A 72089-nucleotide genomic window follows, 5' to 3' on the forward strand; every position below is an offset into this window, starting at 1 on the left:
CGTACCAAGCTCGTGGAGCTTGTTTTAAACCGTACAATGCTTTCTTCAATCGGCATACGTGGTTTGGAAGTTGTTCAGAGATGAACCCAGGTGGCTGTCGCATGAAAACTTCTCTATCAAGTTCTCCATAAAGAAATGCGTTCTTCACATCTAATTGCCACAGCCTCCAGCCCTTAAACGCAGTGAGAGAGATGAGGGTTCTTACAATTGCCATCTTTGCTAGTGGGCTAAATGTTTCCTCGTAGTCTAGCCTATAGCTTTGTGAAAAACCTTGCACCACCAAACATGCTTTATACCTATCAATGGTCCCATCTGCCTTCTTCTTCAACCGGAATACCCACTTGCAGGTGACAGGTTCACAACCTTCTGGTTTGGGCACCAACTCACATGTCTCATTCTTGTTCAAGGCAGTTATCTCATCTTGCATAGCCTTCTCCCAATCTAGATTGCCTTTCGCTTCTTCATAGCACATTGGTTCATCTATGCCTTGCTCCCCCATAAAGAAGCAAGCAGTAACCGAGCAATTGTTGACTTCATAATCATTCAAGTAGTGAGGCTGCCTCTTCTCTCTGTTTGAGCGCCTCACAGTTTGCTCAACAGGTTCATCACTTCTGAGTGGTGCCTCCCTTTCTTCCTCCACATCATCATTTGCTATTTTCTCATTTGTTTCAGGAAAGATAAATTCTGAACAGTCATCACCAAGAGCAACAGATTTGGGTGCTGGAAAAGACGTTGAAACTTCATCAAACACAACATCTCTCGAAGTTGTAAACTTCTTTGTCTTTGGATCCATGCACCTCCACCCTTTCCTGTAAGAGTCATAGCCAACAAAAATACATTTTCTCGCCTTTGGGTCGAGCTTAGTTCGATTGCTTTTGGGGATATGGACATAGCATATGGACCCGAACACTATGAAATAATTTACATTTAGCTTTTCACCATATATAACTTCAAAGGGGGATTTTTGTGTACCTGGCCAGGCTGGTAGCCTGTTTGTTACGTGGCATGCACACTGAACTGCCTCTGCCCATAACTCTCTTGGAAGATTCTTGTCGTGTAACCATGACAGACAAACTGATGTGAGATAGGCCAGCTTTCTTTCTGTGACCCCGTTTTACTGAGGGGTATCTGGGCATGTCATTTATCGACTAATGCCATTACCATCACAGTATTTAAAGAAATCATCAGATATATATTCTCCACCATTGTCACTTCTAAGGCACTTTATTTTCTTTCCAAATTCCTTCTCTACTGCTTCCTTGAATTCTACAAATTTGGATAGTGCCTCACTTTTCTCCTTTAAGAATTTCACCCATGTGAATCTCGAGTGATCATCCACTAGCACCATCACATACTGTTGTCCGCTGCAACTAGGTGCTCTGGTTGGCCCCATTATGTCTGTGTGAACCAGATCAAGCATTTCTGAGCGTCAGTTTGACGATCTTTTGTATGGGAGTCGATGAGACTTAACATACTGACACCCTTGGAAGATCACGTCCTCACGGACATTTTTCAGGTTCAGTATCCTGTCTACCTCTCTCTTTGAGGATAATTGCTGCAACAACTGATATCCTACATGTCCCAGCCGAGCATGCCATATCGCGGTGTTGTCAATCTGACTGGTCTTCTTCACATAGGCCTCTCCTGTTGACGTAACAAACAGAGAACCTTTCTTCTCACAAGAAAATAGAACATCAGCAGATATCTCTTTCAAATTATCAAGTATCTTTACATCTTTTGGTCCAAATAAGACATTTTTTCCAGAATCAGTAATCTGAGGAACTGACACTAAATTTTTAGTCAAACCTGTAACATGATAAACATCATGCAATTTGATGCTCGCATGATCGCTTATTTCGACTGTTACTACTCCTTCTTTCGTTATGGGATGAGTTGAGTTATCGGTAGTAACAATGACTCTGTCTCCATGGTGTTCATGTATCTTAGAGAACAAAGTTTCATTTCCAGTCACGTGATGAGAACACCCTGAATCAACGATCCATTCTTCCTCCTTGTTGGACACATAGTTTGCAAAGCCTTGAGTTGACTTCTGGTCTATCGCTTCAATAGTGAAGCAATGATCCCATTTGAGCTGATCATCTTCTTCATCAGTGCACACATTTGCCTTTGAGATCTTTACTCGACAATACTTCTTTATATGCCCAGTTTGACCACACCTGAAGCATGTGATGGGCTTCTTGATGTAGGCTCTCCATCCTCCTCAGCACTTAAGTCCTCATCTTTATTCTTGCTGCTAGATACGGCTTTTGCTTTCGGCTTACCCTTTGAAAACAAAATAGCATCAGTCTCTGCACTCTTCGCCAATGCTTCTTGGTTTAAGAGCAAATTTTCCAGTTCTTCAACTGAAGGTTGTGTCACCCACCCTTGAATAGAGGTGACAAAGGGCCCATATTCTTTTCTCAAACCTCATACAAGATAGCGACGCAGCCTTGCTTTACTGATTTTTTCATCTGTATTAATCTCTGAAATTTCAGCACACACGCTTTTAACTCGTAGAAAATATTATGAGATTGACATACCTTTCTGGGTTAGCCTAGCCAACTCATTCTCCAGCAACTGCAGTCATGCCATGTTCTTCTTAGTGAACACCCTTTCAAGTGTCTGCCACACTTCTCTTGGAGAAGCAACGTCACGAACATGCTCAATGTATTCTTTGCTGATAGACGTTCTCAAGGCATAAAGGGCCTTCCCACACTTATCTTCCACTTACGCCGTGCCTCAGAATTCTCAAGAACATTAGAAGGGATCGTATCAGCTCTAGCAACCAGCTCCCATAAGTCTTGACCTTGAAGGTATGCTTCCATGTACATTCTCCAGTACTTGTAGTTGGTACCCACTAGCTTCTCCATTCCGGGTTGACCGTTTCCTCCATTAGAGAGTTCCATCGCAGCAGATGAAAAACTTCTACTCACTTATACAGACCAGGCTCTGATGCCATAAAACAAAACGAGAAGGAAAATAAAAGCAAAGCCAACAATGAACTTATCGGGAATGCTCTGCTTTATTTTTATCTGATAACAATCGGAATACAGCGGCGGCCTTTATAACAGTAAGCCATGAACATTATTCCTGTGATCTCTCTATAATCCTAGAGATCTCGCTAGCACTCCCCTATTATTTAAAACAAGATAAATAAGCAAAATAATAGGAAACAGATTTATTTTGACTAAGTAAAAATAAGCGGAATAAACGAAATGAGAAAACAACAATATTCCAGAGATCTTGTATCAGCAACATGTTGGAATGATGGCCATGTGCTTCTCATGTACTGGAAGTTTGTACTAACTTTCAACACTGGTATCAAAAGATTGAACCTAAAACATAAAGTTTGATATAAAAGAAAAGAAATAAAAGAAGAAGCGAAGAGAATACTCGAAAAGAAAAATTGGGAGAGAAAACTTGAAGATGATCATGTGTAGCCCCCAAAGATCAAAATAAGCCCAATATATTATATGAAAATGAAGGGTAGAAGTTGAAGAAGCATGAAGTCGATCCATCTTCTAGTGATTCGTGAGGAAGAGACGTTTAGGGGCTTATTATCTATAAATCAGAATAAGGGAATATATGATATGAAAAGAAAGAAGTTGAAGAACCGTGCAGGAGTCGAACCATTTTTTCTTGATTTTGTGAGAAGAGACGATTCGATCCAATGAAACATTTATGCACGCATGGATGGATGAGCAATACATGGCAAACCAACAGATACCAGCAAACAAGAAAGCATTTGTTGCCTTGTGTCCTCAACAAACATAATTGCCTCCCAATAAATAAAACGCTAACTGTTACATCTTATTTTTAAATATCATTTTATCTCAATTAGAACCATTTAGAATTATTTCTTATAATATTAAGTTGAAAAAATTTCACTTTAAAATTTTATAAATTCGGGTTACTATTCATTGTAACCCTAACAAAAGCCAAACTTTAAAAAATCATAACTAATTCCAAAAAAATCAAAATGAGGTGGTTCCAAGTTCTACTTGAAGTTTTTAATATGATCTTTACAGGAAAAATACTCATTAATATTCAAAACTCACCAATCAATCCTAAAATTCAAGCAAAGTGGTACTATTCATATGGTCATCTTTCAATTATCCAGAATTTATGCCCAACTTTAGAAGGACATAATTTCTTGCACAAAACTCCAAATATCCAGAAATACCACTTGTTTTAAAGTTAAAAATACAATCTATAAGTATGCCAAATTTCAGCCAAATTCTCATCTATTTGCAGAGAATTTCGTATAGTAAACATTTACCTTTAAAAAGTCAACTTTTATCCCCTTTTTTATGCAATTCTTAATTATTCTTTTCTTTTCTTTCCATATGACCATTCCAATCATATAACCCATACTAAAACATGATTTCTTAATGATATAATCATATGCATATCAACTTTGGTAACTAATACATTAATCCAATATAATTCACAATAATCCATAATAATTCATATAAAATTACAAAATATTCACAAAGAAGCATTAAGCTTAATTAACTTCCAAAATAATCTCCTTCCCTTTGTCCTTGCTTGGTCTAACCCCAGTTGGTAAATATTTGAACATAAAGGAATGAGATTTCATAGAAATCTCAGTAGCAATGAATCATAATTATCATGCTAATCATGCTATATAAAAATGTGCTATGTTATCATGAAAATAACATTATCATGCAATATTTCATATGCATATCATTTGCTATGGAAAGAGAGCAATTAATCAAGCCATTATGCCATTCCTCATAATATATTGCCAATGCATATTCAACATAAAAATTCATACATAATCACATAATTTGCTTAATCACATCATGGCAATATAAATCAAATAAAACATACACATTTAAACAAGCAAGAAAGCATTTAAATTATGAGTTTAATGCAACCTCTCACTCAAGCATTCAATTCAGTCTCTTTAAGGATTTTGGATTTGTGCTCCGTTTTGTTTTCTTGCACAATACTTATCAATCCAGATACAGAATTAAAAGATCTGAGCTAATATATAACAGCTATGTGAACCAATCATAGAATAGTCACAACATCTATAGGATATATAGATATAGATTTGTGGGATGTGACTAACAATTAATTGCCAACAACAAAACATAGTCATGAGCCATGTGGACCAATGACAGAATAATTACAACAAACAATTAAAAAAACATGAGCTAATAGTACGTGGACCAATCACATAACAGTGACAACATTTATAGGATATATAGATAGATAGATTTCTAGGTGTTTTATTATTATTTTTTCAAATAATATTATATATGTATAGATATTACTGGCTGTGTACAGACAAATATACCCTCCCTGCGCCCGCCGTGGATCTGATAATCGGAGACGCGCCGCATCTCACGGGTAAAATTGTCAAATCAGTTTCTCGGAACGGCTACTTTTACTGATCGATCTATTACCATTAGCGAATGCCATCCCACTCCCTTTTCAGTAATTTAAAATTTGAAAAATCTCTCTCAAAGTATGGGCCACGTTTTCTGGTCATTTAGAATTAATTAAAAATAAAAATTCCTCAAAAATATGAAATTATTTGTTTCACTAACTTTTATTCTTTTCAAAACCTCGAAGGGCTAAACGGCTCACAGCTGTAAAGCAGAAAGCCAGAAACCGCACCTCAGAGGCATTACCGTCTTTTCATAGGGAGAATATTATCGTCCTAATTTTGAAACAAGGTCCGAAAGAGTCTGACCCCACACCTGCTACAACAGATGAGACTGGTTATGCACACTCACATTAGTAACTTTTCCTTAAAGTTCATGTACTCTCTCATTTGGGTTTCTTTGCTACAAAGTAGCTTACTGGTGCAACTGCAGCCTGGGGAACTTTATCCTTCTCTCTACCTGCATTCTTCTCTCTCTTAGGGTTTCTTCTTCTCTGACTGCAACTCACTTCGTTAGCTCTCATTTTTAAGCTCTCTGCCTTACAGGCAAACGAATTGTCGCTGCATTTTAACTAAAGAATGTAACGCTTTTCTGGGTGCAGATGGTGGAGTCAGGGGCTTAGCTTTCAAGTCATTTTAGTTGGTACCTTTCTGTTTCTCTTTTTTCTAATGCAGCTATATGCTTCTGTATGCTTGATCTTGTAATACTTTTGTTATTCTGTGTGATTTGGGCTTTTGGGGTTGATTATTACTCTTTTTTGTTTTCTACGGTGGGTGGAGCAGGGTGTTGCGGATTCTGGGTGTTTGCTCCAAGTTCGAGAAAATGTCGTCGCGGGCGGGGCCTTCGGAGCAGCCGCCACAGCCTCAGAGGCGGATCATGCGGACCCAAACTGCTGGGAACCTCGGCGAGTCGATATTTGATAGTGAGGTTGTGCCTTCATCTCTTGTAGAAATTGCGCCTATTCTTCGTGTTGCCAATGAAGTTGAAAAGACCCATCCAAGAGTTGCTTATCTCTGTAAGTTCTTTGCACATTGTGCTTTTCTGGTTTATTGTTGGGAACAAGTTGGGCTTCTCTCTATGTTCTCTAGTGGGTAAAGCAGCATACCTTTTTAAAGTCGTGGATTCGGTGCTTACTGGCTCATGGGTTTGATATTTTTGCCCTAATTGGGTATGTTTTTTTTCCCAAGTATGAATGTGAATATTCCTTCATACTCAGGACCTGAATTTCACAAACAGTTATTTGCTATGTAAATCTCTTGCTATTTGTGTGATGACTAAACTGCTACTGCAGGTCGGTTTTATGCGTTTGAGAAAGCTCATAGGTTGGACCCCACATCAAGTGGTCGAGGTGTTCGCCAATTCAAGACTGCTCTTCTTCAGCGTCTTGAAAGAGTGAGGACTTTGTCATGTACTTATTTTTTTCTTGACATTTTATTTCGTTGCTAGTAACTTTCAAAACAGTATATATATATGCGTGCCATTTACTGCTCTAGGTACATATTTTGAAGCGTGGAAATTTTACTGTTAAAAAGAATTTTATCCAGCTCTTGGTAACTACAAATTATTGAAGTGTGACATGTTTCAAACATAGTCTGTAAAGGTAGGTTTGTCTAAGGCCTGCTCTGGGTTCACATTTGATTAACTTAGATTAGCTACTGGAGCATTCATGTTTATGCTCATGACTTGTAAGTTTTTTATTGATATTTTCCCTACCTAGCGTCAGCTGTCACACATTGGAGGAGTCTTAGGGTTCGTGTTCTATGCACTATGGAGTTCTGTAATTTAATTTAAATGTGTAATACCTTAATGGGGTTGGCAGTTAGTTTTGTCCAAACTTTTCTCTCTGTTGAAGAATTGCATGTGAACCTTTTTGCTGTAGTATAAAATGAATTATTTGTCCTTGTGAGATTCTATGGTGTATTTCCATATTAACTTTTTGCAGTTTCGTACAAAGAATATTTGTTCCGCGTAAGACTTGATGTTGATGGTATTAATTTCGTTTTACACTGTTTCATCTTAATTTGTTAAGTGTTGTAATGTTGCCATGGTTTTGTCAGGAAAATGATCCAACATTGAAAGGGAGAGTAAAGAAAAGTGATGCTCGTGAGATGCAGAGTTTTTACCAGCATTACTATAAAAAATATATCCAGGCTTTACAAAATGCTGCTGATAAAGCTGATCGGTAGGCTTTCAGATATTATGCTATGCGATTTGATCATTGTCTATTTCATAACTAGCATTGAGTGTGCTTGCATATATTTAGTGCTCAGCTTACCAAGGCATATCAGACAGCTAATGTTCTGTTTGAAGTTTTAAAGGCTGTCAACATGACGCAATCCATGGAAGTTGATCGTGAGGTTATTTTTTCAAGCTTCTGATAATTTAATTTTCTGTTGATAATCAATTTTATATTCACTCTTCCTGTTATGAGAGAATTTTCTTGTTTAATTTGCTTTATAATGTTAAATATGACTCTAAATAATCTTCTTGCCAATGACATTGCTGTAGATTTTGGAGACTCAAGATAAAGTTGCTGAGAAGACCGAGATCTTAGTTCCTTACAATATTCTTCCTCTCGATCCTGACAGTGCAAATCAGGCAATAATGAGATTTCCTGAGGTACATGTTTTAGTTTTTATGTCTGTTTAGACCCCATGCAGGCTTGCGCATACTTATTAATTAACCATTAACCATTAACTATTAAATTAATAATAATTAATAGTTGACTATTGATAGTGATTATTAAAAATGGATAATTTAAATAATGACTTAATATTTAAGGTAAATATTTTCAATTTATTAATTATGATTTCTTTCTCTTCATAAAAATTGTCCACTTTGAAGTTTTTGGTAATTTTACATAATATTTATCTCTTTAGAATTTCAATGAAGCATTAATTAATTTTTTACTGTTTTACCCTTTATTATACGAGGGGAAGTATTTAAGACAGTATTTAAGACAAGGATAATTTAGTAAAGTACTAGATAATTTATTAAAATACTACATTGAATTTTAATATAATCCTCATTTGGTGTTTGTGAAAGGCCCCCCAAAGGGACAATTTTTATGAATTAGAGGGAGTAATTATTAATTAATAATGTTATTTAATATATTATTTGTTAATTGGTTAATTTACTCCTTACTAATTATTAATGAATGAATAATGAATATACTTGTTGCTCAATATTTTCAGATTCAAGCTGCTGCGTTTGCACTTCGTAACACTAGGGGCCTTCCCTGGCCCAAGGACTACAAGAAAAAGAAGGATGAGGACATTCTGGATTGGCTTGGGGCAATGTTTGGATTTCAGGTAAAATGCACACCAAACTGTCTCCGTTTTGCATGCATTTGAGTCGTGCTGTTGTAGCAGAAAATGAGCTCTTCACTAAAAAGTCTGAACGATGTTGTGTATCACACCATCACGTCCTCTTCTTAATCTATATTTGCAATTCAATGCAGAAACACAATGTTGCAAATCAGAGAGAGCACTTGATCTTGCTACTAGCAAATGTGCACATAAGACAGTTTCCAAAGCCTGATCAACAACCAAAGGTTATTTTTAACATGAATTCTTGATACACTTTGGTCTATGCTTTTCACTTAAATGGGGGTTTTGGGCATTGCATGGATTTTGAGATAAGTTGTACTATACATGGCATATAAAGAGCGCGGCTTCTTATTGAATTTTTCCCCTCTCGTGTGCCCAATAAAACCTTATGTTTCTGGAAAGACATGTTTCAGTACATACTTAGAAGCTACAGCCCGGTAGTTGCTGTTACATGCACTATCATCCATATCCATGATACACAATCATTAAAAAATGATACCAATGTTTCGCTAGAAAGCTGTTTCGTGTGACAGATTATAGGGCATCTAGATCTATTTGTGCTTCAAGGCATCGTGATGCTCTGTCTTCCTCAGTCCAAAATCAAAAGTTGGTAGCTACTTTGAACTTTCCTTTTGGTGGTTAAAGCTTGTCACGAGAGTTCTCTTGCTATTCTTTTTCCCGCTATCAAGGGTCGCCGTCTGCCAATACATGCAATTAGCTGTGGCTTGTGAAGTTTTGAGGAGAGAATTTAATTTAATTGAAACACTTTTGAGATGTTTAATTTGGCTTCATGACTGTGAGATAGGAGCTTATCAGGCGAATTATTACTTTCTTTCATCTGCAAGTGGTTGCCTTCTGGCCTTTTTTACTTTATATATATATTTGGTCATGTAGTTATGCCCCAAGCACATGTTGCTTCTGAACCATTCAGATGGCAATGTTTAATAATCTGGGGATCCTATATTTGATGATGAGTTTGTTTTCCCCATCATTTCTGTAATATTTTATAAATTTGGATGGATTCGATTCTGACTTGTATCATGTTATTTGCTTAGCTGGATGACCGTGCGCTGACAGATGTGATGAAAAAGCTCTTCAAAAACTACAAAAAGTGGTGCAAGTATTTGGGTCGTAAAAGTAGCCTTTGGTAAGGATCTCTGCTCTCTTGCTGCTTAAAGATACTTTAACTGCTGTCTTGCTGATCAGGAGCCTTTTAATTCCATAAGTGTTTAGAAGAGAAGGGGATTTTTGATATTGTTTCCCCTTTTTTATTGTATATTCTAGTCTAAAATGTTAAATCAGTTGATGGGCACTCAAGTTGAGATGACCTTTTAATAGAGTTTTTTTAAATTTGCTGATTGTTTAATAACTCTTTTATGATATTATGCGGTTTTCAAAGAAAGAGCTTCTATTATTCAATTGCACATGAAATACAACTGGTGGCATGTTGCAGGCTACCAACCATACAGCAAGAAGTCCAACAGCGCAAACTGTTGTACATGGGTCTGTATCTTTTGATATGGGGTGAAGCTGCCAACTTACGATTCATGCCAGAATGCCTTTGCTATATCTATCACCATGTATGTTTTCTAAATCAAACTAATATATGATTAAATAATCAACCATAATCTGAGTGCATTTCTGTAGATGCTCCAGTGGTAATGTTAAAATCAATTTTATTATGCTGATTTAAAATTCTATGGCAGATCTGTCATTAGACTAGACTAATTGGGATATGCTTTCCATTCGTGTTTGTGCCTTTTTTGTTTTCTTGACCTTCTAATCATATAAGGAAATAGATTATTTGCTCTTGTTTCATTATCACATTTGCGCGGTCGCTTGTCATCCTTTATCCTCTTGATTTGTTAACTGAATGTTCTTGCTCCCTTAACGTGGATGTTAGTATCTAAAATGCACAACAAACGATGTAGCTTTTGTCTTCAGTTGTATGTAACTTACCGATTCTAATCAAAGTCTTATTTTTGAAATATTCCTCACTTTTTGAGTTACTAAAACCATACTAAAGCCCTTACCTTGCAACTTAATCTTTTAGAATAATTAATGTCATATTCTGGTTGACCGCTGGCCTTGAGTTTTCGGTTTGAAAAATCCTAGCTGATTGTGGAGAAAAAATGAGAAAATTACTTGAAAGATATAAGATGACAAAAAAACTGCAACACTAGTAACTTTAGGAACCAACCTGCTTTCCTTAGAATCTTCTGTCCGCTTATCTTAACCTGAGCTTGTCGTGCTTCCCTGTCTATCAACTCAATTGATTCTTTATTATTATTCAATTTGTCGATCTCTTCTTATTTGGCTGTTTTCTTATACACTCTTCAATACGTAGTCTTTGTGAGTTTTAGTTTATCCTTGATCATTTCTTCTATATCTTGTATCATTTCTATTGTTCTTTTCCCTTTAACCTTTTTTGTTAGTATTTCTTTGGCATTTTCCAATTTAGTACTGAACGATACTATTATGTTTTTTTGGCTTTTGTCCAAAGTGTCACCACTCTAATATTAAATTGATGGAATCTAAAAGAAACGGATTTGAATTCCATGAGTGTTGCAGTTACTTGCAACCCACGCTTGTGCGCCGTGGGATTTTCTCTGATATCTAATTAAATCAATGGACCGTGCATTAGCTGAGTAAATTGGAGAAGAAAAATTAAACCGCATGTGATAATCCCTCTTTTCTTTTAATGATGGAGACTTTGAAATCTATATTTCCTAAAACGACAAACTGTGAGAGAGACAAAAGAGCTGGAATGTTGAAGATGATAGCGAAACTAGATGATCTATCCTCCTAAATGGTGAGGTCTAGTTTAGATGCAGAGAACAACATTGAGAATGAGGGAGGTTCGGCGAGCATGAGATAGGTTTGGCAGTGGAGATTTGGAAGGTGATAACAAGATTGGATCAGAGGGATCCTCATGGCCCCAAAGATCTCTGCAACTCGAACAAGAGGGTTTCTGCAATTGAGTGGTGGATGGAGAGTTTTGGCGAAATCTGATGATACCATAGAGAGAAGTTGAAGGAGATTAAGCTTCATCATAATGTTTCTTGCTCACCATTTCATTCATTCTTTAAATCTAGATCCAGAAGTAACTGATAACATCAATATACTCATGAACTTTCCTAAACAATAAAAAGAGATAGGAATTAACAAGCTAATGCTTTTAGTGAGGTGAAATGTTCAAACAAACAAAAAAGAAAGAATTAAAAAGCAAAATAGAAACATGCATATCCTCTAGCTTTTGAAAGGCTAGTCTCTTTGTTGAAACTTGCCAAATCCATTACTATTTCTCATTGACCCATCACTTCCCTATTTTTCCCCTACCAGTAGCGCTCTAACAAACAACACCCCTCGGGAAAAAAAAATGAGAAAAGGAAAACCAAAAAAACCTCAGAATCCATGTCATGTGGGCGTATTCTTTTTTCTGCATGTCTAGCAAGCACATCATGAATTATTTTTGAGTTTGGAGTCTTTTTCCTGCCCTTCCTTTTTGACTTCAACCTTTTTGCTCTCGGTTCATCAGCTTATAGCAAACTAACTTCCTTTGAGAGAACACTTGGCTTTTCCTTTTTGGCAATACTTCCTTTTTTGTTTCTTCTATTTTATTGAAGGAAAAAAGAACAGGTGTTCTACCTAAGATTTTTCCTTTGCTAATGTTATTTTGGTGATATCGTTTTCAAACGTGTCGTTTTTCTTGTGTGGATTTTCTTTTTTACTCCGTTGTCTCATTTCACGTCATTGAATGGGCATGTGAGTAGCAGGCTTCATTTCTTATTTTGTTATATACTATTGACGTTAGTGATGTGTTGGAATGGTAAAGCTCCAATTCTGAAAGGAAAATATTTGAAGGTGGTTTGTGTTAGCAAAGAATGAGGGAAAATGTTTCCCAACAAACTTCCCTGTCATTTAATGCAAATAAACTCGGTCTTGAGACAAAAATTTTGTTTAATTATTGGCCTTTACATTCTGATTTTTGGCTGTTTGCATTGCAACTTGTAAATTTTATTTTATTTTATTTTTTTTTTAACTCTACGACTTGTTTAAATAAACTTGTTGTGCTATGAGGTGAAATTTGGTCTAATGAGCAACTTTTTGTTTTCTATAATTAGTGATTTGTTGCTAGCCACTCTTCGCACTGCTATATGAAGTTGTTAATGTAGTAATTGCTTACTTATTCCCCTGAGCTTTTGATGTTTGCTTTCATTACTACCTATTTTGTTAATGGGCTCATATGACCCTGTTTAAGATGGGTCTTTTATTTTGGTGCTTCATGTAGATGGCTTTTGAGCTGTATGGCATGCTTGCTGGCAATGTTAGTCCAATGACGGGAGAAAATGTCAAGCCAGCATATGGAGGTGAAGATGAAGCTTTCTTGAAGAAAGTTGTCACTCCTATCTATAATGTGATTGCTGAGGTGGTAGCTGCTGCTTTTTATTACAGTCTTGTTTCTCTTTTTCCTTTTCTACCACGGGAAGAATTAAAGACAGAAAATGAAACTGAAAAGATAATTCTACTAGGGATGTTGAGGCAGGTATCTCACTTCCAACACGATAACCAAGGGTAAATTTCCATTAAGAAATAAGCAAAGCAAGAATCTTACTTTACTAATCTCAATAGTCAACAAAAGGAGAATCTCCAATTCAATCAAATAAATAGGCTGTTTATTTCTGAATCATATCTTAACTTCTCAGATGGCCAGCCTGTTTATAGAGCTGGAATATACTTGAAATAAGCAAATAATCCCTAAGATCATGGCAACTGACTCCCTAAAATTTAGGCCCACTAACTAATGACTTAGAAAAATAACAGACTTAAATATTTAAAATAAAATGCTTCACTCAATTAATAATCCTAACGGACTCCACTTGCTCCTAAACTTGTGCAGCAATTAAACAAACCACTAGAACCACTAAAGTAAATATTAATACGATACAATCACATTAATTAATTCCATTCCACAAATTAACTACGACCTGGTACTCTATCACATGTGATTCAATTTCCCCCTCAATTCTCAGTTTGACAAGCTCACAAAGTTTTCTGTTTCCTTTGGCCAAAAGGAAGCTAAACGAAGCCAAAAAGGGAGGTCAAAGCATTCACAATGGAGGAACTATGATGATTTAAATGAATATTTCTGGTATAATTTGTTCTGATTTTTTATTGCTTTCCCATTTATTGTTAATACTTGTTTAGTGATTAAGTTCAAATAACACTATTGTAGGTCAGTTGATTGTTTCCGGCTGGGATGGCCTATGCGTGCTGATGCTGATTTCTTTTCTCTGCCAGATGAGCCACTTTCTTTTGACAAGTCGAATGTAAGAAGTTGTTAACTTTTCTATCATTCTATTCATGCATAATTGAAAGTTTGCAGCGTATAAATGCTTGCCTTATTCACTTGAATCAGGTTGATACATATAGAGAACAAAGGGATTGACCAAATCTGATCAAATCCTGTCTACATTAATGATAAATGTTAAAAACAGAAAATATATTCGAAATCCCTAAGATCATGCAGATATTAAAATATTATTATCATTGAGATTTGCGGCTGTTAGCTAATGAGACTGGGGTTAGCCGTAATTGGGGTTGTTTAGAGAACGGCCCATTTCCAACTATAATAAGTTACTATTGCTGCATTATGTTGTGTGAATTTAACAGCACGTAATAGATTCATCTTCTTTTAAAAACTCTGGATATAGTTTTTGCCACATGGATATTCTGTGGATATTTACATACATGTGCTTGCTGGCACTATTGTTTTAAGGTGTCAGTCTAGTTTAGCTATAATACTTTTGGAGCGTGATGGGGGTAATGCTTTCTTGTGTGAACAGGGGGAGATGGGCCATTTCTCATATGATGATGTCTACTAATTATTTTGAGTTTTAAAATTTTGGATTGTTGGCTTCCACTTTAGCTCACTTTTGTTGGAGATCATAATAAAATTATTCATGGGTTTTGCTTAGTAGCTTAACATTTTCAGCTAAGTTGGTAGGGTGTGTTCAAGGTTATAGTTAGTTTATTTTTGGATCTTTACTTAATACTGTGAGCTTATGAACCATGATAGAATGAAAGAAAAAGAATGGAAATGGAAGATGGAAGAGAATTATATGATTTTGGAAATTTATCATCTGTCCAAACTGAATTCCTCTTCTTGTTAGATTGCTACACAAGGAGCTAATTAGAACTTTAACTAGTTTACTCTTCAGCTACTAATGGCTAATGCTGGGGCCCTTGACCAAAGGAAAAAAAGGAGACTATGTTGGGGCCTAGGAGAGTGTTAAACTCCAGGAGATCTATTGGGCCTTCCTTATATTTAGGGGTACTTATCACCCATATGCTCCTTTTCTAGTTCAGATTTATCTATTTTGGGACTTGTTCCTAGTCCTAGACCTGCTTGATTCCCAACAGCTAATGCCAACTACTAACTAATACTTGCCTTATGCCTTGTCTTGATGGTTACTCTATTCTACTTTTGCATTTTAGATGGATTCTTTATCTTTTAATTAGTTGTGCTTTGCTGCTTTGCATTCTTCATATTTTTTATCAACAGAAACTCTTCCATTTGTGCTTTTAATTAGTTTATATTGTATCTATATCTTGTTTGCATTTTTCGTGTGGGGGTTTTCCGTATCCTTGATGCTGTCATAACTACTGAATATCATATGGTTATTCAGATTAAAAAGTTTTGCCCTAAATACATAGAGCTCATTCATTGGAGTGTAGTCTATATCATGTAAACGAATGAGGGGCTTATTCTCATATGCCTGTGGTTGAACAGTAAATAATAAAATATGCATGATCTATTGGTGCATGATCAGTCACATGTTTTGTTTCAAGAAAAATTATTGAGCTTATTCGTACAAGAATAGGATGTGAGCTTGATAATGAGATGGAAAATTTTTGGGCTCAATCTTGTGGTCATACAAGTAAAGATGAAGGTTTGTAATGATTATATGCAATGAAAAGTTGGTGTGGCTTTGTAGTTTGTAGAGGGAAAATGGTAGAAGGTAGCTCATCATCTTAAGCTTTATGCAAAAGTGTAGAGGCAGACCAAGAAGGACAACTAAGGAAGTTATTGAATGGGATCTCTTAGTGAATGATATATCTGAAGAGTTAATTGTTGATATTCTAATCACATGGTGTGATAGCCAATCTGACTTGGTAGTTGGCATTGTAGACCCGTGATTGGCAAGAAATTAATGTTTAACATTGTATTTCCAGTTGAAAGAATTTGCCCATCTAAATTTTGTGCTATTCAGCCAAGTCTTTTACTGTTTAATTTAATCTTCCGCTATCTTAAGCCTTGTCATATGTCAATTTTCAGGATAATAAGCCACCTAGCAGGGACAGATGGGTTGGAAAGGTCAATTTTGTTGAGATCAGGTCATTTTGGCATGGTTTCAGAAGCTTTGACAGGATGTGGAGTTTTTTTATTCTATGCTTGCAGGTGGTAGAATTTGTGTTTCGTGCATCTTCATGATGTGGTGTAATCTTTAAATTCTTCATCAAATAAACTCTCCTTTTGAAATAATTGGTTTTTCTTTAGGCTATGATTATTGTTGCTTGGAATGGCAATGGTGATCCAAGTGTAATCTTTGAGGGGGATGTGTTCAAGAAAGTGTTGAGTGTGTTCATAACAGCAGCTATATTAAAGCTTGGGCAAGGTAGGTAACCTTTAATTTTTGCTAGCAAATATATTTCTGAATTAAATAATAGATGCTAGTGAATTTGTCCTTGTGCCTTATTGATGTTTGATGAAGTTCTACTATGCTAGCTTCTTTGACCTCTTTTGTGGGTCATTCGTTTTAGTAATTTTAATTCATGTTTGACTTGCTAAGGAAACGTTCTTTTAAGGTAGATTTGGTGTCTTGGCTTTTTTGACTTAGGGCATGTTTGGTTGGAAACTAAACCATGATTTGAAAAGTGATTTTACAGTATACGAACTATGTGAGAGGAATTTTGTCTCAACTTGTATGAAAGTATTTTTTTTAAGTGCTTTTTGGGTAAACCATACACCTCTTTAATGAAACCATTTTCGAAGTGCCATGGCAATTGGGATATATTTATTTTGTGCTTTTGTTTTATCCTGTGACTTAATTTGTCCGGCTTTCCTTTATCTCTAGTTGTTTACTGTTATGCTTTCTCTTAAATGTTTGTGTTTTAGGCTTCTTATATATGGCGCTAGGCTATTCTCATTTGTAATAATTGATGATTTGAATATTCGGAGTTCTTATCATCTATTTGTCCTTCAATTTTGCCCCCTTTCTCTTGTTATCCCTGTTTCTCCATCTAGAAACTGAAGAATGGTGGATGCATTATGGTTCTTTGGCACCTATTCTTCAAGGACTTGAATTGAAGCCTTTTAGGCAAACCACGTGCATCATCTCCGTGCGACCAAGGCATCAGTTATCTGGTTCCATAATGAGTTAGTAGAGATGCTCAAGTCTTCCACTGCAATAGCCCGCTTTGGGGAGGGTTCTTTTCCTTGTTTGGTAGCCATCACTTAGTCTTAACGTTGGTAACCAATAAGTGCATAAAGGACTGCATTTAGATGAGTCTAATTGAGGAAGGGCCAAGTGAATTCTTGTGTAGTTGATGACTTTGGTTCTCTAGGGGGTGGCAATTGATGGAGATGAAGTTAGTTCGAGATGCTTAGCCCAACATTGTGTAATATGAAGATTCCTTATGAGATGCCTAAACGGATTGTCACTTGCACCTCAATAACTAACTTCTAGGTGAGAGTTCTGCGCCTCACATTGGTGCCTATAAACAGATGAAGTGGGATTGATACTCTTTAATACTCGCTAAAGAGGAAAAAGATGAATGCATGATGGATGAATATTTGGTATATGTTCATAGCAACTCCCTCTCGTATCAATGATGATTGAAATAGACTGAGATGTTCATGAAGATAATTGCGAGCCACTTGGTGGGGCTGGAGGTGTTGAAGTTCTTAATTTGTCTTTAGTTGAGCCAAAATTGTAACAGCTTATAGTAGATGCTGGTAATATGGGTGGCAATGAAGAATGCCTTAGCAAGTGGATGATGATAATTAATCCAAACTGCAGATTGTGTTTATTGTTATGGACATCTTATTTATACATGTATTTTGTTTTATGGTTTATGCTTCAATTTGTTTTATCATAATTTCAGAATAATATTTCTACTAGTACATACTTCCGATTTTCAGGCAGTCTATTTACAATTCCAACCATCATTTCTCCTTATGCACTCAGCTTGTTAGAAATGTTAAAATTGTGCGGCCCCATAATGCTTTCAGGAGAATGTCATCTGCTTAATCATTGGAATTAACTTGGTTAACGTGACCATGTTAGTACATTTTCTATGATACAATGACAATCAATTTCAATATATTTGGTCCTCTGATGAAAGATAGGATTTGAGGTGATGTGGAGAGCAGCTTGGTTGTCACATGTTAATGCCATTTTGCTTAGATCTCCTAATTTGAGTTGTTGGAGTGGCAGTATCTGAAGTGAATAATCAATTCCATGTTAGATGTTGCAATGATGAATGCTTATTCTCCTAGAAGTCGCATTGCCACATGATAAATTAAGTAATGGTTTCATGACCTCATACAACATTACGTGGCAGTCAGTTTAGTTTAAAAACAACGAGGATTTATTTTTATTTTTATTGTTATTTTTGTGTGTTTTTGCTTGAAATAATCATATCTAGAACTCGTGTCTCATTTCTCATGGAGGGGAAGTTTCTTATGGGATTTTATTTTATATGTGTTCTTATGTGCAGCAATTTTGGATGTAATCCTCAGTTGGAAGGCACAACGGAGCATGTCAATCCATGTCAAGTTAAGATATATTCTGAAAGTTTTATCTGCTGCAGCCTGGGTGATTGTCCTATCAGTTACTTATGCCTATACTTGGGATAATCCTCCTGGGTTTGCTCAAACCATCCAAAGTTGGTTTGGAAGCAATTCAAGTTCACCGTCACTGTTTATTTTGGCTGTTGTTGCTTACCTGTCACCCAATATGCTTGCTGCTGTATTGTTTCTGTTCCCATTCATTCGTCGGTTTCTTGAGAGATCAAACTATAAGATTGTGATGCTAATGATGTGGTGGTCACAGGTAGGCAGAATGAAAATCTTAAATTTTTCTGAAGCTTTGTGTTTGATGGTGTCATGCACTAATGTGTGCGTGCATGTGCACATATGCATTTTAGCATTCGTATTGCGTTTGTTTTTCCTGCTGTAACTTTATTAGGAGTCCCTAACTTGATGTTTATTATGCTTTATTTTGCAGCCTCGTCTGTATGTTGGTAGAGGAATGCATGAGAGCACATTCTCACTTTTCAAGTAAGAATATAGGTTGAAAACTGGATTTTGGTAGTAATATATGAACTTCAAAGTTCTTTTGATCATATATTGTCCTTGTTTTCACTTTCAGGTATACTATGTTTTGGGTCCTCCTTATCATTACAAAGTTGGCTTTCAGTTACTATATAGAGGTTTTGCTTCGTCATTCAACTTGAATCTGTTACTTCCAGATGAAATATTATTATCATATGCCTTGTCCATACATTCACAATTTTGTAAAATAATATGAATGGATATTTTCATTTTTTTCCCCCTTTGGAAACAGACTTGTTATTTTACTGTGATTGGGTTGTGGTTTTGCATTCCGGTGAAATATTCCACGTTAAATTAAAACTTGACCTGTTTTCACTTAAAAGAACTTGAACCGTGTTTGATCTTACCTGTTCTGATATTTCAATTTTTCTGTAGATAAAACCTTTGGTGCAACCGACAAAAGATATAATGAGGGTTAGAATTACAAAGTTCCAGTGGCATGAATTCTTTCCTCGTGGTAGATAGCTTGAACACTCTGGTTTTTATATATGTCAATATTCTAGAAAACCCTGTGATAAGCTATTGTTTGTTTGCAGCCAGGAACAATATTGGTGTTGTAATTGCCCTTTGGGCTCCAATTATTCTGGTATGGGCTTGTAATTTAACCCATTAGCTTTTTGAATATTCTTTGTGGAAGTAATCAAAACTAAGTTTTGTTTTTATATAGGTATACTTCATGGATACCCAAATTTGGTATGCAATATTCTCTACCTTATTTGGTGGTATTTATGGTGCTTTCCGTCGCCTCGGAGAGGTTTGTAGACTGTCAATATTTTTCCCAATTCTCAATTGATGATTTGATGGGTGTTTCATCTAAAGTATGCTTGTAAATCAACTTTTGCACATCATATGCTTTTGATACTTTCAATGTATGGTAAGAATTAGAACGTGAACTTGTTTTTAATATATTATTACATATACAGCTGCAAGCTGTAGAAGGTTGACTTTGTCTCTCAAGGTTGTAGGGGTTTTCATCGCTTTGGGGAATTTTCATGTGTGCTGTGCATTTGATATGTTTGTGGGATGGCTTATATGTCTCCATTGACATGCTTCTCAGGTTGTTTTATTGGAATTTGTCCCTTTGTTTATCACAATTAATTCGAGATGCATATGACTTCTAGGATCTTTGTTCTTTACACTTTCTTCTTGCACCTTCAAAACTTGACCATTCTTTTGTTTGATTGATGGCTACATTCATTACTAGCATGCCTCTATCTTCATTGCTTTCTTTGCTTGTTTGGGTTTCTTTTTCTTATCCTTGCGATTACATCTAGTCGACTATTTGGTGGTTTCAGATAAGAACATTAGGAATGCTTAGATCTCGTTTCCAATCATTGCCTGGTGCCTTCAATGCTTGCCTGATCCCTGAGGAAAAGAATGAGCCAAGGAAGAAGGGATTGAAGGCCACATTATCTCGCCGATTTGCTGATGTTGGTTGCTTTACTTTCTTGAACTTATAATCAAGAACTGGAGCTTTTGGTTTAAGTTAGATTGATTTGGTTTATCTTTTGTAGATCCCATCAAACAAAGAAAAAGAAGCTGCAAGGTTTGCTCAGTTGTGGAACCAAATAATCACAAGCTTTAGAGAGGAAGATCTTATCAGTGATAGGTAATATGAGACATGAATTTATATTTTTTGTTCTTGATCGTGTCTGCACTCTCTTTCTCACACACACGCACGCACATGCATGCACAAAGTATGTCACATTAGATTTTCTTCTTTTGTGTGCTGAGGTGGTGGGTACTCTGCAGGGAAATGGACCTTTTGCTTGTACCTTATTGGGCTGACCGGGAGTTGGATCTTATACAATGGCCTCCATTTTTACTTGCCAGCAAGGTTTTTTCCTTGAAATTTTTTGGCACTTGTCATCTGCCTGCCCATTTAGTAACTTTATATTTGCTCTTCAGATCCCTATTGCATTAGATATGGCTAAGGACAGCAATGGAAAGGATCGAGAGCTGAAAAAAAGAATTGAGGCTGACAACTATATGTCCTGTGCTGTCCGTGAGTGTTATGCTTCATTTAAGAGCATTATTAAGTTCTTGGTTCAAGGCGAACAAGAGAAAGAGTAAGTCTGTAGAAATTCTTTGATGATGTTATTTATGCAAGTAGTTTATACTTGTGTAGAAATAAATTTTTCATTGTTAGTGACAGTTGTTTTTTTTTGTTAAATGCAATGGGAACAACTGGCTTTCTCCAGTTTGATTCTTTATCTTTTCTACAATGAGCTTCTCTAACATTTCTAATCTCTTAATTTGATTGGCTTCTCTGATTTCAGGGTAATAGAAAAATTGTTCACCGAAGTTGACAGTCACATAGATGCGGGTGACCTTATAAGTGAATTCAGGATGAGTGCTCTTCCTAGCCTATATCAGCAGTTTGTCGAGCTAATCAAATATTTGGTAATGTTTGGCCGTTTTTGTGCAACTAAGCTCAACTTTTTTTCCTTTGTCAAAATCTTAACGAGCTACTTAAACTGTTGCAGTTAAATAATAATCCCAATGAAAGGGATCAAGTTGTGATTCTATTCCAGGACATGCTGGAGGTAGTCACAAGAGATATTATGATGGAGGATCACATATTCAGGTATTGCATCCTTAGATCCTTATGCCCTAAGAAATGGCATTTTGCCCTCACACTTTACTAAAATACTATCGTTTGCCTTGGATAGTGTAGTAGATTCAATCCATGGTGGATCTGGGCATGAAGGGTTGCTTCCCCTTGAGCGACAAGACCAGCAGTTATTTGCCTCTGAAGGAGCTATTAGGTTTCCAATTGAACCAGTTACTGAAGCATGGACAGAAAAGGTCTTTAACTAAAACGATTATGTTGATGCCACAACACTGCTATGATAGTTAAGTAATTCCTTCTGAATTTTTATTGGCTTTTATTTGCAGATTAAACGACTTTACTTGCTGCTTACCACAAAAGAATCTGCCATGGATGTGCCATCTAACTTAGAAGCAAGAAGACGTATTTCTTTCTTCTCAAATTCCCTCTTTATGGACATGCCTCCAGCACCCAAAGTTCGGAATATGCTTTCATTCTCGTAAGCTTCTTAGTTCTTAGTCTTCCTCATTCTGCACTACATGAGTGTCAATAGTTAATATTAAAATTGCTTAGAATTTGCTGCCTTTTATTATGTGACTCAATACCTTATGCAATCTTGATAACTGAAGATTCTAAAGTAATAAGATATAATCTCTTAAAAATATGCATATTCAATTCCCTCGGGCTTGTAGGAATTAAGGTCTCCTGAAAATATGCCAAGGAAGAAAAATTGTTGGTTATTCACGGGAAGGTTCGGCTCGTGCCATTTGTTGTGAAATGTTTTGTTTCCTGTTCAATTTTTATTTTGTTCTCTGATGGTTTTTCATTTTTTCTTTTTCCCTCCTATTGGACTTTACTTGCAGGGTTTTAACACCATATTACACAGAGGAGGTTCTATTCTCCTTGCGTGAGTTGGAATCACCTAATGAAGATGGTGTTTCAATACTCTTCTACTTGCAAAAGATTTTTCCAGGTACTCAATTAATCCATAAACCTCTGCTGATTAAGCTATGATCATACTCAATTAACCCATTTTTGTTATTGGTATACAGATGAGTGGAACAACTTTCTTCTGCGAGTTAAATGCTCCAGTGAGGAGGAACTTAAAGGCAATGATGAGTTAGAAGAAGAACTTCGACTTTGGGCGTCATACAGGGGCCAAACTCTGACTAGAACTGGTTGCCCCTTCTCTCTTGTTCTCACACTTATATATGCACGTGTACTGAATAGTTATTTTCTTCAGTCATCAACATCTAAAGCGCTTTCTTATCTTCATAGTGATTTATTCTTTTATTCTTTCAATGTAGTGAGAGGCATGATGTACTACAGAAAAGCTTTGGAGCTTCAGGCTTTCCTTGATATGGCCAAAGATGAAGGTGAGTTTTTCTTCTGTTGGAATTGATGCAATGAAGAATTACTAGTTGCCCTTGCATTGCATGTAATTTGGTTGCCAAAGAAACTTGCATTGAGAAACAGTGCCTTGCATGAACTGCTGAAGTTTTGGATTTTAAGGCTGGAATTTTGTGAATGTAGATTTAATGGAAGGGTATAAAGCCTTAGGAAGTTTGGATGATAACTCAAGGGGGGAAAGATCCCTGTGGACACAGTGTCAGGCAGTAGCTGATATGAAATTTACATACGTGGTATCCTGCCAACAATATGGCATTGACAAGCGATCTGGTGCTGCTCGTGCACAGGACATATTGAGGCTCATGACAACGTAGGTTTCAAGGCTTGGTAGTTCATATTCTTATATGCACTTAATTTATTAGTTGGGTTCACATAATTTCATTTGGCAGATATCCTTCTCTTCGAGTGGCCTATATTGATGAAGTAGAAGAACCTAGCAAAGAAAGACCAAAAAAGATCAACAAGGTTTATTACTCTTGCTTGGTAAAGGCTATGCCAAAATCTAGCAGTCCGTCTGAGCCTGCTCAATATTTGGACCAGGTAACTGATTTTTATTTTGACAAGTCAATCGTATTGTTGGAAGATTATAATTTGGATAGGGAAGAGAGAAGGAAGAGGGAAGTGAGATAGGAGAAACAAAGGGATTGATAGTTTTTGGATGGAAAGGTATATATTTATTCCACTGTGAAAGCTGATGCATATAGGAGGAGAGACTGCAGAGAAATCGCACATAATCTCTCTCAATAAATACAGAAAATCAAATCAGAAGCAAATCTGGAAATATTCTTATTCGAAATCCCTAAATAAAAGACTGAAGATAATGCTAATAAAGCGAGTATAAATGGTCACAATGGAATTAGGGTTATCTAAGCATCAGGCTCAAATGAGAATGAGCCAACTTTCAACAGGGATTGAAGGACAATGGAATAGAGAAGAGTTGATAGAGCACAGTCAAGGAGGGACAAAGGAACTTTGAATAGTGTGCTGGTTTATTCATTTGCAAGTCTGTTGTTTACAATATGAGGATCTATTTATAGGCATAGGCTATCGGCTATATCCCCAAGTACAATGCCTACTTTTTATTTTTATTTTATATCTATACGACAAACAATTTTTTCATTGAATATTTTGGGTCAAACAAATTCAAACTGAGTTGATATGTTAAAACTCGTTATCAAAACCTTACTATCTCACGATTCTCATGAAATCTTTGTACCACCCTGAACAATTTTGTGTGGATATATAATGAATTGGAAGAAATGGATATACAACTCCCTTAGACTGTTTGGCTTTAAAAAAAAAGGCTTTTTTGGTTTCAAAATGATGGTTTGGGGATCTCACCATCCAAACAAGTCAATTTTTTCAAAAATCAATTTTTGATTGGAAACCACGGTTGTTCCTACTACAGTAGTGAAAGTATCACCATCCCACATTGTGTTCATTAAGGATCTACTCCATCATGCGTCTACTCCACCACAAGCTATAGTACCTCAGGTCATCCCATCATCTAAAGGGTCTCTTCATGGGTATCTTGTCTATTGGAAAGGCTTTCCAACAATCAAACTAGCCTTTCTCTCCATGGTTTTCTCTTTTGATATCCGAAGGTTGAAAACTTAGCTAGCATAAATGTTGTTAAGGAGCAAGAGAAGGCTGAATTGAAGAATCATTGCCGAATATGAAGGCAAGAATCTTGAATTGAATCAAGACTTTGAATTAATGACCAAGGATCATGAGTCACAGGCTGTGGAAATTCATCATGTTGGAAATCTTGACAATACAGGTGTCCATATTCATCATATTTCTATTGCACATTGCACTCCTATTTTTCAAATTCATCAGAATCAAGCTGCATATTATCCTGAAGTTGTTAAGGTTATGAAAGAGCATATTGTTTTCCTATTTGATGATAACCTCTACAACTACCTCGCATATTGGAAAGGTTTTCCAAATCAGCACAATCAAAATGCTCACTCTCTGCAATGTCTCATTTTTCACTACATTGTTCGTTGGAAAGGATTCCCATATTAGATGCTACATTGAGTAATTCCCCACTGTGTGTTCTATTGGAGTTATATCATCAACTTTACTCTCTGGAGGAACTAAGCGGGGGAGAATTGATAGAGTATAAGAATACCTATATTGGAAGAAAATTTTGAAGTTATTATCTCTATGCAACTTGGGTTTCCTTAGTGGTTAAGTACTAGCAAGTTATCATTAAGTTTCCCTCTAGGAAAGGAAACCAAATTGGATTTTGCTTCTATATTTTATTAAGAAGTTGTCATCGAGTTTCCTTCTAATGGAGAAAGCCAAATTTGATTTTGATTCTATATTTTATTAGGAAGTTGTCATTAAGTTTTCTTCTAGTAAAGGAAACCAAATTGGATTTTGCTTCTTGTAGCAAGTTGTCCTCAAGATTACTTCATAAAGAAGGAAATCTTGATCTATAAGGAGTAGGAAGCATATGTATTGGAAGACTTTTGGACGAATGAATATTGAGTTATGTGATATCTCCCTCTCTCCCTATGTTTGCCACTCCTTCCAATCCCCCTGTTTCTATTTTCTCTACCTAAATTAATTTTGTTCTACATTAAGTTCAAGTATGTGAGTGTTTTGCATCAAAAGTGTAATGAACCCTTGGAGGCCAAAGACGACCCTGATAAAATTGCTCACCTTTTGCATGAAATTTGTTCATAAGGAATTGAAAGGCCCCCACCTCATGAAGGAAAGACGTGAAAGAAGAATGGAATCTTGAAATCTTCTCATGTTTCAGTTTCATACATTAAATCCAAACCCTTTTTGTCAATGACTGGGTTGGTGAAGTTTTCCAGGGAAATGCTTTTGCGGGGTAGAGACTAGGGACACATGATGAGGTTCTTCAAGGGAAGGTGTAGAAGTTGTTGAAATAATAGAAACTGGGGAAGAGTTTTATGGTTTGTTGATGCTCTTTCTTTCCATTGAAAGCTGAATGGTTTGAGCATAAAAGGAGTTGGATTGCTAGGTTGAAAATTGCTAAATCCTCATGAAGTAGTCGACACAAATTTTAAATCAAAACCAAAGTTATCCTACCATAATGTAAATAGAAGAATAAATAAAAATTAATGTTGAAAATCTGCTAATGTAAACATTAATGAAGTTCTCTAACATTGCCATTTGAGTTAAGAAGTAATCATACCAACTTGAAGCCGATGTTGGTGGTGTCGCCAATCTTCTTGCCTATGACCGTGGAGTTTTTCCTTATTTTTGAGTAATTTCACTAAGTACTCCTGTTTTTTTCCTAAAAAGTATTGGTCTCAGGTTGAGATGTTTTCTCATTGGGCCCTACTAAGTCTCGAGTCCTGACTTTGGTATTGGTTTCCAATTTGGTTAGTTTCTATGGATTTTATTTGGTTAAGAGTTCTAGTAAATGTTTACTTTGATTGAGTAATCAATACAAAATATAATAGGATTTATTAAAAAAAGGGGGCAATGAAAAAATTGAAATAAGTGGATGCTAGGCTACTGTGCAAGGTAGTCAAAAGCCTTGGTTGGAATGAAACCCACATGCTAACGTCCTTGTGAGTCTCAGGCAATCCCTCTTTGCATGTACCATGGTATTTGTTAGCGATAGGTTCGTCGAGGATGACTCATTGTACATTGGCATGGAGATTGCCATATGGAGGTTGGAGGATGACTTGTCATGAATAAGATTCCTTATTTGCGGTCTTTGGTAGCCACATACTCTCTTATGTATCAAACACATCCATAATACACATTTATAGGATTCCTTGAGGTCCTTGACATGCCTTGTCCAGTGTCCACACCTCGTGGTCCAGATTAGATAGCAAGCATAGATTTTGTTCCATTGCCACCTTTCGATCATAGCATTTTCTGCTTCCCTTTTGTGAAATACTCTAACTCAATCAATCAAGCTCCTTGTGTTCATTTACAATCATAAATCCTATTAATCAACAAGCTAATTTAAGCTTACTTGCCCGACTTGCTTTTCTCCAATGCAATATGGAATTTTCTACATGAAGCATTTTTCTGCTTGCTTCCTTATTCCAGTTTTCCATTTATCAGTCTTGGACTATGTGCTTATCAAATGATTGTTTTAATCAGGTCATATATAAAATTAAGCTTCCTGGGCCAGCTATTTTGGGTGAGGGGAAGCCTGAAAATCAAAATCATGCCATCATTTTTACACGTGGTGAAGGCTTACAAACAATAGATATGAACCAGGTAAGAGGTCATATTACTAAGTGCATCTCATAGTGAGTCTTATGCCGTTTCTGACTTTTTCATTCCTATAGGATAACTATATGGAGGAAGCTTTGAAGATGAGAAATCTGCTGCAAGAGTTTCTTAAGAAGCATGATGGCGTGAGATACCCAAGTATTCTTGGGCTTAGGGAGCATATATTCACTGGAAGGTTTGTTTAATTTTCATGTATTTATGTTGTTTTCATATCTAATTTTGTTGTGTTTCTGAATTTCTTTTTGGTTACTGTTTTGCTTTGAGGTTTCAGTGTTTCTTCTCTTGCATGGTTCATGTCAAATCAGGAGACCAGTTTTGTGACCATTGGTCAAAGGTTACTGGCTAATCCTCTGAAGTAAGTTCTCCTAGGATGACAGAAATATTGAATATACTTGTGCTGCTGATTAAGTTTTGATCTTCTATGTTTATGTTCTCTATTGAGTGTGCGAATTGACATATTGTCTACCTGTGAAGAAGTCTATCTTAAAGTTTTCTAATTTGATTCAATTTCACGGGAACAAAATACTGAGTGATGTAAAATATGGCTCTGTTCATTGTGTAAGGCTGGTTTTTAATTAGCCAAGTTTACAATTATGGCAAGCTGTGGTGTACAGGTTTATTTTCCATCCATGTTTGTAAATAAATAGAACTAGAGCTGTAATAGGCTATTCATGATGTGCCAGATTTTTTTTGTTTTTTGTTTTTGGGTGATAATGTGCCAGATTAGATATGTACAGGTTTTAGAATACGTTTGCACCTTCTCTGCATAGATGTAAAGTCACGAGGAGTGACAGCCATAGTGCATTCTCAGACGAGGGATAGCTGTTGACTATTTCATTACGTGACTGCTCATATTTCGTCATCTAACTGTCTTCTTTAAGCAGTTTGTCATCTGACTGTTTTCTCTGCATAGATATAAGGTCATGAGGAGTGACAGCCATAGTGCATTCTCAGATGAGGGATAGCTCTTGACCATGTCATTATTTGACAGCTCATATTTCGTCATCTAACTGTCTTCTTTAACTTAAGCAGTTAACGGATCAAAAGCTTTTAAAATGGAAGCCATGGTGGTAATTGCTGAGCCACATGATCATGGCTTATGTTTGTGGGTGGGTTGACAAAGTCATGAGTGGAAGCAGGGGTTCTGGGGCGACTGTAATAGAGGGCTCTGATACCAAATATGATAGGCAGACATAACAGTGGTTTTTGGGGTGGGGTGGGGTGGGGGGGGGGGGGGGGAGGAAAGAACACTATACATGATGTAACAGAATATTGTGTAGTCCTTATGTGGAGGACTATACTCCCTATATGTTAAGTCTTGAGGATAATGCTGTGTCCTGAAGGAAGAGAACGACGTGGACGATTTATAGGAGGAAGAATTTCTATTTGATTTATATACCCACTTGTAAGCTCACTTAGAAAGTGAAAGTCCCAACAAAATATGTTGTTACAGGAATTGAGGTATTGTACAATGGTAAAATATAATTGAGGAAGACCGAAAGCCTCAGAAACTTTGGATCATATATCCTCCCAAAATCCAATTTTTAAAACCCATCAATAAGCTTTAGGCTTGCTACGTGCTACAAGGCAAGTCCTAATAGCATGACCATTAATTGGAAGCATTGCATAAGGTGTTGACATTATAAGCCTTTCTACTATGTGATGTTTGAATATTATCACATGTACAATAAGAAACCTTATCCCATTTAAGGTTGGATCAATGTATCACACATACGATGATAAACTACATTCATTTGCCTATTGATGAAAATATTATTGCACCTATGAGATGTGATAGAAAAGCTGTTGATAACAAATGTGCAGCAATACAAGGCTTTTAATAAGCAATTGTGCAATAAATGCTACTGCATTCATTAACTATTTTCAAGTATTCTAACAATACGCGTGTCATAACATGATAATAGTGAGAATGACATTGGTCATAGTAGCAGCGGTATTGACGGTGGTAAAAAGGATGGGAAGTTGTAATTATTTAGATGTTTGGGGTAGATACTGATTGTGATTAGTTTAAAAAAGAAAGTGAGGCTAGAATTGGTTGAAAATGAGTTTTAAAGAACAATGAAAGAGGAAACTGAACATGAAAGTAAGAGTTATTTTTTTCCTGTTTTCTTTCTAACTTTGTACATGTTTGTTTAGTGTTTGAAGAAGCATTCGAATGCTAGACAGTGGATTTATTTTTCTATGTTCATTTCTATTCTGCACCTCCTGAGATACATGCAGTGCTATCTACTGTGGTAGAAGATCCTTTAAGAAAGTCTTTAAACCGCTATGATAAAAAAAATGAATAGGTAAATTTTCTAGTTGGTCAATTTATGGATTGGAAATTTCATAGATTTATTTAGTTCTGTTGGAATCACGGTTTATTCTTTGGTACTTGATTGGCATGGTTCTTCCACCAGTGAGTTTAAGGTTGGGTTTCCCGTGCTTGACGTAGGTCTTTATCTAACTAGTAGTTTATGGGAGATATATAGCCTTGTTCACTTCTTTATTCCTGTGCAGAGTTCGCTTCCATTATGGTCATCCTGACATCTTTGATAGGCTCTTCCACCTTACAAGAGGTGGTGTCAGCAAAGCCTCCAAAGTTATCAATTTGAGTGAAGATATTTTTGCTGGTACAGTGATTACCATACTGCTATCTTTTGTCTTGTTGATTATATCTTCATTTGTCTAAAATGTTATTTGCAGGTTTCAACTCTACCCTCCGTGAGGGAAATGTTACGCACCATGAGTACATACAAGTTGGGAAGGGAAGAGATGTTGGTCTCAATCAGATTTCCATGTTTGAAGCCAAGATTGCTAATGGCAATGGAGAGCAAACACTAAGTCGAGATGTATACCGACTTGGGCACCGCTTTGACTTTTTCAGAATGTTGTCTTGTTATTTCACTACAATTGGTTTCTACTTCAGTACTCTTGTATGTTTTCCATGGCTAATTGCTTTGTTTAACCACTATCTTGTTCTTATATCAGTTCTGAAATTACTTTTTTTATCCTCTAATATTGGCAGATTACTGTTCTCACTGTATATGTATTCCTCTATGGTCGCCTTTATCTTGTTCTAAGTGGACTTGAAGAAGGTTTAAGTACACAGAAAGCCATTCGAGACAATAAGCCTCTTCAAGTAGCTCTTGCCTCTCAGTCATTTGTTCAGATTGGTTTTCTAATGGCCTTGCCGATGCTAATGGAGATTGGCCTGGAAAGAGGTTTCCGAACTGCGCTAAGTGAGTTTATATTGATGCAGTTACAACTAGCCCCAGTGTTCTTCACATTCTCTCTTGGGACAAAAACTCATTATTATGGAAGGACATTACTTCATGGAGGTGCAAAATATCGGCCCACAGGACGTGGGTTTGTGGTTTTCCATGCCAAATTTGCTGACAACTATAGACTTTACTCCCGTAGCCACTTTGTCAAGGGTATTGAACTCATGATTTTGCTTATTGTGTATGAAATTTTTGGTACTTCTTATAGGAGTGCTGTTGCCTATATCCTCATCACCATATCTATGTGGTTTATGGTGGGAACTTGGCTTTTTGCACCCTTCTTGTTTAATCCGTCCGGCTTTGAGTGGCAAAAAATTGTGGATGATTGGACTGATTGGAATAAATGGATTAGCAACATCGGAGGTATAGGGGTACCTCCGGAAAAAAGTTGGGAATCTTGGTGGGAAGAGGAACAGGAGCATCTTAAATATTCTGGCAAGCGGGGCATCATTGTTGAAATCTTGTTATCTTTACGATTTTTTATCTATCAGTATGGCCTCGTATATCACCTACATATTACGAGGCAATGGCATACAAAAAGTTTTCTGGTGAGTCTTTACCATGTCCTCTTCTTTTTCAAAACAATAAAAATCTGTCATTATGTGGGCTGAATATTCTTTCCTTGGCTACAGGTTTATGGCCTGTCATGGTTGGTGATCTTTCTAATCTTATTCGTGATGAAGGTTAGTGACTTTGCTCCTTATGAATACAGGCACAGTGAATTCAAGATTGGAAAACATGCTAAATCCTTGCTGTGTTCTGACAAATTTGTTCTGCTTTTTGGGTCTCAGACTGTGTCTGTTGGGAGACGGAAGTTCAGTGCAAATTTTCAACTTGTCTTCCGGCTAATCAAGGGAATGATATTCCTCACATTTGTCTCAATTCTGGTCACTTTGATTGCACTTCCTCATATGACATTACAAGACATTTTTGTGTGCATTCTTGCTTTCATGCCAACTGGTTGGGGAATGCTTCAGGTAAATGTTGTCCTTATTTTTTTTCCATAAAATTATAATGATAATTATTTTTCATGAGATCCAATATTTCTGATACTTGAAAAACTGTGTGCTGCTAGTGGCATAAATCTTCTGTCAGTAGCCTCTCTGTTATCTCTTAATCTGCTTGTGGCACATGGATGTTGACCTCATTTGGGTTTGCAGATTGCACAGGCATTGAAGCCTCTTGTTCGGCGAGCGGGATTCTGGGGATCTGTGAAAACACTCGCTCGTGGTTACGAAATAGTGATGGGTTTGCTCTTGTTCACTCCAGTGGCATTCCTGGCGTGGTTTCCTTTTGTTTCAGAATTTCAGACTCGAATGTTGTTCAACCAAGCATTCAGTAGAGGTCTGCAGATTTCACGCATTCTTGGTGGCCAAAGGAAGGAGCGGTCTTCGCGCAACAAGGAGTAGTTTTCCTAATTACTTCAACCTCTTTCTCTAGCATGTTGTAATGAGTAGATATAACCATGGATGATAGATTTTGCCCTCTGCTTTTGGGTTTTGTGGAGTTGTATTATTACAACCAGGTTATTCCAATCTAAATATGAGCGATTTCGCCGTCTCTATTCGCGTCGGTCATTTCAACAATTTTAGCATGCAATGGGAAGCGCCATGGTTCATTCAATTTTCAGCGAAAATCTATAAATTAAAATCTGCACTTTAGTCATTAAGCTACTATTTATTTGATATTTCAGTTGTGATCCAACAAATTTTATAAAATTTTTTTGGGGATGGTTCAACTCCCCACTTCAAGCTCCCAATGTGTTCTCTAATTTTATTTTGTTAAAAAAAAAAACTATATTCTTGTTTGTCTATATTTATATCGGAAAATGGAAAACTAATTTTTTGGTCCTCAATAGTTTTGATTCATTTGTACTTTGGTTTTTATATTTTGACTTTGTGCTGTTTGATGTCTATAGTTTTGACTTTTTGTATGTTGTTGAATTTTGACTTGTTGCACCTTGATTTAATTAATTCTTCTTACCAAGAAATTGCGGAAACTTTTGCTATTCACTTGGGTCTATTATTTTAGTTTTTTTTACCATAATTTTGAAAAAGGAATTGGAACTACTTCTCAGGACCTTAAGTTAGAAAAATTCTTTCGGGTTAGTATTCGTTATAATTCTAAACTTAGGCTAAACTTTAAAAAATTATAACTTAATTCTAAAAAAATTGAAATGAGGTAGTTCTACTTAAAGCTCATATAATGACTTTTAGAGGAAAAATGTTACATCTTATACTAGAACAACTTAGAGTTCAATTAGAATCATTTTAAACTACATTGGATGATTTGAGTTCAAAAATCTTATTTAGGACGTTGGAAATGCTACTTTTTGGATTTTTTATTGTTTATTTGGTAAAATCCAGTTTTTTAATCCAACTTTAAAAAATTATAACTTAATTTTAAAAAAATCAAAATGGAATGGTTCAAAATTCTGTGAAAAGCTCTTTGAAAGCTCTTTCAAAAAAAAAAAAAATCTTATGAATCAATACCTTTTGAGGAAGTGCCAGATTTTTGTGGAAGTCACCACTGTCATTTCGGTAAAAATCCTTTTTTTAGATTTTGGATTTAACTTTGAAAAATCATTAAAAATTGCACAATTGTCCATTTTTAACGTGCTACATATCAAATTGAAGCTCGAAATGTGATCTCTAAGCATGCCAAATTTCACGATTATATTCATTCAGGTGCTTAATCAAAATGCTGCTCCAAGTTGACGGCTTCTTTAGGGTTGCAGCACCAACCATGCATATTTATACATAACCAAAATAGAATTGTTTTCTCATAGTTCACCACCACAATTACTCTTGAATTTGCAGCCTACCTTTGGATGATTTAGGCCCTAAAATGTTGGATTATTTTGGAAGGGTGACATTTCAATGAAATCCCAGTAGCAAGAATAATTAACCATAACATCACATGCATCAATTACAAGCATTCCAATCTTTTGCTACTAATAGGGAATTACTTTACTTCATACATGTAGCACTCCAAGATGTAATAGTCAAGGCACTTAAAGCAAGGAGTATAGTACACAATTATTATCATTCTACATTATTTAGTTCAACCACATAATAGTACATGAAATTGCATAGTAATCAATGCAACAATCAATATTAAAGTTAATTAAATTTTACTACCTTGGTCCAAAAGCTCTTTGATCTTCTTCCTTTCCTCCACAAATAACAAACTCTAACATGATAAACCACAAAAGGGCGGCAAGATCATCAACTGTTCTGTATAAAAATCAACAACATAACTCAAGTAATTCTTAAACCCTTTAAAGCTTCCCTCTTTCTTCCTGAATTTTTAGAGTTTGTTTCCTTAACCCTAAAAATTCTCTCTTGACTCATTCTTACATGATTTTTCATGTAGATTCTAAATATATACTTGGATTTAAGAAAAGAAACTTCCTACTTGCAAAATCAAAGTAATCGAACCTATAGGGTTCATTATCCAAAAATTACAACTTTGATTCTAATGCTTCCAACACTTAATCTTTAGGTCTATCCTATACCATTTTTTATTTTGAACACAATGGAAGCATCAAAACATTGAAAAACTCATCCTAGGATCCAGTTATTAAGTTGGCCGAACAGTTCCTCTTACACAACAACAAAGAAATCTCTTCAAAAACAACATATAACTACTTGAAACCACTTGGAATAATCATGCTTTTAAGTGGTCTAACAAGTATGAATAACAAAACTTCCTCCCCTACTCATTAAGCTTTCGGCCAGCTCCAAAAAAAATGAAAACAAGGCAACGAACAACTTGGAATAAAAAACTAACCTTAAATTTCACTTACATGATCAAAGTTGTTCACTTTCTCTTGATTTCTCTTTCAAACTCTCTCTTTTCCCTCACTTTCTCTCTTTGGCCGCATGGTAATCTGAAAGTAGGGGGAGAAGTGTTCTCTTTAATGAGCAAAATATCTCATCTACCACATTTAATAAAAGTCCAAGTGTCAATTGCCTAAACCTCCTTGAAACCTCTCTCTTAGTTACTTAAATCCAATTGTAATTAATTATCAAAAGTCAAAATCCTCTCTATTTAAGGCTTGACACTTGGCAACTTTAATTACTATCCATTAGGACCTTGACAAATGGCAAATTGTGGGCCAAGTAAAATGCAAGACTCTACTTCTTGCTTTATCGGTGCACTTTTGCTCTAGATTTAATTTTCTTTCTATAATTATAGTACTTTGGTCTTTGTAACTATTTCTGTCAGATCCATAATTTAATCTCCTTGTTTTTATTTCCCAAAATTTCCTCTTTGTCTCAAAAATCAAATTTCCAATAATTAAATAAAAAGGAAAACTAATTTCCTTCTCATTAGTACTTTTTCACTTTTCAAAGGAATTAGGAAAAATCTTGGATATTTGAGGGTTTTCTTTTAATTTCATAATCTCTTATAATTCCTTGGGGCATCCTCAAAATTTTCTTGGGATTTTATTCTCCTTCTAAATATTTATTTGGAATTTTTCAAATAAAAGGCCTCAAATTAGCCTAAATCATCCTTAAATTCCTTTGTAATTTCTCCAAGGTAATTTGGTTATAAAACCAATTATATAACATCATATAATTCTCAAGGAATATTATTCTTATTTTTCTTAATTTTCTGAAGCTTGAAATATTTTTTCATAATTATCTTTAACCAATTTTCCTTAATTAATCACATTCTCATAATTAACTTGGAAAATCATAATAATTATTTTCCATCAACATTCTTCTATTTCTCCTTATCATTTTTAGTCCTTAATTATTTAGGAATATCCTTATTCCTAATTACCATATTATTGGATGTGACAACAAATGCTCAGATTTCATGCAAGGAAATACTGTTCATTTGGTAAATTTCTAATTTTTCAGAATTTATGTCTTACTTTGGATAGGCATAAATTTTTGTACAAAACTCTAATTTTAGTGATTTACCCCCTGTCTTAAAACTAAAAACATGATCTATATATCTGTCAAGTTTCAGCTCAAAAACTCATTCATTGATTGTTAATATATGGATGATTGCTATTATTTGGTTGAGCTATGATGAATGTTTATATGGCTACTCCTTGCATTGAATGCCTTGGCTATTACATGTTAGAGATTGCCTAATTATGATGAAGATTAGTTCCCTAATGATAGCAAATGTTGAGATGCTTGATGATAATGCATGTTTGATGTTATGGCTAATTTTCTCTTCCTATTGGGATTTCAATGAAATCTCATTCCTTCCAAATGCAATTAAATTTTCCTAGGGGCTGAACCATCCAGGAAGAAGAAGAAAATATTGAAAGAATGATGTATAATTATGAAATCCCTTAACTTTTGACAATGTACGTAAATATATGTATGGATGCTATAACCCTTTTGAGCTGTTATTTCGAAGCTATAATTTGACCATGTTATTGGATGTATTAAATTCTAAAATTTGGTATGCTTATAGTTGACATATTAATCTTCAAATCAATAGGTATGACGTTCAAATTGGACATATGTATGATTTATGATGATTTTTCAACGTTAAGGTTTGAAATCTGGAAAAAAGTTTTGACCAACAGAATAGTAGTGAATTCTGTACAAATCTGGCACTCGTTCACGCTGAATTGGTTCCTAAGATTATTTTTTTCTTAAAGAGCATTCAAGGAGCTTTCGGAAGGACTTGGAACCACTCCATTTCAATTTTTTTAGAATTAGTTATGAATTTTTAAAATTGGACAGAAGTTCAGGAATTACCAAATAAATAGTGAATCCGTAAGTAACATTTTGATTACGTTTTCTTGACTTTAAGACCATCCAAAGTGGTCTAAAATGATGTAAAATGGACCTTAAGGTATTATAGAAGTAACGTTTAACATCTTCCTCCAAATGTTAAATGTTGAATTGATTATGGAAGTATGATATAAGTTGGGGATATGACAGAAGAGTCACTCTAGTTTTGCACAATTAGAAAGCTCTGATTTCGTTGTAAATCAAAGCTCCAATGTTAATCACACTTACCTTTACCCCAACATGTATCACTTGATTAAATCACCTCCCTTACAATCTTGCCATGTGTAATAAAAATTGACATGTGTCTAGACTTCTAGATTGCTTACTCATGACATCACACCTCTTACATCATGCCTTGCCACGTGCTTCATGATTAAGCCATCTAGCTCATGATATTGCCAAGTGTCTAATGATCTTAACTCTTGTCTCATGATTTAGCCATGTGTTTCTTGTAGTTTTCCAAGTGTCTTCTTGAAATTTTCCATCCAATAAGAAGCCATACATATGGCTCCATATTGAGGAGGAAGAAAGGATCGGGGAGTTGCTTCGATAAGCTTCCAATCCATCGGTCTCATTTGTCTCCTACCGGTCTCTTTTCTTTTTCCATATGTTTTCTTGGAATTTCTAGCCAATAGAAAGAGCACACATGTGGCGCCATCTTAGAGGAGCAGAAAGAAAAATAAGGATCTCTATTGACAGGCTACTTAGGCTCACTGAGTCATATAGTAGAGGTTTTATTACATAATTCTATTCTCCCGACATGCCCCTTAACAATTTGTATTATTCCATCCATGTCCCCTCATCAAATTTGCATTAAAATAGGGAGGAAAATTCATGTACAATTAAATCCTTGGCCATTCCTCTACCAATTTCACAATTTTATGTTGGGACATGCTCTAGCACCCTTTTTTTTATCACAAATAACCTCCCATGGTATTATATAACATGTGTAAAGAGCGAGTGATGCTATTCCCTTTGTTTCTTCATTAAACATTTAATAATATTTATTTTAGAGTAAACTTGACTGAATTTTTTCTACTAGTCCATGACTATGAGATTCTATCTCTAGGTACTAATACTATCTTTTCATCATAGGAAGATTCTCTAATTTTTCTCAAGTTAAAAGTCAGCCCAAAGACAATTTATTTTGACTTTTCCCAGATAGTGTATAAATAGGCTTTAAATTTTGTTAAAACCAACCTCTTCGCTTTTTGAGGACAAAATTATTTTTAAAACCTATGATAATTTCTCGAGTGTCTCTTTTCTATTTTTCTCTAATTACCTGAAGTATTCTCATATTTTAAATAATTCAATTTTGGTTAATATTCATAATTAGCCAAAACCCTAAAAATTTCATCAATTTGCTTTAAGGGTATTTTCATCATTTTTAACCCCATATGAGTCTCAAAACCTTATTTACCATTTTTCTTGAATTTTTTGGGATTTTTTCAAAATTTGTGGGCGTAGTTTCCATCATTGCCTTTTTCGGTCCTAAACTTCTTGAATTTACGATTAAGTCCTTGATCGGTTTAGCCTTAGGAATTATTTCATTGAGGTTCCCAGCACAATCTTTGGCCCTTAAATTCCCACACTCGAGCCCTGGAGACTTCGTCAGAGTTTTAACTTGCTTGTCTCATGATTCTAGAAAACTCTCACTTTGCAATTTAGTCCCTAGGAATCCTCTTGTCCTTTCAAGGAACTTCTGAAACATCTGCCAAAAAGAGTCTGGCGGCCTGCCCATCTTATTACACCTTAGTTCTAGACTACATTAAGGTTCAATATAAGACAACTGGGGCCACTTTGGATGGTCTTAGATTCAAGAAAATCAAATTTGGAATTTGTGCTTCTCAGGTACTGTTCATTTGGTATTTCCAGAATTTTTACTCAACTTTAAAAATTCGTAAAAAATTCTAGAAAAATCAAAACTGAGTGATTTCAGGTTCTATTGAAAGCTCCTTAAACATTCTTTAAGAAAAATAGTTTCAGGAACCAATTCGGTGTGAAACAATGTCAGAAATGTACGGAAGTTTCTACTATTCTATTGGTCAAAAACTGTTTCCAGATTTTAAATCCTAACTTTGAAAAATCACTATAATTCGTACACATATCCAAATTAAGTGTTCTACCAATAGATTTAAAGCTTAGGGTGTGTAATTTAATCATACCCAATTCCAAAGTCAGATATCAGCGGAATCTTAATCAAAATATAGCTCCAAAGTCACGGCTTTTAGGCTCTATAATATCCATTCACATACTAATTACATTGCCAAAGTCAAGGAGGTTTAACAAATACATATCATTCTTCTACTATTTTCTTCCCTCTCCTTGATGGTTCAGCTCCTAGGAAATGGTTTGCATTTGGAAGGAGTGAGATTTCGTTGAAGTCCCAATAGCAAGATAGAATCAAAAGCATGCATTATCATCAAACATTTCAACATTTACTATTATTAGAGAACCAATTCTACCTCATATTTGAAGCAACTTTAACATGCAATAGCCAAGAAAATTCAAAGCAAGGAGTAGCTAACATAATCAGTCATCTTAGTTCATTCACATAGTAGCAATCAACCATGCATAACAATCAGAGCAATATTAACATTAAAGTTAATTAAATGTTGCTACCTTGATCAAAGTGAACCTTTGTTCTTTGGCCTTGATCCTTTCCACCACAAATGTTAAATCCTAACATCACATTACAAAGGGGCGACCATATTACAACTCAAGCTACAACAAGACTTGTTGAAAATTTCTTAAGTAAACCTAAACCCTTAAATATTGAATTTTTGGAGTTTTGTTTCTATTAACCCAACAATTATCCTTTTGGGTCAATCTTACATAAATTTAGAATCCAAATATGAGCTTGGATTCATGAAAATAAAATCCCCTCCCTTCCAAACTGTTATGTCCGAGAGCTAGGGTTACAAAACCCTAACTTTCCAATTTTGATTCCAATGCTTCCAAAGCTTGTCCCATAGGTTTACCCTGCACAAAATCATAATGGAAGCATCAAAACTCACAAAATCACATCCTAGGGTGCAGTTCCAATTCTGGTCGAGAGGTACCCCCAAATTCCATATCATGCAATTTTTTCCAATTTTAATACAACACTACTTAGATCAAGCTTTAACCAATGACTTTAATCTAGGTTTAACATCAAAATTATCCTCCTCTAAGTGTAGAGAAATTCGGCCAGCACCTCTTCTAAGGAAAACCAAGAATTTCCAACCATCAAACTCAAGAAAACATAGCACAAGATAAGGTAAAATTTTGAACTAACCTTGCATCTAAGCTTGTGCACCCAAAGTAGCTAGCTTTTCCTTGCTTGAACTTCAACAAAAATTTTACAAGAGGTTCCCCTCCAATAATTGAAATGTGTGTGTGTGTGTGGGGAGAAGATGGCTATTTATAAACCAAGTATTATTTGCTTGCCCTCCAAGTTCAAACAATTTACAAGGCTTAGGTGTCAAGTTCCTATGGCTTTGATAAGTCTCATATTTTATATATATTTCCTAGTCCAAACTTATGCTTTTATGGATTTTAATTGTTTAATTTGGGTTAAGATAGAGGTTATTGTGCATCAAGGGTATAAGAGTCAATTGTGTGCTTTTATATGTTGATTCCTGAGTTTATTTCATTCATTGGCTCTTGTGTATCCCACATACCCTAAAATAGATGACTATGAGCTTAATTTGAATATTATAGGTGATTAGAGGATCGAAGTAATATTGGAAGAAGGTTCTACTTAACTTTGTTGTGACCAAATGTGGCTTTTGTAGAGACTAATGTTTGTCATGAAGGAAACATTGTCACTTATTCATACAGTGTCATTTTGAGTTAGTCGCGATTAACAGCTTCATTCGTCGTCACGAATATGTGAAATTTCCAGATTTAATTCCAGAACACACTAGTTTTGCCATTCTGTGATTTTTCAAGTTTTGGCTTTGTTTTCTCCATCCAGAACTCTCTCATTCCGTCCCTCTTCACTTCCCTGTTAGAATCAATCTCACCCAAGAGGGGGGTGAATTGGGTGAGTTACAAAAACTTAAAAATTAAATCGAGATAGTATTGAAAAACAGAGAGTCAGAGTCAGGAGAGATTTCACCGAAGAGGGAAGACACAAGATTTATACTGGTTCAGTCTTAACCACTTGACCTACGTCCAGTCCTCAGAACACTTCTGAGTATTTCACTATCTTCCAAGATCGACAGGGCTCTTGGTGCCTCGGTACAGTAATTGAATCGCTCAATCACTCCCCCTTACTCCCGTAAGGATACAAGCCCTCTCAAGAGTCCACACTCTTGAGTATCACTCAATAGTATTTAATGAAGAGTAGTTATCGGCTCTCTTACAGAGTGAATTTAATGATGAACACTGATGCTCAGTAGTATTGAGGAAAACAGAGTATTGAATCCTAGGCTTAATAATCACAGGTGGTAGTTCCGCTATTCAATATCTTCATTAATGCTTCTTCGTGCCTTTTATAGTTGATATCGTTAAGTAGCCGTTAGACGGAAGAACTTCTAGCCGTTGTGACTCCGTTTGCGTGTTTTGCCGGTTTCAACGGTTCCGCCATTAATGCGTCTGAGCTTCTGACACTGTAGGTTGCAGTCTATGTAATCCCGTTGAAGAGCCGTTGTATTCTTTCTCAGTAATCTGCATATTTTAAGCTTTAAACAAGTAAGAGTCTTGCGGTGTAGGCTTTAGTCATGAACCAAGAGGAGGAAACGAATTTATCATTCAATGATTTTGGACGAAGTGATTTATCTGTAAAAAGAGCAGAAAGACATTCTGGATATGCTTGATCGAAGTGGTGATTGATTACTTGTTGATCGATCAGGTTATCGATAATTAGAGTGAAAGCTTTTTGAATCAGTTCAACAATATTATCGATCAAGTGTTGGATCATTGACTTTAAGAATTATCATGGTAAACGGAAATCGTTCCATGATCGAACAAGTGATCGAACACTTGTTGATCGAACAGATTATCGATAATTCAAATGTTACAGAAATGAAACTTCAGTCATTGATGATCGAACAAATTATCGATAAATGGATGATGGATAAGGTTATCGATAAACCATGAGTAAGAATATATTTAGCGAAAAACACAGTCTATCTGGAATGATCGAACAGGTGATCGATCAATGAATATTAGAACAAGTGATCGATAAAGTGAAGAAAGAAATTTAATCCTGTAAGGTAAAGAAACTGATTATCGATCACGTTTTGTGAAAACATGAGTTTCAGGAAATCAGATGATTGATCATATTATCGAAAAGTCAATGATCAATTAAGTAATCGAAAATGGTTCAACATAAGTTAATGCGAATATAGCAATCCTTAGACTCTTTATCGATCATGTTATGTGAAAAGATATTATGCAACCAAGTTAAATTATCGATAATGTTATCGATAATTTCGTTGCAGAAAAACTAAATATGAGTAGATAAAGACATTGATTATCGATCATGTGATCGATAATTTTCTGATCGATAAGGTTATCGATCCAGCAGTTAAGATGATTACCTCCTGCATTCAAAGAATTAGAGCATAATGATCGATCATGTGATCGATAAACAAATGATCGAAAATATGATCGATAAATGATAACAGAATTAATGTGCAGAACGAGTAGAGTGTGTTACCTCTTATCGAAGTCGTTATTGATAACTGATTTATCGATCATGTGATCGATAAATACACTTCAGATTTAGTTCTCTTTATCTGTTACTTGTTTGTTTATATGATGTTATCGATCAAGTGATCGATAATTAACTGTAACCTTGTGTGATTTCCATGTTAGCGATAATCGATCATTTTATCGATCAACAACTTATCGGATAGATCTTCGACCAAAACACCTACTATAAAACTGATTTATACCTGAGCAGTTATCTGAAAACTTAGCGATAAACGATTGATCGATCAGATGATCGATCAACATACTTAATCCAATTAATCTAACTTTGTTATCATCAAAACTATAATCCTAACATTCCCTACTATTCTCCTCCATCAATTCATCATTTCTACCCTAATCCTTCCATTTTCGACTGATTATTCTCCTCCATTTCCCTTCAGATTGTTGCTGCTATGGCCATGGAAGTTGTAAAGCTTGGTGAAGCTGTGATTTCAGTCATGAGTGTAACATCCCGATTTTTGGGCCTAGAAGTATCAAAAATAGCGTGAATGAGATAGGCTACCAGACCCCTTTTTAGTACAGGTCTTAAAGATGAGAAAGGAAGTTAAAGCAGTTTTAGGGACTAAACTACAAAGTGAAGGTTTTAAGGGGCTAAAGGGTAATCAAAGTTAGAGGTTCTAGTAAAGTCTCAAAGGTCTAGAAAGAGAAAAGAGGCTAGATACAGACCAAAGGTTAAGTTAGAAGCCTCAAAGAGATGGTTTTATGAGGTTGAGCCTAGGCAGGGGTAAAACCGTAAATTCAGAAAGTTACGGCCATCAGGGGTAAAAATGAAAAGTACTTAGTCTAAGAAAATCCCAGAAAATGGGAAATAATATTCTAAGGCTCTTTTGTGAAGAGAGATGATGAAAATACCCCTGAGGTAACTTAAAAGGAATTTATAAGTTTATGGCTCAATTTGAGATGTAGAGGTAGATTTAATTGTTTGAGTCATAAGGAAACCTCAGAAAATTATGGTAAAATGGGGATGTATGATCTAAGAGACTATAGAAAATTATAAAATTAGTCTCATCCCCAAAAGACTAGCAAAATGGCTTTAAGAATACTTAAAAGCCAGTTTTGCCGAAAAAGGGCATTTTAAAGAATGATTTTTAAGTGGGGCTATAGGTTGAGTTATGACTTGAGAAAATTCACAGATTTTCTCTAGAATATGAGGAATTTTATGATATTTTTGGATGAATTTTTGGAGCTCTGGATTGAATAAAATGCTCCAGTCAAATATTAAATAATTTTGTCCCCTAAATAGGAGACAAAACCAAAGAAAATATCTAAGAGCCATCATGATGATGTTGAGTCAGCATGTTGAGTCATCAAGCGTAATCATGACATCGACGAGTCATCATGCTGAGTCATCAGTAATCATGACACCTACGAGTCATCATGCTGAGTCACCAGAAGATATTTATGGACAGCATAAAAATCAGAACACAGTATGGAAATATTTTAGACAGTCCTTTGTCTACCCGTTATAGTGAAATCTCTACTGCGTGACTCAATAAGGTCAAGTAGCCTGTTAGCAAAACTAATTGTTTTCATCTATGCTCCTCTAAGATGGCGCCATATGTGTACCTTTTATTGGCCAAAATTTTAAGAAGAAGTTGTCCTGGTGGTACAGGGTAAGTCAGGACCCGAAAAATATCTGATATGGTGCAAGATTGGCTTGATAGGTGGAGAAATAATTAAGAAAATATTTTTATACGAATTTTCCATTTATTTCCTTCCTATTTTAATGCCATAAATGATGAAAGGACATGAAAGTGACAAGTGTACGGTTAGATGAGAAAAAGAAAATATTACGTGTACGGCTAGATCGAAGACACATGTACGGTCGGATGCAAGACACATGTGCGGTTGGATTAAAGACATGTGGCTTGATGATGTAAGCATGATGTCATAGGACACTTGTCACCGTAAGATCAAAAGAGAAAATGGACGGTCCAGATCGAGCCACATATTTTTAAGATCAACGGTCCAGATTCAGTCTGCTTTTCTATAAATACCCCCTCCCCTCCCTACCATTTCATCCAAGCGTAAGGAATCCATGGGGAAGCTCTTGCAAAATGATTTCTAGAGAGAGAAAGAAGAGGGAGAAAGAAAGGCCAAGTGGTTACAAGCTAGATCAAACTCTAAAACAAGGTATGTGATGGTTATAGCACCTGATTTTATGCCTATTTTGGATTAGTTACTGTGCGTATCTGATTCTAAAATTTTGTATGCTTAAAGTACACTCTGTGAGCTTTAAATCCATAGGTAGAACACTTCATTTGGATGTGTGTACAATTTATGGTGATTTGTTTAAGTTAGGGTTTGAAATCTGGAAACAGTGTTGAACTTTTGGAAGAGTTTTGAGTTCCGTACAATTCCGGTACTTTTTGGCATAGAATTGGTTCCTGAAACTATTTTTACCTTAAATTTAACTTAAGGATTCTTCAGTGAGACTTGGAACCACTCAATTTCGATTTTTTTAGAATTAATTATGAATTTTCAAAGTTGAGCAAAAATTCTGGAAATTCTGCGTGAATAGTACCCACGAAGCATAATTTCCAAATTTGATATTCTTGAATCTAAGGCCATCTAAAGTAGTCCTAATTGACAAGAAATGGATAATAATGATGGGAAATGATGAGATTTATGTTAGAAAAGTTAGAAAGAAAACCCTAAAAGGAAGAGAAAGGGTTGAGATTCAAGAGAGCTAGTCTTGAATTTTATGTAACCTAGTGGTTCTAATAGATTGTATGATCATTATGACTATGTTTAAGACCTTTGGAACATCCAAAAGGATGTTTGGTGATGTTGACCGAATGTCCACATGGTTGGAAAGACAAGAGAATCAAAAGAAAAGCAAGGGGAAAGCCATGTTACAAGATAGTGAACTTTCCTATACTGTGTGCTTGATAAGTATGCTTGCATGATGTGATTGTGTTGCCATGATGTGACTAAGCTATGATGAAATGTTTGCAAAGTTATGTTTGCAAGTTTATGTTATGTTTTGCCTTGGCAATATGTTATGGAAGCATAAAATGCTTTAGCTTACTTTCCATGGCATTCATGTGTTAATGTTATAACATGTCATGCATGTGCATTATGTCTTGCATGCTCATGGGTAGTGTTTGCTACTGAGATTCCCCCGAATCTCACCCCTCCCTAACCAACCATTTAGGTCAATCAATGATGGGCAATAATGGCATGAGAAGCAAGGAGAAGTAAGCGGAGAATTATTCTTGTTAATGGATGAGATTGTTGATAAATGTATAATTCTACTATTTTGTGAACTATGTTATGGATGCTAATGATGCCATGTATTTAATTATAATATTTATGGCACGAATGAAAGTATATGAGCATGAACGGGAAAGAGTAAGGCCATGTTGTGTATGCCAAAGAAATAAAAAGAATTAAAGAGATGTTAAGGGATAAAACGTAAGTCCTGGAGTAGTGAGTTTGTAGCTCCAGTTTGACCTATCAAATGAGTGATTTAGGTCATAAGATTTGGCAAGCAAAGAGATCTGATCTTTCTCTTTAAAATGAGGGGTAGTTTGCCCGATTCCGATAACTGAGCAGAAAGTTATGCCTTTCCAAAATTAGGCAAAAATACAGTAAAATCCGAAAATAACCAAATGAATAGTAACTTTTTCAAAGGAAATTGAGCTCGAATTTCAAGGCAATCAGTTCAGAAACTATTTTTCCTCAAAATTTTATCCAAAGAGCTTTCTGTAGAACTTGGAATCACTCAATTTCAATTTTTTTACAATTAGTTATGAATTTTCGAAGTTTGTCACATTTTAAGGTGACAATGAATAGTAATCCGTAAATGAAAATTTTCAAACTTGATTTTTCATCAATTGTAGCCTTCAAAAGTGATTCCAAATGCTTCTGCAAGGAAAGTTAATTGATTTAAATATGAGGTGTTACATTTTTGGTATCAGAGCAAATGGTTCTGGCAACCAGAACAAATTTTAAATTTTAAATTTTTATGCTCTAAATTTTGAGGAAAATAATTTACACTGTTCATTAATAAATTTATTTGGTCATTTGGATTACAGAAAGCTTAGGTGTTTTCTCTGAAAGAAATAGACATAGAAGAGAAGTAAGGAATGATAGAGAGTAACCTAAGAAATAGGTAGTTGTTGCTAAGAGACTCCCCCTCAGGAGAGGAATGGTTGAGCTGAGAGAGCTTGACCAAGGAATGAGTTAAAGTTGAAAGACGTCTCCAGAGGGTAATGGCTAAGAGTATGGTAAGCCAGTAAAGAATAGGAGTCTAGACCCAAATAAGGAAGCAGGGTGACAACCTAGCTTCGGGTGATTGGTTAAAGGTGCCTGACTGGAATGTCATACAGCGGAGATGTTTTAATGATCAATGCCTGCTGTGTAATATGGTCAGTTTATGATTAGCATATGACCATAGAAATGAATGGTTAAGGGTACAGTAAGCCAGTCAGAGGTATAAGTCAATGCCCTAGTAAGGGAACTGAATGTCAATTGTACCTTAAGTAATCGATGTGACCTCAATAGAGGCAAGGTAACAGGATGAGATGTTTGAGGTTTATTCAAATCCCTGAATAGAGGTAGAAATCCCTAAGGGATAGTGAACCAAGAGGGACAGAGATTAGATGATAATGAATGAAGGGTCAATGATGACCTAGGTGCCAGACCTAGATACCTGATTTAGCCCAATTATTCTATGTTATTTCATATCATTTTAAGGGTATTTATCATAGATTTTGGCTCCTTTTGATGATAATTGTGCTTAATTTAGATTAAGAGTCCTTGCTTTGAGTTAGTGTCTTTTTGAGGTTAAGATTGTCATAATTGGTTATTAATTGTATTCAGTTGATTTCTAGGACAATTGATGCTTCAAATTGTTGCTTTTTATTGTAGGACAATTGAGAATTGGAGCCAAAGATCAAAGACCAAAGGATGACACAACACAAGATCAGAGTATCAGCACTAATAGAGTTCGCCGCGACGCCAAATTGAAATCTCACCAGTAATCCCTCGGGCAGAGTTCGCCACGGCCAACTTACAGCTTCGCCGCGGTGAAATCACAAGATTAGGCGGAGCTCCTCTCGGGCATGCTTTGCCGCGGCGAACTCTTCGTATCAGCAACGCCAGATCCGGATCAGAACGCGAAAATGGAGCTTCTAATCATATGATCCGACCTAGATGGACCCCTAAAACCCTTAGAAACCCTATTTTCGACACACACTCCATTCCATCTCCTACAACACCTCTATTCTCCCATCCTCTTGCCTCTCCACCTCCATCTTCTTCCCCATCCATTTCCTTCATCTTTCATTCACTCCATCTCAATTCCTTCCACTCCCAGCTGCCATGGCCGACGGATTCACTTCAGTTGGAGCTTTTCTTGAAGCTGTGGAGGGCTAGGGTTTATCAACTCTTGAAGAATGGTGGTGTGGCTTGAGTTCCTAAGCTTCAAAGGGGAGTTTAGTTTCAGTTTGCAATTTTTAGCTATGATTTATGGCTTTCTAGGTCTAGGAGTTGTAATTTCTTGTTAGGAACTTGGGACTGATACTGTAATTATTGGTTAATGATTACATTTGTAATTTGGATTGATTGATGTTGAACTTTGTGCTTAAATATATGTAGTTGCATATATGCTTATTGTAACTCTCATGATTCTCTCTTATCTTGCATAGTTGTGTTTGGGTACTGAGTTGATTGTGTGTTTCATTAAGCCAATTGCATGATCATTCCAAATTACACATTAGGGAAGCTTAACAAAGTTTTCATTAATGAGTTCATTAATGTAAGCTTTGGACTCAATGAGTTATTGAGGTTGTTATTAAGAAAACCTAATGATTTGTGAAACTCCCAATATTTTAAGTGAACTATGATTGCCATCAAAGCCATTTTCAAGAGATTTCCTATCATTCATTTCCATTCCATCATTATTATCTTAAAACACCAAAAATATAGTATCTTAGGTTTGTTTTCATTGCATTTAGTTTAGGCACCATTCATTTAAGTCTTGAAAACCTAAAACCCCATTTCATTGCATTGCATGGCATTTAGTCTAGCTTAGGTAATTAATAAAGGCTCCTAAAAGTGAAACGACCCGAGTTTGCACTATACTGCATAGCTTGGATTTATTTTTGATTGAGAACCCCAGGGCGAACGATAAACAAAGGCTCTCTTTCAATACCACACAGCAAAGTGATTAAATATTCACTGTGTAATGTGATGAGAATATAGTGATCAATACCTGACTATAAGAATAATTGGTCAACAGGTAAAGAAAGTTAGAAAGAGTAAAGTGAGGCAAGATCCCTCTTGAGGATAGAGATGAAAGGAAATGAATAAGAACATGATAGTGGATGGTTGTATTGGGAACTAATGAACAGAGAGAGATAAGCAAGTTCCTAGTGATACCTAGAGCTCGATGATGCTTAGATACATGATCATGTTAGGGACTAAACAATATTCTTTTATGTCCCTAAGGCATCTGAGAGTGTGCAACCATTGTACTTAGGCCATTGAGGAATCTAAGAGATGAGATTCCTATAGATAGATGCCACTGCCTACACGATTAAATAATCTAGTGGAGAGGCTCCCTTTAATGGGGATATGGTATTCGAGGAGTGTACCCTAGAAGAGATTGCATATAAGCGAAGTCTTGACCATGAAGTACCTCTCTAAGATTGGGGAATGATTCTCCAAATCAGGGTGACATTGCTCTAGTAAGAGTAAGCTATCCTCTAAAGGAATGAAACAAAAGTAAGTGGTTGAGTTGACGATGCTCCAATTAAAGAAATCTGTCCTCCCACAAGAAAAGTAGAAGCAGCCGAGGCAAGGTACAGTGTAACATCCAGACTTTTAGGCCTAGAAGCATCAAAAGTAGCTTGACTTGGATAGGCTACCAGACCCTTTTTGAGCATAAGTCCCAAAGATGAGAAAGGAAGTCAAAGTAGTTTCAGGGACTAAACTGCAAAGTAAAAGTTTTTCAGGGGCTTCAGTATGATCAAGGTCAAAGACTCCAGTAAAGTCTTGAAGGCCTAGAGAGAGAAAAGAGACTAGATATAGGCTAAAGGTTAAGTTAGAAGCCTTAAAGAGAGGATTATATGAAGTTAAGTCCAAGCAGGGACTAAACTGTAAATTCAAAAAGTTATGACCAGCAAGGGTAAAAATGGAAGAGTGTACAGAAAATTCCAGAAAAATCCCAAAAAATGGAAAATAATATTCTAAGACTCTTCTATGAAGAGAAAAGATGAAAATACCCCTGAGATAGCTTAGATGGAATTTATGAGGTTATGACCAGTAAAAAGTACACTGTTTGAGGTAATTATTTAAAATAGCAAGAGACCTAAAAAATGTACGTAAAAATGAGGATTAATTGGTTGAAAGGTTATACTAATTTATAAAATTATTCTCGCAACCAAAAGGCCAGTAGAATGGCTTTAATAAATTAAAGAGCAGATTATACCGATAAAAGGGTATTTTAGTAAATGATCTTTATACAAGGCTTAGAGGAAGTGTTATGGCCTAAGAAAATTCATAGATACTCTCTAGAATTAAAAGAAATTTATGGATCTGACAGAAAATAATTACAGAGGCCAGAGCACTGTAATTATAGAAAAGAAGTTAAACCCGGAGTAAAAGTGCACCGATAAAGTGTTAATCAGAGTCTTGCACTTTACTTGGCCTACAAGTCGACACTTGTCAAGCCTTTAATGGATGGTAATTAAAGCTTTCCAAGTGTCAAGCTACCAATGGAGAGGATCTTGACTTTGGAATGTAATTATATTATGAATTAAGTTAATTAAGAGAGAGGTTTCAAGAAGGCTTAGGCATTTGACACTTGGACTTTCATTAAATGTGGTAGATGAGATATTTTGAGAGCACTAAGGAGCTCATCTCTCCCCTAAATCAGATGGGAATTTCATCCAAGGCAAAGAGGAGAGGAAAAGAGAGGGTTTTGGAAGGAGAACCAAGGAAAGCTATCAACTTTGGTCATCAATCAAGGATTCAAGGTGAGATCTTGGTTCTAGATGTGTTCTTGTCTTGTTTTCCTTCTCTTTTAAGGTTAAAAAATCTGTCTTCTTTCCCTTTTGATGGCTGGTCAAAATGGTTGATGAGTGGGGAAGGGAGTTTGGTTGTTAGATCTTGCTAGAACACCTCAAAGTATGGTAGATCCAAGTGGATCTATGTGAAAATTGGAAGAATTACGTGCTGATTTGATGCCTATTTCAAATTAGTTACTGTCCATATCTGGTTCTAAAATTTGGCATGCTTAAAGTACACTCTGTAAGATTTAAATCCATGGGTAGAATACTTCATTTGGATATGTGTACGATTTATGGTGATTTTTCAAAGTTAGGGTTTGAAATCTGGAAACAGTGTTGAACTTTTGAAACAGTTTCGAGTTCCGTACAATACCGGTACTATTCGGCATAGAATTGGTTTTTGAAACTATTTTTCCTTTAAATTTAACTTAAGGAGCTTTCATTGAGACTTGTAAGCACTCAATTTGGATTTTTTTAGATTTAATTATGAATTTTCAAAGTTGAGCAAAAATTCTGGAGTTTCTGCGTGAACAGTACCCGCGAACCAAAATTTCCAGATTTGGTATTCTTGAATCTAAGGCCATCTAAAGTGGTCTTAATTGACAAGAAATGGATCGTAAGGATGGGAAATGATAATATTTATATTAGAAAAGTTAGAAAGAAAACCCTAAGACTAAGAGAAAGGGTTGAGGTTCAAGAAAGCTAGTCTTGAACTTTATGTAATCTAATGGTCCTAATGGATTGTGTGATCATTATGGTTATGTTTAGGACCTTTGGAACATCCAAGAGGATGTTTGGTTATGTTGACCGAATGCCCACATGGTTGGAAAGTCAAGGGTGTTAAAGGAAAAGTAAGAGGAAAGCTTAAGGTGCAAGGTAGTGAACTTACCCTTTATGTGCTTGACATGGTATGCTCATGTGTTGGTTTGTATTTGTTGTTTGAATGATGTTGTGACATGATGATTGTTGCTGAAATGCTGTTTTTAATATGTTCCCATGGCCATGCATTTTTATACCAAGCATAAAGCATGATGGCATGTCACTAGTTAACTTAAGTTTATGAAAAACTACATACCATACACTAGCATCCATCTTGTGCATGTACGTGGTAATGTTTGCTACTGAGATTCTCCCGAATCTCACCCCTCCCTAACCAACCATTTAGGTCAATCAATGGTAGGCACTAATGGCATGAGAAGCAAGGAGAAGAAGTGGAGAGTTATTGATGCTAATGATTGATATTATTATTCAATGTATAATTCTCCTGTGTTATAATTATGTTGTAAATGCCATGTATTTAATTATAAAGCTTATGGCATGTATAGGAATGTATGAGCATGAATGGGAAAAAGTAAGCCCATGTTAGGTATGCCAAAGAAATAAAAAGAATTAAAGTAAAAAGATGTTAAGGGATAAAACGTAGGTCATGAAGCAGTTAGTTTCGAGCTTCAGTTTGACCTATCATATGAATGATTTAAGCTACAAAATTTGGTATACTTATAGTGCACATCCCAACCTTTAAAATGAGTGGTAAATTACCTAATTTGGATGTGTATACGAAGAGATATGAATTTTCAAAGTTAAGGCGCAGAATCTGGAAAGTCCAGATTTTACCAAACAAATAGTAATTTTAATCTAATAAACTGTACGTTTTCAGTGAGGATAGGTTCAGTTGAATATTTTTCCCTTAAAGAGCATTGAAAGAGATTTTCGTGGAATTTTGGAACACCTCCATACGATTTTTCTAAAATTAGTTATGGTTTTTCAAAGATGGATCTATAATCTGAAAACTGGACAGTGAACAGTAATTTTCCAAAAATTAACGTCCAAATTGAAATTTTTAAGTGTAAGACCATGCAACATGGTTTGGAATGGTTCTAAATGAATGCTAAGGCACTATATAAGTAAGGTGTGACACACAGGACGGACCTTACCCCAGAGAGAGAGAGAGTGAAACTGGTTAAGACAATAGAAGCGTGATATGCAAACAGATGCTCTTTGAGCTTAACAGGGTACTACGAGATACTGAAAGATAATGAGAATGTGAAGATATAAGTCCTCTCCCGAAGCTCTCTAAATTGTTAAGAGACAGAAAGGACTACAGAATCCTAAGACAAGGCAGGCTGGCATTGATACAATGGCAAGTTAATGAGCTCTAGAGATGAGCCAGTGCCTAGGAATTCGAAAGACACAAAGAAAGCAAAGTGGCCTAAGGAAGCTAACACTAAGGGCTAAAGAAATATGGAAAGGCTAAGAATTCCAGGAGTTGACAGAAAGGATTGAGTAAGGCCTAAGAAGACAATATTGATATCTATGATCAGTCTTGGGGAATAATCTGTCAAGTTACTAGCTGAGTGGAGGTGACTTATTTTATTACTCAACTCTATGGTCTAGAGTCTCCTAAAGATCCTAAGATGGCTCAGATTGATGGTAGTATTCTAGGGTCATGATGGATCCTGAAGAGGCTTATGGTAGAGTGCAGTAGCTCCCGAAGTCATAGTAGACCAAGCCTAAGAGAAAATGGTTGAGCTATAGGGGTAAGAGTATATTACCTCTTTGAGAAGACGATGACCAGAGATGAGTTTAAGATAGTGAAATCTCCTTCAGCGATGGACTAATTTAGAGAGAGTACCCTTGACTTGTTCCAGACACCTTTATTGTTGATTAGACTGAGCTCAATTCTGTTCTAGTCAATGAAGGAAAGAAAGGAGATATGCCCTTAAAGTAAAGAGGAATGGCAGGGTATACAGCAAAGAATCGATAAAGGTTGTATTAAGAGAACCCAAAATGCCATGGTGTAGTAAAATACCATGAAGACAGGCACACTGTCATAGTATTATTATGAAAGAATGAGCCTAAAGGAGAGGAAGAAGGTGAGCAGTGGTGACAAAATGCTTAAAAGCAAAGGCCATGCTCATGTAAATGACAGAAAAGTATAGAACGACAAGTTATGTAAGTATGGAGCCAGGGTTGAAACCTAGAAATGAGTATAATGAAAAGTTGAAGAGGTCAAAATTAAGTATAAGTGGGGATATTCTCCTCAGTTAACCTCTCATTAAGGGTAAGAATAGAGGTTTGACTCGGAATTTCGAGGACGAAATTCTTTTGAGAGGGGGAGAATTGTAACATCCCGATTTTTGGGCCTAGAAGTATCAAAAATGGCCTGAATGAGATAGGCTACCAGACCCCTTTTTAGTAGAGGTCTTAAAGATGAGAAAGGAAGTTAAAGCAGTTTTAGGGACTAAACTGCAAAGTGAAGGTTTTAAGGGGCTAAAGGGTAATCAAAGTTAGAGGCTCTAGTAAAGTCTCAAAGGCCTAGAAAGAGAAAAGATGCTAGATACAGACCAAATGTTAAGTTAGAAGCCTCAAAGAGATGGTTTTATGGGGTTGATCCTAGGCAGGGGTAAAACCGTAAATTCAGAAAGTTAGGGCCATCGGTGGTAAAAATAAAAAGTACTTAGAAAATTCTAAGAAAATCCCAGAAAATGAAAAATAATATTCTAAGGCTCTTTTGTGAAGAGAGATGACGAAAATACCCCTGAGGTAACTTAAAAGGAATTTATAAGTTTATGGCTCAATTTGAGATGTAGAGGTAGATTTAATTGTTTGAGTCATAAGGAAACCTCAGAAAATTATGGTAAAATGGGGATGTATGATCTAAGAGACTATAGAAAATTATGAAATTAGTCTCATCCCCAGAAGACCAGCAAAATGGCTTTAAGAATACTTAAAAGCCAGTTTTGCCGAAAAAGGGCATTTTAAAGAATGATTTTTAAGTGGGGCTATAGGTTGAGTTATGACCTGAGAAAATTCACAGATTTTCTCTAGAATATGAGGAATTTTATGATATTTTTGGATGAATTTTTGGAGCTCTGGATTGAATAAAATGCTCCAGTCAAATATTAAATAATTTTGACCCATAAATAGGAGACAAAACCAAAGAAAATATCTAAGAGCCATCATGATGATGCTGAGTCAGCATGCTTAATCATCAACCGTAATCATGACACCGATGAGTCATCATGCTGAGTCATCAAGTGTAATCATGACACCTACGAGTCATCATGCTGAGTCACCAGAAGATATTTATGGACAGCATAAAAATCAGAACGCAGTATGGGAATATTTTAGACAGTCTTTTGTCTACCCGTTATAGTGAAATCTCTACTGCATGACTCAGTAAGGTCAAGTAGCCTGTCAGCAAAACTAATTATTTTACTGCATTTAGCTTAGTTTTATTTGATAGTTTAACGACAGGGCTACATTAGGCTTCTTACACTAATTACCTTGATTAAATTAATTCCAATTGAAATTAAAATGCAAGTCAAAATCCTCTCTAGTCCTAGCCTGCCAAGTGGCGCAATGTTAGCGAAGTCAAAGAGAACAGTGTACTTTTGTTTTATCCGCACGCTTTACACAGAAATAAATTCCTATTCCACAATTCTAGTATCCTGGGGACCTTAATTATTTTTAGTCAAATCCATAATATATTCCTATCATTTTTCTCTTCCCAAAATAGTCCTCTTTTGTTACCATAACAATTTCTATTAATGGTAAGGAAGAAAACCAATTTAATTATTATAAATAAATTCTTTATTCGGGAAGAAATTTCTAGATTTTTTGAACTCATAAAAGACTTCTGTCTGCTTCATAATCTCTTATTAATTATAGAGAAATCCTATAAATTTTCTTGGGATTTAATTATCCTCAAAGTTATTTATTTGAAATTTTCCAAATAAAAACCCCAATTAGCTTAATTAGCTCTTAAATTCTTGTAAAATTTTACTGGGAGTATTTTGGGAATAAAACCCCTTGTACAATATCGTATAATCCCCAATTAGGCATAGTATCCCTATTTTATGATTTTACATCATATTGAGTATTTTTTTTTGGGTCCTGACTTACCAGGTAACTTTGGGATATGTTCTGGTACCCTTTTTCCATCAAAATTAATCTCACGTGATATTATATAACATGCCAAAGAGAGAATGATGCTCTTCCCTTGTTCTTCCATTAAAACATTTAATAATATTTATTTTGGAGTAAACTTGACCAAATTATTTCTACCGGTCCATGACTTCAAGGGTTTGTCTTTGGGTACCAATACTACACGGGAAATTTTCTTATTCTTCTCAAGTCAAAAGTCAACCCATAAACAATTTATTTTGACTTTATCTGGATAGTGCATAAATACGCTTTAAATTGTTTTAAAGCCAACCTCTTTGCTTTCTGGGGATAAAATCATTTTTAAAACTTGTGATAATTACTCAAGTAAACTTTCCCATTTTTCTCTAATATCTAAGGCCTCCTTATATTTTAAATAATTCAATTTTGGCTAATATTCATAATTAGCCAAAACCCTAGGAATTTTATCAATTTGCTCTAGGGGTATTTTCATCATTTTTAACACCTCGTGGGCCTCAAAACCTCATTTCCTATTTTTTTAGAATTTTCTAGAATTTTTGGATGTAGTTTTCATCGCTGCCCAATCTGACCCGAAACCTTTTGAATTTATGATTAGGTCCTTACTTGAATTTAACCTCAGGAATCACCTCACTGAGGTTCCCAGCATAACCTTTGGCCCTTAGTCATTTTCAATTCTCATACTCAAGTTCTCAAGAGTTCATGAGAGTCCTACCAAAAGAGGTCTGGTGGCCTACACATTTTAGGCTAAGTCTAGTACTTTTAGGCCCAAAATTTGAGATGTTATACAATGGGTACTATTTTAAGGTTTAGTACTGCATACTGTAAAACCCCTAACCTCAATACATTATAATCTCATCATAACACCACTACTATGGTAGAAAAGGAAGATTGTTAAAACAAGCTACCATAGTAGAAGGAAAATTTCATATTTTTAGAAATTAACTTTCAAACTCGGGTCAACCCGTAAAACGTTGCACGCAACTAAAATAATCCATTCATATTCACTGGGCCTCCGAGCCTCTGGCCCGGGTAACAACATACACCCAAAAATCAGCCCATTCAATTGGTTTTCCACCAAGTAAAACAATTCTATAAAGCAATAGCAATGGCCTCCGGCCAACCAAAATAGGGAGATACATTCTATTCAGTTTACAACAAGGCCGGGAGATCAAAGATACCAAAAAGCGGTCCTAAATGTGGCAATATAACTACTACTCATACATATACAAATGCTAGAGGCCTAAGGCTAACCCAGCTCAAGCCTCTGCGTCTCTTCCCGAAGGTGCTCGCCTAGAACCTTCTCCTGAAAACATTGTAAACCACGGGGTGAGACAAAGTCCCAGTAACCAGCCTTTCCAATACTAGGTACTACTAAATAGGTGCTCGTGAGGTGTCAAGTGGGGCAGTTCACAAATAATACATAATGATAGCCACAACAATTTATGCAAGTGCAATGATGCAATCCCATCAACCAAATCCCTCACTTTGGGGGATTTTCAGGAGCCGCACCCGGCCTATCCCTCACTATGGGGGACGTAAGGAGCCATAAAGGCCTATCCCTCACTCTGGGGGACGTAATGAGCCCGAAGGCCTATCCCTCACTATGGGGGACGTACAGAGCCAACCATCATGCATTAATGGAGGCCTTACCACGTGGTAGTAACTATCAAACTCTCACCAAATTCCCAATTAATGCATCATGCTCAAATCATAATCAAGAGTAATAATCATTTCACAATTAATCTCATTCGGTGGCATATCTTTCACAATTCCACAAATTCATTCATCATAAATCCAAACCCCACAAGACGGTTTTCCATTTTTATATACAACATATAGTTCGAACACAATTACTATTTGGAGTACAAAACACAGATCTACTCACAATACCACAGAAGCAAGTACTAAGGATTGGAAAGTGGTTACCTCTCGCCTGAGCAAGGAATAACAATCAACAAGGTGGCCCCGCGTACCACCAAGACTCACAACTGGTCTACACAAGCACACAAACACACAACCAACATATATTAGCATTCAAACTAATAATGTGGCCAAAACAACACTTGGGGACACAAAATTCCTATCTCCCATCAAAACTCTACCCAACTCAAGGGGGTATAACTATCAAGGCAACACTCCAAAATCCTCAAAGTCCATTAAAACATCAAGTCTCCTTCCAAGCATGAATTAGAGTTCAAACCTCAAGGACCCACTATAGGAATTCAACCTCCAACATCTCATTTGAGCAATTAAGGTTCCAACAACAAATCTAAACCGATTAAACATCCAATTTAACCCTCCTTAACATAACCCAATTCACAAAACTCAAATTCAATCTCTACATTATCATCCTCAATCCCAAATCATCCAATTCCATAAACCCTAACTCCAAAACTCAAGATTCTTTAAATCCAAGGAAACTACACCGATTAAATACTTAAACTAACCCAATGCAATCAATTAAACTCAAAACAATCGGTCAAAAACCTCAATTCCATCACAACCTAGAAAATCTAGGGTTCCACCAAAAATCCTCAGAAATTTCCAAGAAATTCCAAGAAAGAAAGAAGATTAGAGGTTAAAATCACTTACTTGAGGTAATGGATCCTTAGAAATGCCTTTCTCAAGCCTCCTCCACGAAACCCTAGCAGAGCTTCTCTCTCCTCCTTCAGATTTTCCAATTTTCGCACATCTGAACCCTCCAGCGATTATATAGAATCGCGACCTTTCGCCGCGGCGAACTCCATCTTCGCCGCGGCGAACTAATCCCGAGAGGAATTAGTCGCCTGAAAAACCTGACTTCGCCGCGGCGAACCCCAATCTTCGCCGCGGTGAAAGCTTCCCGAGGGGAAACTCTCGCTCGCCCAGAAGAACTTCGCCGCGGCGTGCCCTTGCCTTCGCCGCGGCGAAACCTTCCCGAAAGGGAAGCCTCGCTCACCTGAGTAACTTCGCCGCGGCGTCCCCTAGACTTCGCCGCGGCCAAACCTTCCCGAGAAGACACTCCCCTCTGAAACTCCCGGTGCGCCGCGGCGAAGTAAACTTCGCCGCGGCGAACATACCCTGAAAGGGGTACGTTCACCTATTCCTCCAACAAACCTCAAATCCAACCCAAACACCAAGATCAAGATTAAATCACTAATCTATCCTCAAAATCAACCCAAAAGAGGCTATTAAAACCCGATAAAACTTAGGATGTTACACATACCACCCATAAACAGATGGACAAACAAAGCGAATATCACTCTGAGCATTTTTCTTGTGGCTTCCTTTAGTAGATCTACCACATGAAAGTCATGAACTCTTGTAACAAGGTATGGACTGTCCCGGGTTATCTTGAGCTTCCCCATGTTTGGATTTGAATCTTGCCTGGAACAGTAAAACCTTGTCTCCCACTTTGATGTGCTTCTAAAGGATGATTTTATCATAGATTGTCTTGGTCCATTTTTTTTGTAGATTTCTGAGTTTTGATAGGACTTTAGATGTCACGTCTAGAAATATGGCATTTGGAAAATAGGAATATTCCTAAATAATTAAGGGTCAAAATGACAAGGAGAAATAGAAGAATTTTGGTGGAAAATAATTATTATAATTTTCCAAGCCAATTATAGAAAGTTTGACTAATTAAGGAAAATTGGTCAAAAGTAATTATGAAAAAATATTTCCAAGCCTCCGAAAATTAAGAAAACATAAGGACAAGGTTCCTTAAGAATTATATGGGATTATAAAATTGGTTTTATGACCAAATTGCCCTTAGAGAAATTATAAAGGAATTTAAGGGCAATTTAAGCTAATTTAAGGCCCTTTATTTGGAAAATTCCAAATAAATATTTTTAAGGAGGATAAAATCCTAAGAAAATTCCTATGATATCCCAAGGAATTATAAAAGATTATGGAATTAAAAGAAGATCCTCAAGTATCCAAGATTTTTTCCAATTCCTTTGAAAAGTGGAAAAATCACTAAAGAAAAGGAAAATAGTTTTCCTTTTTATTTCATTATTGGGAAATTAAATTTGAGATAAAGAGGGCAATTTGGGAAGATAAAAATGAGGAGAATAATTTATGGATCTGATAGAAAATAATTACAGAGGCCAGAGCACTGTAATTATAGAAAGGAAATTAAACCTGGAGTAAAAGTGCACCAATAAAGTGTTAATCGGAGTCTTGCACTTTACTTGGCCTACAAGTTGCCACTTGTCAAGCCTTTAATGGGTGGTAATTAGAGCTTTCCAAGTGCCAAGCCACCATTGGAGAGGATCTTGACTTTTGAAATTAATTTCAATTGTCATTAAGTTAATTAAGAGGAAAAATTAAGAAGGAATAGGCACTTGACACTTGGCTCTTCATTAATTATGGTAGATGGGATAGTTTGAGAGCATTAATGAGCTCATCTCTCCCCTAAATCAGATGGGAATTTCGTCCAAGGCAAAGAGGAGAGGAAAAGAGAGGGTTTTGGAAGGAGAACCAAGGAAAGCTATCAACTTTGGTCATCAATCAAGGATTCACGGTGAGATCTTGGTTCTAGATGTGTTCTTGTCTTGTTTTCCTTCTCTTTTATGGTTAAAAATCTGTCTCCTTCCTCTTTATGTGGCTGGCCGAACTGATTAATAAAAAGGGGAAAGGAGTTTTGCTCATCACACTTGTTAAAACACACAACACAAGTTAGGTCCTAGTGTTTGCAAGTGACTATAGGTTCTTTAAAGCATTTTTCTTGGTTGTGTTACTTGAGACCCATTTCGGCCAAGACTAGATCTGGACCCTAGGATGAGTTTTTCAAAGTTTTGAGGCTTCCATTGTGTTCAAAATGGAAAATAGTGCAGGGTAAACCTAAAGAACAAGTGTTGGAAGCCATAGAATCAAAGTTGTAATTTTGGAAAATGAACCATAGTGGTTCGGCCAAGCTGAAACTGAAAGGGGGAAATTTATTTTGTTAAATCTAAGTAGATATTTGGAATCTACATGAAAAATCATTTAGGAAAAGGTCAAGAGGGAATTTTTAGGGTTTATGGAAAGTAACCCTAAAAATTCAAGAACAAAGATGGTAGCTTTAAGGGGTTAGAGGTTACTTGATTTATGTTGTTAATTTTTCATGAGGAATTGTTGATGATTCTTGCTACCATTTTTGTGAATTGCCATGTTAGGGTTTGGCATTTGTGGAAGCAAGAGAGAAGAACAAGAAAATCAAAGAGCATTGGATTAAGGTAGTAAGATTTAATTGACCTTAATGTTGAATGTTGCATTGATTGCTATGCAATTTCATGTGCTATTATGTGGTTGAACTAAATGATGAAGATGATGATGATTGTGTAGCTATACTCCTTGCTTTATGTGCCTTGGCAATTGCATGTTAGAGTGCTACATGTATGAGGTAATGTAGTTCCCTATAAATAGCAAAAGGTTGGAATGCTTGTGATTGATGCATGTTAATGTTTTGGTTGATTGATCTTGCTACTGGGATTTTCAAAAATCTCATCCCCCAAATATGATGTAACATTTTAGGGCCTGAAATTCTCAAGAGCAAGCTACAGATTGGAGCCTAAATTATGGTGATATACCATAAAAATTCGTGGACATTTGGTTATGTATAAATATCAATGTTTGGTGCTGTAATCCTTAAACAGGACGTTAGTTTAGAGCCATGGTTTATTTAGTTACCGAATGAATTTTTGTACGAAATTTCTGATGGGTAGAGTTGACGTCCTGAGCTTCAAATTGATAGGCAGCACATTAAAAATGGCCAAGTATACAATTTTTAATGATTTTTCAAAGTTGAGGTTCAGAATCTGGAATAAGGATTTTTGTCAAATGGACAGTGTTACCTTTCACAAAAACCTGATGCTTTTTCCAACAGAATTGGATCATGATATTATTTTTCCTTGAAACATGACTTAAAGATATTGAAATAGAATTTTGAACCACCCCATTTGGATTTTTTTAGAATAAGTTATGAATTTTTGAAGTTGGGCCAGAAAACTGGATTTTTACCCGATGAACAGTAAAAATCCGAAAATCAGCGTTTGTCAAGAATTTTTGAGCCCAAGACCATCCAATGTGGTCTAAAATGGTTTTAATTAAACCCTAAGTGGATCCAATAGTAAGGTGTGACACTAGACGTATTTCCTCAAGTTCTTGCAATTGGAAGAGGCACTCCAAACTAGCTTTTTCCATGTCTATGTTGTAGGTTTTCACTGCCGAATAAGCTTTTTATTCCAAGCTGACTGGAAGATGGCATGCCTTGCCAAAAATAAGCCAGTTAGGGGACATGCCATTAGGTATTTTTGAGGCAGTCTGGTAGGCCCACAATGCATCATCTAACTGGAGACTCCAATCCTTGTGACTTGGCTTCACTATATTTTCCAAGATTTGCTTGATTTATAGTTAGATACTTGTGCTTGGCCATTTGTCTGAGGATGATATAGGGTGGAAGTCTTGTGAGTGATACCATACTTTGTGAATAAGTTAGAAATAACCTTGTTGCAGAAATGGGTACCCATATTGCTCACTATTGCACGTGGTATTCCAAATCGACTAAAGATGTTAGACTTTAGGAATTTGAAAATTATGAGTGTGTCATCTTTTTTGGTAGGGATTGCTTTAATCTATTGAGATAGGTAGTCTACAGCTAGAAGGATATAACTATAGCCTTGACATGTAGGAAATGGCCCCATGAAATCTATTCCCCAAACATCAAAAACCTCATAGAAAAGAATAGGATGTTGATTTATTTCATGTTTTTTTACTCAACCCCCCAATCTTTGGCATTTATCACATGCCTTACAAAATTCATGAGTCTTTAAAGAGAGAGGGCAAAAAGAAAAAAAAAAAAACTGGCGTCCAAGACCTTTCTAGAGGTTTTCCTAGCACCAAAATGACCATTACACACCATATCATGGCGAGCAGAAAGTATGAACCAAGATTCCTCCTCAGGTATGCATTTTCTGATAACTTGATCAGAGCATATCTTCCATAGATAAGGGTCATCCCAAATGTAATGATGTGCATCACTCTTTAATTTATGTACCTAAAACTAAGACAAATAAGGGGAATCAACCCAAGAGAGAGATAGTTAGCTAGGTCAACCTACCACGGTTCATGCTTCTCAACCACACATAAAGAGGCATCAGAGAAAAAATCACAAACAAAATTAGAATTAATTACTCCCCTTGCTTCTATAGGCAGTATACTCAGATGATCAACAATAACATTGGCATTGCCAGCTCTAAGTTGAATTGTTATAGTAGCAACATCCATCGAAGCAATCGAGGCTTTAACTGTGGCTTCTGAAATAAGTACTTCATAGCAGTATGGTTTGTAAACACATTATAACGTCTTGAATTTTGGGCCTAAAGGTATAAAAAATAGCCTAAAATAGGAAGGTTACCATACCTCTCGTGGCAAGAGTCCCAGAGTTTCCCCAGTGGGACAGAGAGATTCCTAGGGACTAAATCACAAAATGAAAGTTTTTTGGGACTGAGATAAGAGGAAGTTAGAGACTTTAGTAAAGTCTTGAGGCTCAAGAATAAGAAATAGAGATGAATAAGGGCAAAAAATTATGCTTGAGACTGCAAATAAATGATTCTTAAGGTTAAGCCGAACAAGGGGCAAAATTGTAATTTTATATAGTTTCGAGCCAGAAAGGGCAAAGACGGAAATTATGCCCAAAAATTCCAGAAAAATCCCAGAAAATAGAAAATAGCATGTTAAGACCTATATGTGAAGAAAAATTACAAAAATACCCTTAAATTAACTTTCAGTGAATTTTAAAGATTATGGCTTATTTTGTGATGTACAGATAGATTTAATTATTTGACCCATAGGAAGGCCAAAAAAATGAGTAAAAAAAGGGACTCAGAAGTTAACAAGTTGTAAAAAATTGTAAAATTGGTCTCATCCCCAGAAGACCAGCAGTATGGGTTTAAAAATATTTAAAGCCTATTTATCTGAAAAAAGACAATTTACGAAAAATTCAAAAATAAATACTTACCGATCGAGTTATGGCCCCAGAAAATTCACAAATTTTTCAGAATTAAAGGAAGTTTATGGCATGGATTGATGAATTTTTAGAGCTTTAGATTGTTTTAAATAAGCCAAATAAATGATTACCACAAAAAAGGAGAAAATATCTAAAGGTAATGATGACGCATTTATGAAAGTGCTAAGTCAGCATGCTGAGTCAACAAATAAATCATGACGCCATTAATGAGCTTACGAGTTATCATATTGAGTCACTAGGGGATATTTATGAATAGTAGAAAAATTAGAATGTAGTATAGGTATGTTTTAGACAGTTCTTTGTCTACCCGAAACAGTAAAATCTTTACTGCATTACTTAGTAAGGTTGTCTAACATGTCAATAGAGTTGACTATTCTTCTCTATGCTCTTCTTAGGTGGCGCTAAGTGTGTACAATTTTCACTAGTCGCAATTGTCTAAATCTAATGAGTTACCTGATCAGCATAATTTTTCAGGGTAATTTTAGAGATGACTTAAGAATTATTTTTGGATAATTCCCTTTCCTTTTTTAGGATGTTTTGGTTGGAATTTTAATATTTATACAAGGGTATAATTGGAAAATATTAAATTACAATATTACAATATGTTATTTAGAGCACTTGTTAAATATGCAAGGGTATAATTGGAAAAGATTAAATTACAATATTACAATATTTTATTTAGAGCACTTGTTAAATATGCAAGAGACACATGGCTTGATGATGTAAGCAAGATGATGTAAGCATAATGTCAAGAGGACATATGTGACTTCACAAGACAAAGAGGCAAAATGGATGCCCAAGATTAGATCTTGCAATTTCTTAATCAAGAACTAGGATTTCATGTTGGTCCTTATAAATATCTCCCTCCCTATTTCATTAGGGAGTTTTGGCCAAATGAGAAAGAGAAGGGGGGAGGCTGAGTTGCTCTAGAGGAGAAGGAGAAGAGGAAGTTCAAGTGATTTTATGCAAGTTTAAGCTCCAAAACAAGGTATGATTATGGTTTTTGATGTAGTTTCCATTACCTCTGTTTTTGTTGAGCGTGGTTATGGGTTTTGTTGGATTTTGGGAGCTTGAAACCCTAAGGGAACATGCTGTACCAAATTGGTAGGTCTAAGGAAAGATGACGTTGATGTTAGAATAATGTTTAAAGGCTTGAAAAGAACAAGAATCAAGTGGTTTTATGTTGAAATTAAATAAATCCAACTTCCCCTAACTCTGTGTAATTTTTGGCCAGACTTAGGGTTCATGTTAGGATTGGATTTTGATGATTTTGATGCATCCAATATGTTTAGAATGAAAAATTGTGTGGGGTAAATGTGAGAAAGCAAGTTTAGAAGTATTAGAATTGAAAATGGAATTTTAACCCTAAAATCCTATAGTTTTAGCCAAGGCTTTTTCATGGGGAAGCAGTTGAATTTTGTTGATTTTGAGCTTAGAAATGGATTCAACATGGTTTTATGTTGAAATTAAATAAATCCAACTTCCCCTAACTCTGTGTAATTTTCGGCCAGACTTAGGGTTCATGTTAGGATTGGATTTTGATGATTTTGATGCATCCAATATGTTTAGAATGAAAAATTGTGTGGGGTAAATGTGAGAAAGCAAGTTTAGAAGTGTTAGAATTGAAAATGGAATTTTAACCCTAAAATCCTATAGTTTTGGCCAAGGCTTGTTCATGGGGAAGCAGTTGAATTTTGTTGATTTTGAGCTTAGAAATGGATTCAACATGCAAAATTATGCAGGAATAGCATGTGAAATTAATTTCAGAAAGATTTAAAATCAAGTTTAAAAGTTAGGAGACATTTTGGCTTAAAGAGAGCAAAGTATTATGTTACTTGTGATCGTGGCTCTAATAAGTGATTGGCATTATGTGTTGATGTTAATTAGGGCCATGAGACACTAAGAGAGATGTATGACAAGGTTGGTCAAGTAATTTTGATGGTTGAAAGCAAAGGGAGCAAGAGGAAAACTTAAAGGTTATAAGGTAGTAAACTTACCCTCTTGAATGCTTGACATGTATGCTTGTGTGTTGATGGTGTTTGGTGATGATTTGAAAGCATAAATGCTTAAATGTTGTTGTATATTTTGTTTAATTGATGGCCATGCATGTATGATGGACTATAGTGATGAATAAGAATGATTAATGCAATGTTGGATTGGTATTTCATATGTATTGAATTTATTATGAAATGTTATTGCAAGTAGAGGATAAAGTATCCTTAATGTGCAGTAAACTTGGTGATCACATGAACCTGGGCAAATAGAGGATTCTGGCCATGAAATTTGGTAGACATATATACATATATATATATATATATATCTCATTTTAAGCTTTAAAATGAGTGGTAGATCACTGAAATAGGAATTTTGTATGAAAAGTTATTCTAATTAGGCAAAAATCTTGGAAATTAAAAATTTTATTAAATGAACAGTAAATTTCACGGAATTTGCTATGCGAATTGGGGAAGAATTGAACTAATAAATATTTTTTCCCTATAGAGAATTGAAAGGCCTTTTAAATATAATTTTGAACCACCTTAATACAATTTTTTTTTATAATTAGTTATGATTTTTCAAATTTGGACCCAAAATCTTAAATTAACCAATAAATAGTAACCTGAGAATTAACTTTTAAGTTTTCAACCCGCGGGCTCGTTTTGAGATTTGCTTGAACCATAGCCCTTCCAAATGCATGCTAAAAAGGGTTTAAGGAAGGATGTTTCACACATCTATCTTGGAATTGATTAGATATTGTCTAAATTTTTCAAGTGTTTAGCTATAACAAATAATTCATTTTCAGTGGTAGTGTAGTTCACTTGTGCTAAATCTAAAGTTTTAGAAGTATAGAAAATAAGCCTTGAAAGCTTTCTATCCCTTTGTCCTAGCATAGCTCCCATAAAAAAATTGGAAGCATCACCTAAAAGCTTAAAATGGAGGTCTCAATTGGGGAAACTGAGGATAGGTAGAGAAACCAACCTTCCTTTAAGTTCATCAAAAGCCATTTTGCAATTATTATCAAACATAAAATCCACATCTTTTTGCATAAGTTTGGAGAGCGGAAAAACAATTTTGTAAAATCTTTTACAAATTGTTAGTAGAAATCAACATGACCGAGAAAGGACCTTAGATCTTTCAAGCTAGTGGGGTAAGGTAAAGAAGAGATAACCTTTACTTTTGCTTTGTCTACCTCTATTCCAGCATTTGAAATTAAATGACTAAGCACAATTTTATGGTTGGCCATGAAATGGCATTTTTCATAGTTCAAAACCAGACTATTTTTAACATATTTAGTCAACCTAAGGCTTAGAGACATAACAAAAAACCATCCTCTAGAACAAGTCATTGGTGAAGTCAATGAAGGGGTCAAAACCCGGAGACAAGTGTTTAATAAAGTGCTTTTCTCTGCATTTATCTCTAACATTGAACTAGCCAGTGTTGACAAAGCTCTATCCGATGAATTCTGGATAGCAGGAATACAGGAAGAGCTGAACCAATTTGAGAGGAATCAAGTTTGGGACTTGGTACCTTGACCTAATGACCATCCAGTCATAGGTACCAAATGGGTATTCAAAAATAAGCTCAATGAATCTGCGTAATTCATCAGAAATAAAGATAGATTAGTGGCAAAAGGTTATAATCAGGAAGAAGGTATTGATTAAGGGGAAACATATGTTCCAGTAGCTACATTGGAAGCTATACAAGTACTCCTAGCCTGTGCCTGTGCCTGTATAAAGGATTTTAAACTGTATCAAATGGATGTTAAAAGTGCATTTATGAACAGTCATATTATGAAGGAATTTTTCATTGAACAACCTCCTGGATTTGAAGATCCAAATCTTCTAGATTATGCTTACAAATTGAAAAATGCTTTATATGGTTTAAAACAAGCACCTAGAGTGTGATATGAAAGACTTAGCACCGTTTTGATAGAAAAAGGTTTTGAATGAGACAAAGTAGACGCAATACTCTTTATCAAAAGAAATAAGAAAGAACTATTAATTGTTAAAATCTATGTGGATGATATTATATTCAGTGCTACTAACAAGGATCTCGCCCTAGAGTTTACTAAGTTCATGTAGGGTGAATTCGAGATGTCAGTAATAGGGAAATTGAATTTCTTACTGCGATTGCAAATCAAACAGAAGAAGAATAGGATATTCATATCTCAAACAAGGTACTTAAGAGAACTTCTAAAGAAATATGGTTTGGAGCAGGCTAAGAGTGTAATGACTCCTATGAGCTCAACCATATCTTTAGACACAGACGAGAAAGGCAAAGATGTGAATCTGACTAAATACAGAGGGATGATTGGATTACCACTCCACCTCATGGCAAGCAGATTAGACATTTAGTTTAGCATGGGAATGTGTGCTAGATATCAATCAGTTCCTAAGGAATCACATAAAGAAGCTGTCAATAGAATCCTCAGATATCTTGTCAAAACAACAAATTTGGGAATATGGTATCCAAAGAAAGGAGCATAATATTTAATGGGATACTCAGATACTGATCATGGAGGATACAAAACAAATAGAAAAAGCACTAGTAGACAATGTCAACTCTTGGGAGGTTGTCTTGTTTTGTGGTCTAGTAAGAAACAAAGCACTGTGGCCATATCCTTTACAGAATCAGAATATGTAGCCACTGCTAGTTATTGTGCTTAGATTCTATGGTTAAAATAGCAATTACAAGATTTAGGAATTAATTTGAAAGAGATCCTAATTTTGTGTGACAATACTAGCACAATCAGTCCGTCAAAGAATCCAATCCATCATGCCTGAACCAAGCACATTGATGTTTGACATCACTTCATTCAGGATCATGCTCAAAAGAAAGATGTGAAGGTAAAATTTATTCCCACTGAATATTAGACAACAGACATCTTCATAAAGTCTCTTGAGCAATAGAAGTTCAATTACTTCAAACGAGAATTGGGAATAGTAAATCCCAATGAGTTGTAAGAAGTTCTATACTACATCTTTATTTTAAGTATTTAGATTTAATGTTTTGATGATTAGAAAGCTAACTTGAACATTAGAGTGGATAGAAATTTGTTTTGCAAGAAACTCTGTTCTGATACTGAAAAACCAAGGTTAACAGAGAAGGCAATGCTTAATAAAAGCATTGATAATTATACCTCAAAGATGACTAAATTTATTGATCACTTAATTAATAATTAATCAACTTATCAATCAATTAGAGCATATGGAAGCAGGATGGAAATGACAAGGAGCAAAATTATGGATAACTTGATCGATCATCAACTTATTGAACATATGATTGATCAACAGAAAGAGGAGTTTAATGTGAAAGCAGAAAAGGGGTAAGACTTATCAATCAATTGGTCAAACAATGATTTCGATGACATGATTGATAAAATCAGACAGGTATGACTTTTTACTGCAAAATTATCGATAATATGTTCGATAATTGCTTGTTTGATAATATGATCGATAATTTCTCATCCTGTTATTACTAGTTCTTCATATTTATTGATCAGCTGATTGATCATGACTTGGTCGATAATCTCATCGATCATCATAGGCTGTTTTTAAGTTCAGGATTTGAAATTCCCTCATCAATTACAGAACCCTAACTCGATAAACCGTAGTCCTTGTTTCCTAGCAAGATGGTCAAAAACCATCTTGTTCGATTAAATTTCCCTCAATATTCTATCCAAAACCACTTCCTTGACACTTTTGATCACTCTAAACTCTCCTAATCTTTGAAAACACCGAACATTTCTTCAAAATCACTTTCTACATCGAAAATGGCACAAGTCAAGTAACCCAATACTGGCCAAGAAGAAAGCTCTGAGAAGCAAGTTCAGACTAAGAAAACCACTCCTTCAAGTACCAAGAAGAGGTATAGACCAAAAGTGAGGAAAGAAACTTTAAAGAAAAGTAGGATGCTAAAAATACAAGAGAGCCAGACGCCAAACTCTGCACAAAAGAAATCCCCTTGTTCAAAATCAAAGCTGCCAGTAGTTTCTAAAGAATCAGAAACAAAATCAGATGAAGAGGTGTGAGTTCAAAAAGCTGTGGACACGACACTTAATATCTCAGTTACTAAACAACCAAGACAAAAAAAGCAAAGAGCCAGTGAAAGGCAACCTCACCAAATCCCTACTCAAGGTATTCCCCTTCAATCTGCTAATGATTTTTTAGTTGGGGACTTAGATAAAGATGTAGATATGGGCAAGTTTAAGACTGATTTCACAACAAGAAAGTTCTACCCAGTAGTATCTCTGGATTTGAAAAGCTTAAAAACCAATGAGAAGACAGGTTGGATTTATTGGACCCATTAGAATATTATGAAAATTGGCTAAGCATCAAAGAAGACTACTGTCCAAAAGTAGTTAGAAGGTTTTACTACAATATGGAGGTGACAGAAAAATATGATAAAAAGGGAGAGTTGGTCTAGAGTCACCTATCTACCAAGCTAAGACTACTGTCATACTAACCTCTGTAAAGATCAATGGGTTACTGGGAACTCAAGATCATGTCAAAGGACCTGACATGAATGTTGTCAAAGCTTATAAGGTCCTAATACAGAGTGATGATTACCTTGGAGAGCTGAGTTTCCTACCAAAATAGATGTGTGATTATTATCGAATAATCCACTACATATACTCTAGAAGCATGGTGAACAAATCTAGAAGCTTTTCACATCTGAATCAAAATGATTACATCCTTTTGGCTAGAATCATCAGCACGGAAAAGATCAATATAAGGGCACTTATCTTCAATGAAATGAAGAATTTCACTTCTTTCAAATCTAAATCTACCCCTATCCCCTATCCTCAACTAGTCTCATATTTCCTTTAGGTGCATAACATTGTACCTCTAGAGCCTGGGGAGGTTAAAGAGCAAATTCCCATTTTTAGAATCAATCAATTGAACAAAGTGAGGATTCTAATGCCTTTTTGACCTTCATAAAAACTGGCAAGTAAAGGGAAAGGTAAACAACCAGAGGTTAGTACTTCTAGAGCTCAAGATGAAGCTGAGTCCATTGCAGATCCTACTCAGACTTCTGTACCCTTATTTCATGGGAATATAATTCAAGAATTATTCCATTTTGAGTTTTAAGTGTCTAAGAGAAGGGTGTATGCCACTGCTAGGGACTATGGAGAGGTTTTTGACAAGAAATTTGAAGGGTTATATACTGTCCTAGACCTTCATCACTAGGCTATGGCAGTGTTAGAAAGGGAGGTATCTCAAAGATTTGATTCTATGGAGAAGAAAATTAAAGAGCTTAAAGGCTTAGTCACTTCACTCTGTGCCAATTTCTCAGCTCCTAGCACCTCATTCAGTTTTGAAGATCTCCTTTCCTATCCATCATCTCGTCCGCACACTGAACCTCCACCCATACCAATTACTACTGTTCCGGCTTTTACCTTTTCTGTCCCACCTTCAGTTCCCCAAACCATTCCTCATTCTACCTCACTTGCTCTCATTCCAGTCACTCAATCTCTACCACTACCTCCTATCTCTTAAGCTCTCTCTCTTATTTCACAACTTCCTCCCTTCCTATCCCTTTTACCTTACCTTCCTTCCTTTGCTTCCACTTCTTCTCTTGATGCTGACAAAAAAGGGGAAGAAGAATTCTGACTTGGAATAGATTTATCCTGTGTGTTCCTATTATGTGTGTATTATTCCTGTCTTAACTTTTATTTTAACCCTGTATTCTGTCTCTGATGTGATCATGTACTGTGATGATATTGAACTTTGGAGTAATATACATGCATTTTAGTTTCTGTACAATTCCAGTTTACTGTAAGCTTCCAGCCTTTAAATTTTCAGTTTTTGAATTCTGTGAATTTATTCTAACCAATTGCTTAGATTTTGATACTTTAAGATTTTTATATTTCCTTATGTTTTGTCATCATCAAAAAGGGGGAATGTTAGATTTAAAGGTTTTGATGATAACAAACTAAGTTTTAAGTTTCTCTGTAAAATTGTTAAGTTAATTGATCAAGTGTTCGATCAATACTTAATCGAACATGTGTTAGATAATTGTTAAAGTATTATATGATGCTTTGCTGTTATAATAGTTCACTGTGAAAATAGGTTAATCGATTAAGTATTTGATCACTGATAGAAATGTTTGAGTGTAAGATATTGCAGCAAATTATTGATCATTTAATCAATAATTGGTTGATCGATAAGCTGTAAGAAAAAGGAATAAACTTCATTTTGTATAATAGTAGAATTATCAATCATCTGATCGATCAAGGCATAATCGATAATGACTCAGATAAATGGTAAGTTCCTACTATTTAAAATAAGTTTACAAGTTATCAATCACTTTATTGATCTTTGGTTTATCGATAACTTATTCTATCACTGTTTGACAAATCACTTTAGGTTAATTGATTATCTATTCTGTCAATTTGTTCTCTTGCACCAAAGTTTTCATAGTCATTAATCGATCACGTAATCCATCATCTGTTTATCGATAATATGATCGATCATCAATGGTTCCCTCCACACATTTCATCATGTCCTTTTGAATTGTTTTTCATGTCATATATTCAATCAATCCTTTATTGATGAAGTGATCGATCATCATTCTTTAAAAATTGTTTTAACAATAACTTTGGATTATCAATAAGATGATCAATCAAGTGATTATCGATCAGCTGTCCAATCAATGCATCAATTCTTTACTCAAGCTAGTACTTCATGATGATCTTTATTAAAGCATATTCTCTTTTTATCATCAAGCTTTTCTCAGCCTTCTTCTGTCATATAATTCTCTTTTGAAAAATATGAAGGCATACACATTTGAAAGAAATAAACCTTGCACAGAATTTAAATATACTTCACGTTGAAAGATCACTTTGATTATATTTTACCATTTATCAATCACTTGTTTTATCCTTGTATGATCCATAATTAACTCAATAAATGCATACATCAGTGTGATTTAATTCTCTTTTAATTAATCAATAATGTGATCGATCAAAGAGTTATCGATCAAAGCTTTGATCAAGTAAGTTCGTCTTTCTTACAGAATATCTGTTGAATGATTCTATGCTTTTCATTTGTTATGTAAATAT

At 35.6% G+C, this 72089-nt stretch overlaps 1 protein-coding gene across 5 annotated transcripts; it reads left to right on the forward strand.

Moving 5' to 3' along the window:
• Nucleotides 1-5834: 5834 nt before the first annotated feature.
• On the forward strand, nucleotides 5835-32164 carry LOC114754229 (callose synthase 3). 5 transcript variants are annotated; one of them, XM_028943010.1, is made up of 44 exons: nucleotides 5835-5898; nucleotides 6019-6059; nucleotides 6200-6432; nucleotides 6709-6809; nucleotides 7475-7599; nucleotides 7681-7774; nucleotides 7926-8036; nucleotides 8612-8728; nucleotides 8878-8970; nucleotides 9802-9893; nucleotides 10200-10326; nucleotides 13038-13175; nucleotides 13822-13898; nucleotides 13983-14076; nucleotides 16086-16208; nucleotides 16308-16425; nucleotides 18530-18864; nucleotides 19039-19091; nucleotides 19183-19243; nucleotides 19521-19602; nucleotides 19682-19731; nucleotides 19813-19899; nucleotides 20441-20575; nucleotides 20660-20754; nucleotides 20898-20982; nucleotides 21054-21214; nucleotides 21425-21548; nucleotides 21632-21732; nucleotides 21818-21953; nucleotides 22044-22195; nucleotides 22560-22669; nucleotides 22749-22874; nucleotides 23004-23072; nucleotides 23230-23416; nucleotides 23496-23646; nucleotides 27205-27324; nucleotides 27396-27514; nucleotides 27611-27694; nucleotides 29860-29972; nucleotides 30046-30275; nucleotides 30368-31171; nucleotides 31256-31306; nucleotides 31415-31600; nucleotides 31784-32164. In XM_028943010.1, the coding sequence occupies exons 3-44, from the start codon at nucleotides 6240-6242 to the stop codon at nucleotides 32030-32032; spliced, it is 5859 nt and encodes a 1952-aa protein (XP_028798843.1). In that variant the 5' UTR covers nucleotides 5835-5898; nucleotides 6019-6059; nucleotides 6200-6239; the 3' UTR covers nucleotides 32033-32164. The 5 variants fall into 5 exon arrangements, with proteins under 5 accessions (XP_028798843.1, XP_028798846.1, XP_028798844.1 ...); XM_028943014.1 differs by having other exon boundaries at nucleotides 5853-5928; XM_028943013.1 differs by having other exon boundaries at nucleotides 5838-6059; nucleotides 6188-6432.
• Nucleotides 32165-72089: the final 39925 nt, after the last annotated feature.

The sequence above is a fragment of the Neltuma alba genome, unplaced genomic scaffold (assembly GCF_004799145.2).
Source record: "Neltuma alba isolate B1F8T4 unplaced genomic scaffold, ASM479914v2 tig00010121_pilon, whole genome shotgun sequence".
NCBI lineage: Eukaryota > Viridiplantae > Streptophyta > Magnoliopsida > Fabales > Fabaceae > Neltuma > Neltuma alba.

What these genes read in the sequence shown, in the direction of transcription:
- LOC114754229 (XM_028943010.1), top strand. Translation starts at nt 6,240, where the DNA reads ATGTCGTCGCGGGCGGGGCCTTCGGAGCAGCCGCCACAGCCTCAGAGG. An exon ending in TTTCTTTTGACAAGTCGAAT is followed by an intron (nt 14,077 to 16,085) that starts GTAAGAAGTTGT and finishes GTCAATTTTCAG; the next exon opens with GATAATAAGCCACCTAGCAG. An exon ending in TAATCTTATTCGTGATGAAG is followed by an intron (nt 31,307 to 31,414) that starts GTTAGTGACTTT and finishes TTTGGGTCTCAG; the next exon opens with ACTGTGTCTGTTGGGAGACG.